This window comes from Rissa tridactyla, chromosome 5 (genome assembly GCF_028500815.1).
Source record: "Rissa tridactyla isolate bRisTri1 chromosome 5, bRisTri1.patW.cur.20221130, whole genome shotgun sequence".
Taxonomy (NCBI): Eukaryota; Metazoa; Chordata; class Aves; order Charadriiformes; family Laridae; genus Rissa; species Rissa tridactyla.
Genome location: NC_071470.1, coordinates 79,030,997 through 79,103,085, shown reverse-complemented (window position 1 = coordinate 79,103,085; position 72,089 = coordinate 79,030,997).

Below are 72,089 nucleotides of genomic sequence, written 5' to 3'. Positions count from 1 at the left end.
GCTAAGGAAAAAACCCCAACAAACCAAGCAATATGAACTGCATGTACACATATATTTTGTAAATAATACTCTGAATCAACATGGAAGAACAAATATTTGGAAATATGAAATACCAGGAAAGAATTATTTGTGAAGACAGCCATGCTACACTATGAAATTGTATAGCAGGAGGATGCCCTAGCTAAAAATACCCTGATGTTGCTGAATGACAGATTTGCTGTAGGAACAGAAACACAACCAAACACTCAGAAGTTGCTTTTATGATCACGGTAGGATGTCCTCTCCACGCTAATGCATCTATTCATCACTTCAGCCATTTCTAGATTGTGACAATGAATTTTCATTTTAAGGAAGTGCTTGCTTCCTAATAGAGGTTTTATTAAAAAGATTAATATTGGGTCCTATTTTTTAAGCACACAACAATTTATCATTATAGAAATTCCTTAACGATATCAAAATACATACAAAAGATTTATGAAGAATTAGAATGCTCCAGCATAATCCAGTAATTGAGTTTCCAAGTCCTACTTGGAGATTATGGCTGTTGACATTTAATCTACATGATTTGATCTAGCATGAAATTTTGGCTTCTCTACACCAGAAAAACAGCTTTTAGAAGTATGTTTTACCCCCAGTGCATGGGAAGGAGTTAAATTTTGATTGACAGTTAAGGGATCATTGACAATATCTATGCAATGTTATCTCTCTGTCCACAAAACCAACACAATAGCTCTACGCAGTAAACAGTTACGGCATTGACAAAGGTTAGCCATCAAATGCCCTCTAAAAACCTGAGCTGATAAGCCCTCACATCAGAAACCAAAATCTAAACATTTTGCTGGTTCTGCAACGCCATCTGAACTTAAATTAGAGGTTATTATAATGTGAATTACTATCGCGTTGGCTTCTGCATGCAAGAGCGAAACTCGGATGATAAGGCTCTGGTGTGCAGACTGATAACTTGATTTGCTTGGGCAGTTCTTCTGTAATAGCACTGTATAAAAGGTTTTGGTGTTTTTCTGCCAAAGCACTGTAATGTACTTTCATAACTTAGCAAAAAGTAAGGATGGCTTTACATACAAAATTTCCAAAAGAGCTACCTTATTATTGGGTAATAAAATTAAGTAATTGCGTTAAAGCGAGATAAATATGTTTATCCCCAACACAGATTTGAACCTTTATTCATCATTTGGGATCCTGCCACGAATTATTCACATTCTAAGAGCCAAGTCAACAGACGGCGCATCAGTAACCCTTCAGAGACCTACTAGTTGTGGAAGGATGCACTCTACCTTGACAGGAGCTGACCCATTTGACATTGTCCAGGAGTAGGGCTATACCAAACTATAAAAAGTGCATTAAATAGAGAACTTCCAGAAGAAGAGTTTAATATCTATGATGAGCCTATGATGAGGGACTGTATTTTATTGCTGAAAAACATGTAATTAGTGTAATTAATTACTTATTGCACATGAACTATCTTTAGAGACAGACATTTAGGTAACTTGTATTTCATTACTTTTTTACTTTTTGTCAATCAAAAGAATGAAGCGATGCTTATTATAAATATTATTTAAGTTGCATTTAACAGCCAGACACAGCCCATTTTGTGACTTTATACCTCCCTTTTAAGCAAGACAGCTCTCCTGTCTAATACTGTTGTATTCCAATGGTGTCAAAACGTGAAACAAAACATAAGAAAGAACGAGAAGAAAACAAACTAAAACGTTCTTTCAAGTATTCCTACAACATATAGGTATCACCTTCAGCTACTTGATTATTTTCTTGTCATGGGACACATTATGAATGAGAAATTCATTTGGACTGTCTTACGTTTGAGCTCAGGAAATGATCTGCAATTTAGAATAAAATTACCCAAACCAGGAAGATTTTTCAAGTGATCCAGTGTTGTAAGAGTATGGTTTAACACCCAATTCCGCACCGTGCACCAGGATGAAACATTAGACCAGTTCCAAAACTGAAAATTTTCACTGGCAGAAAAAGGCATTCTGTGCTATAAAAAAATTCTCGTCAAAATTGCTCCTGTTGAAAAGATGCCAGGGAAATTCAATACACTGTAGACGGAACATGAACTGTAAGTTCCTCACTGTGGATTGGATTTACCTGGATGGATTCCAGAGAAAAATAATAGTACACATCCGGGTGTATACATCCATCAGCCTACAGCATTTAACACATTTTGCATTGAATAATTAAAAAAATAACCTCTGTAAATTGTGTAGTAGGAGTTTTATATTTAAGGATTAAAAAAGAATATGTGTACTTGTGCAATTCTACATACTGGTACAATCCTTGCTTTCCTAGTAGCTAAATTCTAATGATGGTAAGTATAAATAATAAGGAAAATTTGGTTAAGGTTTCTTACTTTCTTTCAAAAGTGTGCCTTCTAAGTACAAAGTTGGTAGTAACTGGACTACTACTACTTGCTAGTAAACTGTAATTAGTATGGCAGACTTTTCTAACCTTGGTGTCCTCAGTACATCGCTCGGAAGCATTTGGGTGAAAATATGGAAAATTTGCATATGTGTGGCCTGATGGTAGCCTTTCTGGTACAGATATGACCTTGGAGGCAGGGCCTCTCCAGCCCTGCTCCAGTGGCAGGTCAGGCTCAAAGGGCTCTGAACTGGGCTCACTGGTGGTCCCACGCTAACACTTGGGAAAGGTGCTGCAGCTTCTCGGGGCAGGGCAAGGCACTACTAACCGGGTAGAAAGGACACACCTTGTCAGTGCCAACACTGGCCTGGCCAGTGCCAAAAATAATTTTTCATGTATATTTTTAGTACCTGTCATTTGGAGGTGTTAAACCGGCAGCTTATTGTCATTAGACATGCAAAGTCTTCCTGCCCATCTCTTTTACATGAGTGTAACTATAATGACTTCATATTATTTCTGAGTTATACAGGGAGAAGTGAGAAAAGAATCGTTCCCTAGGAGTAAAGTTCCAATTTAAGTGTAGGCTTGTGTATAGCCACTTATTCAGATGAATTATATGAAAGTCATGGATCCTCTGGGTGTAAATCCAGGTGGAACCACGCCACTAATCTATGAATGTGTTGCGCTCCTGAGAGAAAAAAAAAACAAACCTAAAGATCTGACAGCCTTATAAAAGCATTCCCATTGTGGCATAATCTTCTAGAAAAAAAATAAATCATACCCTATCTTTTTGTAAATTGACCTGTAAGTTACTGGCAGCAAATCAATAGGATACAAATGAAAAATAATAATGCAATAACAATACCGTGTATGATCTTGGACCCCAGATGAAAACTTGTAAAACGATCAATATGATAAAGATTCAGCGCTGTTACTCTTTAACAAAGAAATGACAAAATAACATACTGATTTCAAAAGGTGGCTGTTAAAAAAAACAAACCATCTGCCACAAAATGAAAAGATAAACCCAAATATAAAACATTTCCTTCTTTGTTTGTCTGTTTCTTTTGCCCCAGACTTTCACCAATTTGAACTGGAATTAAAAGGAATAATTTTTTGTTTGCTTGGAGAAAATGTAAGCATTTTAACATTAGCCCAAGAAGCTCAATGGATGAAGACTCACTTGCATACAATAGGAATATGAAAACCGGTGATTTCCATGAAGTACGTATGCGCACTTATTTTGTTTAGTATTTAACTGCTACCTCCATTTTTTTGTTGTGTTTATTTTTTGAACCATTGAGCTTATTTGCAGCAGAGCATTTGTTAATTAGAACAAGGTTTTCTTTGTTAATTAGAACAAAGATGGTACTTTGAAAGAAGCTTGTGCCCCATCCTTAAGAGCTTGTCTCATAGAGAGGGAATGGGGAAGTAGGTAGAAAATTACAGGTAGAAAAAGGTCCACCTAGAGCAGCATGGAGCTGCTTATCTGTGCCCTCAGGACTACAGAGTGCTCTGTCAGGGACCTGGACAAATTCCTACAAACTTGCTGTGAATTGAGGAATGAAACTTATGGAGGCAGAGGTAGGATTACAGCAAAGCTTCATTCTTACAGAAATAAAGAAAGAAAGAAAAAAAAGAAAGAAAGAAAGAAGGACTGGCCATAAGCTTCACTGAATGAAATCTAAAATTAGTATATTTATTTTCTGTATATGATTTTCACAATTGTGTTACAGAATAGAAAATGAAGAGCAGGAAAAGGAAGTGGAAGCTGCAGAGGAGAGAAAGAAGAGCAGCCTGGCTGCTGGTGGGGAAGCACGGAGATTGCCATCACCGGCACATCGACAGCAGCACTCAGACACGGCTGTGAGTACCAGCGTTGCAGGCACCGAGATAAAAACACTGGAGGACGGTGGGCACACTGAATTCATCCATTCAGTCATTCTGTGATACACATTTATATAGATTGTAGTAAAGGACATCCTCTTCGAAAGCTTCCAGAAGGGCAAATTTATAGTGCAAACTGAATGACTACATCCATAGTTCAAAGCAACCATAGGCACATAGTGCTGGTTTACACACATGGTGTGTGACACCACACTGAGGTCTAAGAAGAAGTAATTTTTAATGCCAGTTTCGTGGCTGGTGTGTGCACCAGAGTCAATACTAAGGCCAAGAACTACAACCGATTAAGCATTAATCACTAATGTTATGTATTTATCCCTGTAGGTTTGCACGTGCTTTTCTGACAAGCAGAAAAGTAAAGACTTCACGTTGGCAATTTTAAAACTAAAATGAGTCATAAAAGTCAGACAATAAAGGGAGAGGGAACGAAGACAGCATTGACAGAGAAGTGGTAAAACTATGTGAGGGCACCATTTACGCGGAACAGTCTTGCCATTCCAGCTTGTTTTCTTGCGAGTACGAGGTAAACAGTTGTCTCATGCATTAGTCTTAGTATCTACCGACAGCCACCTTACTGTGCAGGATTTTTATAAATAAAATCATGAAAAGATTGTGGCAACTTGTGCATTCACAGAACTATGTAAAATAACTTCCACAATCAATGCAACATGGCACATAGCAGTTACCCTTCGATCTCACTTACATTTTCATTCTGGATTACTAAGTGCAGAGTGAAAATAAAATGCCTTTCTTGAAAGGCAGCCAAAAGCTACAGTTTTCAAATTTCAGTTCATGTTCAGAGCTTTATTGCAATTTTATATGAATAAGTTCTTAGCTTAGAAATTTCCACAATTGCTTAAAGGTGCATTTAAAGTCATTTATCTCCATATGGGTGCACTGCTGTAGGAATTTTAAATTATTTCAATATTAATCCACAGTTCACGGTTATGAGTACAGATCAGAGATCCCCACGCAGCTCCAGCCCCAAGACAGGCCACCACCTATGGGGTGACAGTCCCCCGTTCCTCCCATTAAGCTCATGTGTATTTAATTTACTGTGACCTTGAAATAAAGCATGAAAATCTCATTAGCTGTGAAAACTTTTAATTCCTCCAGCATATCAGCCAATGGAGATGTTGGAAATTATTGCTAGAAGACCATATCTGCCTGGGTATGGCAGGATTCTCCCGTCTTAAGTCTGTTCTTTTAGAAAATTGTGTTTGCATGGTTTTTTAATCCTTTTTTGTAGTGTCTGTCTCTCCCCTTTTAAATGGTATTTGTTGCAAATGAGAACCACCTCAAAATTGAAAAATCGCACTTTGGGGATGCTTTCAAAAAAATAGTCAAAATTCTTCATGGGAATAAGTATTTTTTTCAGACAGCTGTAGTTACCACCTGTTTGCAACATTTAAGGAAAGAAACTCGCAGGCGTTTTTTCCAGATGTGCCAAACTGATTTTTGCACTTATTCAGTCCTTCTGTTCTCTCTTAGTATGCTGTCATTGTAAAATCTGAAGGGATAAGTATGAGGAGAAGGAAATACCTCATTCCGAGATTAGCTCTGCCTGCCACTCTATGCAGACAGAAAAAAACCCAATCCATACCACTATCAGGAATACACTTGGACATCAAAGAGGAGCAGCAGTTGGTTACTTCCATATTCTGCTGGACACCAAACGCGTTTAATGAAAGTACCCAGACATCCATTTTGCCAACACGTCCGTCTGCTAAAGACCATGCCAACCCCTAGTGTTTCTCACTGCCCTTGTGCCACAGTTAAATCTGCCCACAGTTCCTCCGGATGGAGGTTTTATTTGGAGGGGGAGCGGCTGAATATGCTTTAATCTGCTTTAGGCGAAAGTCCATCGCTGTAGCTTTGCCTGACAAAGGAAGGGAATTAATGTTTTACCCAAGCAGAAGCTTCATGCATGTGCACCGACGATTGCTGCAAATGCGGAAAAGGAACAAGAATCAGTGTCCGTTTCCCTTCCTACTTGTGTAAATCCCTTCTGGCACCGAGACAGACCCAGCATTTCTGGTTTTTGCCTGCGGACTTGAAACAGTGAAAGAAAAAGGACAGGTTGCAGGCTAGATAAGAAAAAATCTTCCAGTAGAAGTGACACAGTTTCAATTTTAAAAAGCCAGGAAAATATACCACAGAAATATTCTTTTCTACACTCAGGGCTAGTTATCACCTTGTTATGCTACCTCAGAGCTATATATATAATTCAAAGACCAAGAAACCAACTCTCTTCATCTGCCATAAAACTAAACAGTATTCTATTTTCTGTTTCCAAGTAGGCTGCTAAATCACGCAAAGTTTTCCTTATTTCTTTTATTTTTTTTACTGGTTTTTTGCCTGCTGTACACTTTTCTGTATGACTCACGTTCCATAAGAGCAGCCTAAACTCAATGAAACAAGCAGTGTCAAACGCTACACTGCCCTCACTGAGAAGAAACACAATTAGTTCCGAAATCTTTGATAGTATGCACAATTATCAGCACCTGATTTCTACAGCTGAGGTATCCCTTACTGTTTCAACAGTCCGGCATAATGCTTTAAGTCAAGTGGAACAATTTCTTAATTTTGTTTTTTGTGCTCAGGTGTTAATATTAAAAGCCTACTTAGTCATAATGTGAAGCAAAACAGTGGTAATTCAAACAAAACACCCAAAACCATGGAAAAAAATAAAAGAAATAAAAACAAAAGAAACAGCTAAGCCATCTTGGAGGAAAAAATTTGGAAGTGGTCCTTAGCTTTCTCAATTTTTGGAGAAGTCTCAAGAATATAAGGGTAAAAACATCACATATGTAAACAAAAAAAAGCTGTCTGCTGTAGTTAAGTACCATGTAAGGAAACATTTCCTTGCTTCATAGCGTGCCTTCCTTTTCTCTTTGGTTAGCTATTGCTAAAGTTTGGAGATCTAGAAAGACCACACTGTGGTGGGGAAAATGGGAATATTTTAGCTGGATTTTGAGACCTCTAAGCTTAGAAGTAAGTATTTATATCTTGCAAGTAGAACAGAAACTTAAATAATCTATTTCAGACATTATAGAAGAGCTTGCAATGGCCACAGGTTATATGGCACAGAAACCCAGTAATGACAGCGTTAAGTTGCAGATTGAGCACCACCACTGCGGCCTAGCGCTAGATAGATGAAACAAAAATATAGTCTGAAACAACGACCCAGAAAAAGCTCTAAAAGCTGCGACTCCTTTAATTTAATTTATTTCCAGAGTTCTTATGAATAAAGACACTTAATCCCTAAGTAAACCTTCAGGGAACTTTATTTATCTTTAAGAAGACGTGAAGGCTAACGTAATGCAAACTGAGAATTTTGTCTTTTCGTTGTGTGGCGTGAGAAGAAGAGCTGGATTAAATTGCTTTCTGTAGATACCAATAGATAGTTTAAAGAGGTGCTATAGCTGCAAGTCCTCTGAATGATTCACGTATCACATTTGTTCTCTTTAATGAAAGAAAGCTTACAGTACACAATAAGAAATGGCAGAAGTCTGGTCACACAGTATTGGGTCTACGATATTTTGATTGTGTTTGTTTGATCCACCTGAAGTAGGTATTTCGTTACGGTAGAACTAGGCATGTATATTCAAGACTAGGCGACTTCGTTGCTTAAGGGTAGTTTTATCCCAGAAACAAATGTTCATGGTCATAATAAAAAAGACTGTGCTTAACTTCATAATTGTCACATTAGACATTTTCCATACTTCTTAATAAAAAATTATTAAGAAGAAAGAAACTGGCCTCCAAAACATTTGATCACTGCGTTCTGGAAAATGGATCAAGGCGTGGTTCTCATTATTTTGTTAAACTTAGAAAAATACATTTTAATGAGCCTGTTTTAAGCTTTAGACCTCCTGTCCTTCTTCTAGTTAGCATCTGACATGCCCTCTAATGAGATTTCTGTGCTGAGCTCACAGCTGCCTTAGGAATGTTAAAATATATTATGTATATAGGCCTGAAACATATGTGGCCTGTACTTAGAACTTTAATTTTTAAAGCTGCAGGAATGCTTGATCAAAGTAGCTGTAACAGCTTTTTCAATAATGTTTCCACAGGAAAATTAAATTAAAAACACCAATTGGGAAGAATTCCAGCTTCAAACAATTTGCTTCTAATCAAGGAACTAGACATTGTTTCACTGGTGCTGGCACCTCGCCCTCTCCAGGGTAAGCCCTGGCAATTTCTAAAATAATGAATCCACTGTCATCTCAAAGGACTTCATCAAAGCACCTAGAGAAACACAGGTCCAGCTGATAGCTAAGCAGGACAGGATCGCACCCTTACCGTTCGCACAAGGGGGTAAATAACCCACCAGGACAAGAAGACGAAATCGATCTGTTGGACACAACTCTTGGTCGTACCATTTCACTGCAGAGCAGTTTCCTCTGCCTATCCCATGACGCTGTAACGTCAACTCACCCCAGAAAAAAAGTCCCAGCCCACAACCCTCTGGCACTGACACTGCGCTGCTCCACCTGGCCTCACTGCCGATGGCTCTACTGGGACACGTGCAACACAAATGGCATCTTCAGCCTGAAGCACTTGCTCCTTCTAAGACTGTAAGTTAGTTTTCCTTTTGATATTCCTAAAATGCAGTCTTTCGTGAGCGTAAAGAGAAGAAAGGTTTGCTTTTAGGCTCAGACCTCCACTTGCAGTTCTTGCTGTGCCCAGGTCTGGATATAAATTCTCTTTCCCTCTGCTCATTATAAAGCTTCCTGCCAGCATCGCTTCCCTTGCCATTCACCTTTCCGTGCCATTTTTCCCTTTCCTGCTTCCAGCTTCTCTACTGCACTAGATGAAAATTATTTATCCTCACTTTCAGGGTTCCTCATTATTTACTCTCTACCTATTACCTCTCATTTACTGTCCAGAAATGGACTTTCTCCTCTGTTTAGTGTGCAGTGCCAGTTTCAAGCACCCATGTATTACACTGTTATATGCGGCTCACCATTTCTTTCCTGCGCTTTGGTTTTCCTCCCTTGTCTTTGGCAGAGGGGAATGGACAGATGGTAATGGGAACCGGTGCTGAGGCAGTAAAGCCCTTGGAGTGGACACAATCTCTTGTCACAGTCCTTCCAAGCTAATGCTGTACAAATAAATAACAGGGAAATAAAGGAGAAAAATGGACACACGATATGTAAACATTTCCCTAATAGCATTATTCTACATAAAATGTTACCCCCGTGACATTATGCACTGATAAATGAAAGAAATGGGGACAACAGGGCTAAAAATGGAAGTGGGAGGAGTTGCAAGATGTGTCTCTAACCAAAAGGGGGACTGCGTTGTGAAAGCACCTAACATCCGCAGTGTATTAAGCTATTAGTCTATTGAAGGCCGTCGTGGGCTGACTGACAGCTTCTTCAGCCAACAGGAGTCCTTCTCTTAACTTCAGTGTGGTTTGGAAGAGGCCACGAGGACTTACGCATTCATTCGCTTTGAGGAGTTTCGAAAATGAGGTCTTGCAAAGTAAAAGACAAACCAAGATGTTTTCTCCAAATGTTTGTCAGCTGTCAGTTTTACAGGAGCATGAGAGTAGAGCTCAAATTAACACCCATGATATAGTGTATCAAGCTGAGGCTTTCTGAGCTACTAATACAAAAGATGAATTCTCAAACACCAGCCACAGGTGACAAGATAAGAAGCCCAGCACATCATGTATAAGATATAAATGGATCCACCTGTCAGCAGTTACTTTATAAGTGAATTGCTCTCAATTATGTTAGAAACAGCATTTAATGAAATATGATTTTGAAGTACTACATAGAGGAAGAAAATGTGCAAAGTAAATTCCTGATATAATGAAAATTGAAGAGAGTGATAGATTCTGCTGTTATAATTGGCAAACAGAATGGAGGGTTTTGATAGAGGTGACAGTAGAACAGCTTTTGGCGCATCATTTGGCTGGGATAGCAATCTTCTAATCATATGTCCAGCCTGTATTCAGAGGTCATTTTCAAGGTACACGTTCAGATGAGAAATAGCAGTGTTATATGACAATTTCACTGATGGCTGCACAGAAATGTTCATTACGTTGCCTTCTTGCCACATAAGAAGGGACCAGTCACGTATCAGATGGTGGAACAGGTGTCAATGAAAAACTGGAGTTTAGGTATTCTGAATTTAAATCCTTCATACAGTCCAAATTCAGTCTTTTCTCTGATGACAGGAAGTCAATGAACCCATATTAAGTGGCAGGCAAGCGTTTCCCCTGTCCTCCAGTTTCTTCTGGGTTTTGGATTTTTGGTTGTGGTGTGTTGGTTTTTTTTCCCCTTTAGTATTTATTATCTCAGTCATCATGAGAGAACAGTTGGGAGAGCAAGTCCCAGTTTAGAAGGGAAGCTGGAGACATGCCTGGCTATGATCTCAAACGAGCAAGGGCCACAGTATTGATAAGGAAGACCTAACGTACCTTTGAGAATCAGAAAGCAGTCTTAGATCCCTCATCTGTGACGTTCCACATTATAACATATTTGTAGGTATGTTTTAACTTAACAGTATTTAGGAACTTCCTAGGATTATGGCTGAAGAATAATTAGAATGCCTACGTAATGTATTCTACCCCGAATTAACAATACTATCCTCTCCAAGTTAGTTTCATCCTCATATAGTTTTTGCCTTGGCATAAGACAGACGTGGATTGCAGAGGCAGCCCCACACCTGCTGAGTACAGCTCTGAGGGAGTGTGACATATTTTTGTAGGCTCTCTCTCAAAGCTCTTCCCATAGCCTAGCTGGCGGAGGCACACCACATTTATTTTTTGAAAAGCAGGCACCAGTCTTCTAGCCTTACAGTCAGGATTTCATAATGCTGAACTTAGAAGTTATTAGAAATACCGTTGCTTTCACAGTACACAAATATTGAATTAATTACTACATCTATTTCAGATCAGCTGAATTATTAGTAGTATTTCATTGACTGATTTATGTTGGAAACTCACATTTACAAATTACATTCACCGATAAAGTAGGCTTAGGTGTGACATGGAAGTTATTGCTGTTACTCGTGAAATGTTTTCTCCTTTGCTTTTTGTTCTTGGGAGTGCTGTACACCAAAGGATATATTTCCCATATGAAATAGCTTTCCTGAAACATCTGCTGCCAGAAAGTTTGTGTGGAACTTGCAATGATGGATGAATTTCTGACAGGTAATTGCAATTCAGATCAGATGCAGACAGATTTAGTACCTAGAAGCTCCCAGTTTATTAAAATCATCATTGATTTATTTAAGCACCCCCCTCTCTTTTCACCACCATTCAGAAATTAATCACTTGGGTATGGTGTTCAGGGCTCATCCAGCTGCTCGTAATGTGAAATACATCAGTTTATCCTAACTTTATCTATCTCTCAGCACTTCCGAAGAGCCTATCACCACAGTATCTAGTCACCACCAAACCTGACATGTACAATTAGCATAAACCTTTCAGTAAAGCTGAAAGAAATTATAGAATTCGTATCAGTTACATGGTTTAAACTCTTCAGGCTTACTAAAGCAAATTAAGTGTCACCACTATCCGTCACACCTATGAAAATAATGTTTCCCTTTTTCTTAAGATAGTAGCTAGAAGGATTGAAAGGCACTACTGGTTTGCTTCTGGTCAGTACAATTTCTCCTTTTTGTAATGTATAACAAATCCATTACTGAACAGAATGTGTGTCACTGATAAATGTATACAAAATACACACACACTCACAGAGCGTATTAAGAAGATTTTTCTAAATCATCACTGAATATGTGTAACTGATTACAGTAGCAATGGCAAATGGAAGAAGGACTCCATCCAGTCATGAGCAATACAGGACAATTTCACGAGCCACATTAATGCTTCTCAGTTAGATAAGTGAGATGGTTTGTACTTGCTTTGGATTCCTAGACCACCACACTGAATTGCTGTGGGGGTTTATGTGATTATTTTGGGGGTTTTTTTTCCCCTACGTTGGCTTAGCAGAGAGTTTCAAACTGCATTAATATAATTTCCTTCTTTAAAGATTTCCTGTCTGACTTCCAGCACCACAGTTCTATTGCAGTTTAGTTTTGCTGAAGTTGAGGTGTGACATCTGCTGTTCTCTCCTTGTCCACAAATCTAGTCATTTTATCATAGAAGCACCCAGGTCAGATGAGATTTACTCTTGCTACTCTTCCCGATTCCAGCAGATGTCAAAGGACAAGTAAGAACGGAGCAAGCACGTGGTACTCCCCTGAGTGCTATTCCACCTGCCAATTACTTCCAGCTCAAAGGGATTTTCTCAGCCAGCTGTAATTTTGTGCATTTACTGTCAAAGGTAAGTGCGGTTTGGCTCATCTGGACGTAAGTGCTTGCTCCAATTTGTTTGTCATTTAAAGTCTATTTTGGATGCTGGTCTTGGCCTAAACCACTGAATGTTTCTTTTATTATTCCATATGCCAGTAACTGTACAAAAAGAAGCCTAAAGGCACGTCTGCTTTTGTGCAGATACCATCATCTTTTGCTAAAAACAACAATAAGTGTTGTTTTAACAACAACTCTTAAACTGTCTTAGCTGTTTTGCTGAAGGGAGTGGCCACTGCATGTACATTCTTCTCATACATACAACAATAAATTTTAACAACATTAATGCCTGTAGTTTATATCATACTCTTACAAGAATTGCTCTTCTTGCATAATAAGAATGAAAATCATCTGTTAATAGATTTAGGGTGAGTCTGTGCTTCTTCAGTCACAATAACTTAGCCAGTCTTTTAGGGTACGGACATAGTATACTCATATATTTCTTCAGTCGACTATGAAGAATGCCCACCCTATGGACATAAGTGAACTTAGGGGTCCCTCTTCAATCCTACAGGGCTATGTCACCTTTTTTCCTCGACCACTTGTGACCATATCTGTGCGTGTTTTATATATTTCTCACACAGACAAAGAAGACCCATATCGTTCCTCCTGTCTAAGGAGTCGTCACTTGTTTTGTGATGCTTTTCTCACTCTATCCACGTCCCTCTTGATGACCAATGCTGTCTCATCAGATATATTTAACTGGCTGAGGTTACTCCATCTAACATCTGTAGACCTTCATTAGCTAATTATTACTCTCATAGGTGTTCGTACTTCTGTACCTACATTTTCATGCTTTCTTAGCTCCTTTCCATTCCACTCATCATTAAGCCCACAGGTTCAGCGTTCAGTAGTTTTCAGTGTTAAATCTCAAGTGGTAAGAGGCACAGAATAATCAGAGGTCTAGAAAAGGTGAGTTATGAGGAACGCTTGAAAGAAATGAAGTTACTTAATCCAGATTAGAACATAGTGAGAAAGGGATATGACAGCATGTTCCCTGACATGCAAACGCACGAGAGGTAGTGCTAAAAAAGAAAAAGGAAAAGAATTATTCTTCATGCCATGGTGAACAGAGAAGCATTAGAAGGGTATAAATCCCAGTGAAGTAGACTGATGTTAGACATTCCAAGCAATACCAGTGGAATGATATGGACCATTATTAGCTAAACAAGAGACCAAGTTATGTTCTGAGGGCTGATACAGAATAAAGCAGCTGTGATTGAAATGTTTCGGATGCATCTTACTGAAATGAAGCTTTGGTGGAGCATGGCCAAAGGGAGAAATCTCTGCCACTGCTAGAAAAAGTATTTTTATCCTTCTCCAGGCATCTACCTAAACGTTTCCAGGTGACTGACCCTGTGTAAGTGCAGAGGTGCACAAACCTGTACAAACCAAACCCTGTATTTGCCTCCTGATGAAGCTCACCCCTGTGTCGTTACTGTTGCTTCAGTCACTGCTAGCGCAAAAAGTGGCTATAAAATACACCTCTGCACCCCATTCTTCTGTCCGAGTACTCAGTTTGACTATTTGAGCCCCGTGGTTTGTGATTTCTTAGAATTGACCCACCTGTCGGTGCCATTACAGGAGAGGGAAATACAGTTTTGTAAGCTGTGATCCATCTCAAGTTACTGGAAAAAGAGAGTAAGCAGTAATGTTTTTACCAATATTCATTCACCCTTTAATTACACAGGCTGCTGCAAATAAATCATTCTTCTGCCAGGATTTTCCAGTTATGAATGCTCATCAATCTTTTAATGATTTTAAATATAATATGTGGATTCTCCCTCTTTTGCTTATGAATAGTGGTTTAAATTTTTAGTAAGCTAATATTTTAAAGAAAAAAGGCCCACAGTGTTTCTGACAAAGCTGATTATAGAACATCAGAATGAGGACACACCTCTATATAAAAAATGCTTTACAGGGAGTTAAGATTTATAGAGGTGTTCTGCTGATTCATGAAGACTCAATATGGAAATTAATTTCTGGAAGCCACTCAGTGATGAAATATGTAACTTATAATGCATTTGGCTGTAAGATAAATACGTACGTTGGGATTAAAGAAGATACATGAACTTCTGAAAAAAAAAAAAAAAAACAAAAGGAAATTATTTCAGGATCAAAACAGCTAATTATAAAACCAACAGGAAATGAAATGTGTATATTGAATAACTACATAATTTTTCCTAAACAGGAAACCTTTAATATTGATTTCTAACATATTTCATATGCAACTTCAAGATCTAATGACACATATCTATACTATTGAATATCTGAAATGCACCACTCTGCTGGCTGTAGTTGATTTTCAGACCCACTGCCCGAAAGAATCAAAAGGAGAAGACGTGGGATGAAGAGCAGGAGAAACTCCCTTTGCTGCAAAATGCCCCCGAATGTGGCAAATGGTCGGCTGTTTCTCAAAGAGGGTCGTTTCAGGGCACCAGGATACAAGTATGTTATAAAACCAGACTATGGCAATAACTGAACTGTGGCAATCAACTCCCTAATTAGAAAGGGAATAAAATAAAACTCAGCTGGGCCAGCCCCTACGGCACAGCATTAACTCTTGTGGCAGGGACATATTGCAAGTTGACCGTGATTAATCCGATATTAAAAATAAATCTTTAATTCGTTGTCTACCCTAAAAGCTGTTTGTAATAGGAGACAAAATATAAAGGCAGTGAAAAGCCTATGAAGAGTTAAAAATGCACTGTTAGAAGTGAATCTAAGTCCATAAGCCAACTAGTGAAATGCTACATTTTTATGTACATTTTAAGATTTTATGCAGAAAACGTGGCTCCTTGCATAGCAGGCACAGAACAGGCTGGGGGGGGGGGGTTGTTGTTTTTCTTTGGTTTTTTTAGTTAACATAAGAATCTGTCAATCTAATGAATACTTTTTTGAGAAAAAGCAGTTCAGCTTCAAACACTCAACAAGTGATAAATGAGGCTTCTCAAAAATAGAAGTGCCTGCATGTGTTGATGAGACAATATGTGAATGGTGATGAATAAATATAATCTGCCTGAGAAGGCTAAATTTCAGCTTGTCCTCACATGAAAGTTATTTGCATTTCTACAGATGTGTTGATTTCACATGCCTTATGGACAAGAAAATGGAAATGTTAAAAAACAGCTTTTCCCTATTTATGTTTTAAAAAAATTACTCAGTTGTTCTGTCAGGTTCGGAGACTTGAAGCAAGTGCATGCTGCTTGCATAAAAAAGATAAGGGTTCAAATCATCAAGCTTACAATCTAAAATTTCTTTAATTCTTCTGGAAAAATAAGAACAAATTGTGTGTTAGGCTCAGGCACATACCCCTGAGAGATGAGGACTTTGAAAACTGTAGACTTCCCTGAGACATAATGGTTGCAAACACATTCTCATAAGTTTCAGCTTTGCTAAAAGAAGGATAGCAGGTCTATATATGTATTTTAATTCAAGAAAGAAGATTGTGTGAAAGCTCAGCATTGACACTTCTTCAGACTTTTTTTTTCCTTTTTTTGTTCTGCTGGGTTCAATGGAATGGATGATGTTCAAAGGATTTTTTGCTTTTCATATTTCTTTTCTCCATTTTCTTTTCTGTCTCGTAAGAAACAGAAAGAGAGAAACAGAGGAAAAGAGAAAAAGAGAAAGAGCACATGTACTGCTTTGCGGTATACCAAATAAAGAGGGGAAAAAAGAAAGAAGAACAAACTGAAAATTTCTAAAGGTAATAAGAAAAACATTGAAAATAGATGTTATAAATTGCAGTGAAGTAGAAGCGACTACGATTACCTCAAGTGTCTAATTTTAACAACTCCTATTCAAAACCTATATATTTCTGGTTTTCTTTGCACATCCATACTTTTTTTACCGTGTTAGGATGGGATATAAAAACATGTAGCGCTAGCTAAAAGTACACAACTGCAAAGCAGCTGCATCTTTACTTTTAAGAGAAGAAATACGACATATTTGAAGCATATAACCCCTTTTCTTTTCAGGAAAATTCCCAGTGGCAGAGCTGGTAGAAGAGCGTGTGTGGACAAGACCTCAGCATCCTGCCTGGTGGGCTCACGTAAGCTGCCTGGAAACCCCTGCAGCCTCTGCACAGCGGTGCCTGAAGCTCTGTCCTCCGTCAGCTCCGTACCCTGCCCTGGGAGCCCACAGCAGCAGCCGGGGAAAACAGAACCTTAACATCCTACAGGTCCCCGCGAAAAAATACGCAACTGGTCTCCAGTTGATCTCTGTAACCATCACGAGAGCTGCCCTCCTGCCAGTCAAGATTCAGGGCAAGGAAGGAGCAACCTTCCTTGCAACCAACCCGGAAAACTGCAGAGGATAAAAAAAGGAAACGGAAATTGTTTTTTTAGTCCAGGGCTTCTCAGTCTTTGTGTTGCCTCTAGCCTTTCCAACAGGTGAGTGCTGGCTGGCACCTCATCTTTAGTTATCGATTTTATCAGTCCTCATGATTTTCTGCTGCGGTTCTTGCAGATGAAACAGCTGGGTATCCACCTTGCGGTCCTGGTCCCCGATCAGTGAGAGCCCACCCGTACATCCCACAAGCATCACGGGTCCCAGCACTCACCCCAGTCTAGAAGCTAGAAATCGCACCACAGTCCTGCAGACCAGAGTAGCCAAGCATCATCATTTTCAGTAATTTCAGGTAACACATTCACATCAAAATATTTTAAGATTGTGAGACGATGCATATGCTTTAAGACAGGATGCTCATGTCTTTCGCTTTGTTGTCTCCACTGATGTTTTTTCTCATGCTATACTCAAAGCACAGTCTGAAGTGGACACCATCTTCTTGATCCAGATATATACAGTCGCAAGGAGGAGGACATCCTTATTTGTTCTGGGAATCGGTGAATGCTAACAACAAGGAGGTAACAGGTGATAGTTTTCTTGCTATTCTTCTCCTATTAAATTGCAATGAATAATAGTCCTGTCCAAGATATTAGCTTAGAGCCACCCTGGAAAGCTGTCTGAGGACGAACGTTCTCGTGAGACAGAGCAAGCCTCAAGGTAAGTCTCCATTTTTCTTAAAAGCTGCAAACAAATCCATACTATGAATATCCACAGCCATGTTACTTTCAGCATAAGCAGCCATGAATTGAAGTTATGTATTATTTTGACCTTTCTAATCTGCCGACATCACATTCTCCCCACTTCGCTTGCCTACTTGGGCTCTTCAGATTAGTGGTCTTTGTCTGACCTCTCCCCCAACCATGTACACAGGTCAGCCTTTTTGCCTGCACTGCCCTTTGTAGCTGGAGATTACTTCCCCTTAATTTCATTCACCGTGTCCATTTTGTAAAGTTCACATTCAACAAACCGGTTTTCTTTTAAAATCATGACAGATTGTTCTCCTGCACAGTTGTTTACTTGTGACTTCATTCATGTTTTGAACTCTCCTGTCCCTGGCTCTCAGGTGTGAGTGATCCTTAGGATCAAATCCACTTAGGCGTAGTTTAAAGCGACAGTTACTCCACTGCTGCTAAAGTTGAGAAGAAAAAAAAACCTGTTGGATGACTACTCCTACATCAATCTGATAAGAAATGTTAGAGGTGTAGGGCTCAAATACACAAGAACAAGAATTTCTTTCACATTGGGAATTTGCTGGTCAACTCTAGATTCTAGCTCCTTCCTTACTTCTCAGGAGCGAGGACAAAGTGGCTGGGCCTTCCTAATTGCACAAAACTGGGTTTGTTATACAAAATATTTTAGGTCCTTTATTTCATAAATTTTTATTATCTTAGCTCATCTACTCCAAGAACATTGTATCTTTTCAATGTGCCTTATTGACACCGTCTGGCTAATATGACAATTCAGCAGCAGCAGCTCCCTATGCCGCAGTTATGGTCTCAGTTCAAAAAAACATTTAAGACAAGCCAGAATCCTAGAGAAGCCCGGAATAAGAGTTCATATGATGTGCAAATGTAGATGTAAATTTATGTGGCATGCTTTTTTTTTTTTTTTTTACCACTATGGACCCTTGAATCCCAGCATGCTACTGGGTTCATTAACATCCGTTGCCTAGGATGTACACACCTGCTCAGTAACTGCATCCTCATTTCTGTTTCTTATCTTATTCTTCAGCCTTCCGGTATTTGGATTGAAATATCCAGCCTAATTATTGTCCTTCAGTACAGGAATCCCGTCAGATAAAGAAATTGTTTTAACACCATAAAACATTAAAACAGAGCAAAAAATCTGAGCCCAGGGCAGAGGTACAAAGAAGACTGTGCATGTTATTCACAGTGTTTCGGTTTCTCTGCCCTGTTACAGAATAAACATACTTTCAATAGCTTGAGGGAAGAAGGCTTTGATGCCGTAGCAAATATGAATCAAAGTTGAATTCATCATTTGTATGATTCTCTTTACAAAGATAATAAAAAGAATTAAAATGATTCAATACCAAGTTATAAGCACTGAGAGAATGCAGTAGGTTTATACGTAATTCCATATATTCCTTGTAATCAGTGTGTAATGAATAGTTCATTGAAACTGATACCTACTTACCCATGCAATTCAGAAGAATAAAAAATTACAAAAAACCTTTTACCGATTAAACTGGCACTAACCATAAGAAGCATTTTACTGTATAGGTGAAAGATTAGCTACAGACCTTTTTTACTTTTCTTCAAAAACTGACAATGTACGGAATATAGCTTTAAAAATAAATGATGTGACTGATCCTATTTTAGTGTTCTCCCATTAAACTGTACATTAATATAATAAAAAGATCATGTACCTTTGATAAAACATGGCATGCTTTCTGATTATTTTTATATATAATGTCAGAATTATTTGGAGAACAGTAAAAATGATTTAAAAGCTCTAGGCTGAAAATAAATCCATCTGATGTCATTCTTTCAGAAGCTGTCCTTTCCTCTGCTATTGTTAATGCTGTTATTTTGAGCAGAATAGTTCACACGGTTCTGATGGCTACCCAAAAAGGACTAGAAAATGGAGGGTTAGTGCCCAAGCAAAAAATATTTGACCATACTGAACAAAAAAAGCCAAAGGTTTTAAATGCTAGAACCCTCCCCCTCATATAAATGAGAAAACAAATGAACTTCAGATAACCTGTAAAATCGTAATAGATCAAAGGAATTCAGAGATTGTTAATACCATGCAGCTGAAAAACATCACCCTTGCCAGGTTACATTTGGGTAAAAAAACTACAGGACCTTTTCTCCACCAAGAGTTTATGGAAAAATAGCTACAGCGTATTAATTCTCTTCCTAGGAGCAAACCTTAACATGGCCAGGGAGTAAGATTCTGAGGCCGTCTTCTGTGTCTCCCACAACTGCTGCAAACAGAACCACTTTTGTATGGTGAAACTTCTTGAGGACCTGCTGTCCATCTGTGCATCTCCACGCTTGGCAATAAGGAGGAAGATTAGTTCCTTATTCTTGTTGTTTTAAATAAGAAAAAGGCGTAAGGTCTCTGGAACTTTGTGAATAACGCAGACCAGTCAATCAGCCTTTTATTCTCTACAGTTTAAGGTCTTCAACTCGAAGTGTTTATTCTCAAAAAATACATCTATTTTTAATATAAAGTGGTGAGATTTTGTTGATGAAAACAAAAAAGAAAAAAGAATTGCCTTCCAATTAAATCCTCAGAGAATTAAACCCAATAAAATTAATCTTTGTCATTTTCACGGGAAGTCAGCTCTCATATTCCATAAGAAACTTTGCTAAAGCTTTTAATAAGCTGTGAAACTGAGGTTCAAAATCGTGCAAAGGTTTTTGGTGATAACTGCCTTTAAGGTAGAGGTGTTTCAACGGTCAGTGAGAACTGACTGTGAAGCAGAGACTGCAGGGGGTAAAGTACAAACGTGCAAACTTTGGTGAATTAGTGTAAGAACTTTGGAATGTTTCAGGATGAAATTACTGAACCTTCTGCCTTGTGACAAGTTTTTAAATAATTGATACTGCACTGCACTTGAAGTCCGGTGTGCACTGGTATGGCACAAACCAAAGCATCACATTCTTTCCCATAATTAATTAACTCAAGACTTCCAGAATCTGAAGTTTTCTTGCTTGCTTCATATTCTCTCAAGGTTGCTGATCTCCCCTATCAGTTGGTTATGAGGTATGTCTTTTACTACCTCACCCAATGGACTTTGGCATTAAGTCTTTGGCATTAAGTCCCAAATGAGAAAGATTTAAGCATAGATTTAAGATGAATGGTTTGTATAACAAAGAAGAAGACTTAACCAAGGACTGCAAATAACCTTTTTATATTCCTAATTCTATTTTAAATATCACTTCCCTTACAGTTCTTTCTCACCTGTGAAGTGCTTTGTTCGAGTAGAAATAAATAATTTAACAAGATTCGTACCGAGGAGATGGTTTGATGTCTGTTGAGAAGTCTGGGCTACAATATCGCAGATCTGATTTACAGAAAATAGGTTATCTAATACAAACTCATTACAAAAGTGACAGGATTGGAAGGGAGGAGGATGGGTCATTTCTCATAAGGAAGTGATGCATTACTGATTCTAACAATGTTAAAAAAAAAAATAATCAATAGTTTTCTTATTTCTGCCTTCATCCTAGGCTGATAGATTAATAGCACTGTCTTTGTTCCACCTGTGCTTCCACTTTACAACTAATACTGAAAAACACCCTGTTTCCCTTTTAATTTGTTCCCACTTATGTGCCGCCGCCCAGTGGAGATCAGTGGGGGGGTAACAATAGTGCCTACCTACCTCTGTGCCCTGCTGTTCAGATTCAGTGAAGAGACAGGCTGAATGCACACCTAGACAGTCGTGAAGACAGTTCAATACATGCGCGATTTAAGCAAATGATCCAGCACTGGATAATTTGCTACTTGTACAGAGTTCTTCGGTTGCTCAGATGCCTAAAGCAAGATAAGACGTTAGGAGCAGGGCCAGCTCTATGTCAGTAGAGGTAATACGGGAGCTTAACAGGGTTCAGTGTCACGAGTTCTGCTTTAAAGCATGAAATGGACTGTATGTCGCCACAATGTGAATACTAATCCAGGGTAAAGTGAAAAAACACTCTTATTTCTGTATTTTCTCAATGTCGGGTCTCATTTTACATACGACAATAACAAATACCTGCCCAGTTGTCAGTAAGCTGCAGTCTATGAACCAGATCCTGCCAAGCGTTCTCCACTGCTGCAGCCAAAAGCCCTTTAAAATCTTAAACTAGAAGGTACCAGCAACTGTGGAAAAACTAAATTATCCTACCACAAATTATACATTTGTGTTTTTAACAAAAGTCTGACTTTCTCCAGCGTTTTAATCCACGTGTGTGGATGGAGGTGTTTTATAGACTCTACACAGAAGCTGGGAGGGTATGGCCTATGATTCACAAGCCAGCTACTGTGGGAATTAGTAAAGCAGGCAAGCGTGAGATGGCATTTGCAGTAAGAACAAATGGAACTCAAAAAGATAGTATGGTTTTATGTAAGACTTAATAAAAAAGCCCAGCAACAGCATAAACCTAAGTTTACTGCCATCAGAAAGGTTAGAAATATTAGAAAAATTCCATAAAAGGCTAGTAGAATGTATGGTGTCATTTTAGGTCCCTCCCCCAGCTCACGCCTTGTACTTTAAAATACAGGAGCATTTTAGATTTGGAAGGTCAGGGGAAAAAAATACATTTGTACCATCTCCTGTTTCTTCTCCCATCTCATTGTTTTCTGTTTTCTTTGCAGTTACCTGGTGAGAGATCGTTAGCCTGAAAACAGAACTCAAACTTCATAATCAGGATTACAATAGGAAAGACTTACAGGGTAACCTCAGCAGAAGCTGCTTGGTTTTTTTCTTTGCGGTGACACCAAAAAAGAATTAATTTTTGGACTCATGGAAAATTAGAAAGAAAAGAGCACAAGATCATGACTGGAAAATGAGCACTTGAAAGAAATGGACTTTGGTCTTCCACAAAAAAAAAATCTCCAAATGATAGAAACAGGAAACCACAGATGAAGTTTCTCTGAAAAAGAGAAACTATACCTGAAGAAGAACAGAGACGAATCTGAAAGAGGACCATGTGTTTCCTTTGCCTACTTAAAGGAGGAAGGAGTGAAGCAGAGAACTTAGACTGATGGCAAGTGGAGATCAAGTAAGTGCTTGAGGGTAAATGGTCAAACAGTACTTGAGATGGGAAAAGCTGCATAATTTTTCCCTTTAATAAATATCCTGTAAGTTTGGAGATTAATTTTTCCTTCTCACTATAAACTTGTTCGCCAGGCAAGTATTTCTCCTCTAATAAAAATTAATACATGCTAAATCTTCAGTGAGTTCAGTTAAACATCATATATTACAATCAATGCACCACCCCCCCACTCAATAATGTCACTGAAACCAAACTTCAGCATTTTATATTAATGCAATTTAAATAAGCAATCAACAGCATATAGTAATGCTAAATCCAGGGGATGAGTCACCATATAAAAATGATATTCTTTTTTCACAGAGAGGAAAGATTAAGCATATCTTTAGTGACAGAATCATGAGAATAACTTAACCATCAAGTTTAAACAAAGCGTGCATACATTTGAGATCGCACAGCGATACGAGATGGGGCCAGTGGGTGATTCAGAGGACTGCGTATGGGGAAATACACCAAAATGGGGATACTGCCGAAGAACTGACTGTAAAGGGACTGATCATCCCTTTATATACAGGTCTGAGTATAAGGTGTGTGCAGAAGTTTGTGGAGACACTGCAGGTTACAGCTACAGAAATGGTTTTGGCACAGCCCCAAATGTTTCCTGTTCCAATTAAGTATGATGAACCATTAAAGAAGATCTGTAGCAAGTCACTTGCCAAAGCAGGGGGTCAGGATAGGATCAGGATGTGACTTTTTCCCCTTATGTTCCTTTTCACTTTGAGAAGAGTTGCTGTGGCTACCAAAATGATGAATAAAAAAATCCTAACGGGCAAAATGCCTGGAGCTCGTGAATTACAGAGAATTCCATTGACTTTCCCAGTCATTAGAGAATGATGATGAGACTGAGGGGGGAAACTGAAAGAAAACTCCCTGTTGCTATCAGCCTGCTACTATCAAGCAGCAAAGATGGCAGCACCACTAAGAGAAAAAAATACTAAAACATTGGTAAATTTTGATACTGAAATTTGATATAAAAACCCCAACAACAACAACAAAAAACCCACCCAAACCCAACAAAGAACAGGAAGCAGCATTTTACCGGTTTCCCAGTTTCCAGTGCCCTGGGAGCAGATCCCTGGTTTGGTCTTCTCCTGTTTGTGCACCAGAGACTCCCAGGTTTGGTCCATTGCTCCCTTCTTCTCACCAGGACTGTTCCTGTCTGAGCTGCGCCCAGCTGGCTGTTAGGTCAATATAATATGCCTGAGCATCTCTCTCTTGTACCCTTGAATTGTTATAGCAACTCGAAATAAAAAAGATTGTTAATACAAATATTACGCAACAGTTAGAAGCAAATGAGTAATACCCTTAATAAAAGCGATCAACGGTAAGTCAGAAAGCTTCAGTAGGCATTTATATGGTATGTATGCCAGAGAAGGATTTTTCGGATAGGGGAAACTGAAAAGAGAAAATACTATTCATCATTATTAGTATTTTTACAGCACTTTGGGGTGGGGGTGGCATGTGCAAAAAAAAAGCCCCAAAAGAAAGCTGTTAATGAAGCCGGGGCTGGGGCACGGGGCAAACTGTACATCTTCGGGCTTCACAGCTCCCTGAATTAACTTGCTGGGGAGAGGAAAAAGAAAACCAAGGCATCTCCTGTGCTGGTTCTGCAGGCGCAGAAAACAGACCAGAGTCCTCATTTTGATAATTTCCATCAATTTTCTCCTGAAGAAGTAAATACTGGTGGTCTGAAGGTCTTGACGTGAAGTCGAGAAGATGAGAGCAAAGGCCTTTCCCTTGTCCATGTAATCTTTAAATTAAACAGTTCATCTTGTGTGATAACCGTTATGCATCTTGGATAGACTAAGCCAGTCACTTCATCCTCCCTACACATTGAACCAGTGTGATCTGAGCATGAGTAGTGCCGCTGCTTCCCTCTGTTCCCCTTCCAGAATGTTCAGATCTCAAAGAGCTCAAATGATACAAAACAAAAAAAAGCCAAATCCTAATCTAGTTATAAGCAGTATAAATCCCACAGAAATATTCCCAAAGCTTTTATAACAATACCTGAGTTCAAGGTGGAAAGACTTAAGCAAAAATCCACTGTCTTCAGATGCCAAAACCTACACTATTTGATAAATAGGGATTTAGTTCCAATTAACAGGTTCAGAAGTAGGATGATTGAAGAAGAGAGAGCTCAGAGAATAATCAGCAGTAATTATACTAATGCTGCTAGTGTAATTAATCAGTTTTGCATCCTGCAAAATTGAGATAAAGAGTTATAAGATTTAGAGATGAAAAGTCCCTGTGTAGAAACCGTGGATGGTCATTACCCAAAATAACACACAAATGCCAGCTGCGCTTGGGGATGCTTTTTCTTTTGTCCCCTTTCTCCTGGCCACTAGAGGAGAAAGCTGCTCTGCTCTCCCACTCCTCAGCCTGTGACTGGGAGAGCGGCCGCAGGAGCCTCTCCCGTGCCAGCCATGGTTGGTCTTGCCCTGTCGCTCGCTCTCACATTTTCCTCCTACTGACACATGGCCATATCTCTGTCTCCTAGCCAGAAGATTGAGGGACGTGATTCTGCCCCTCTGCTACGCTCTCGTGAGACCCCTCTGCAGGGCTGTGTCCAGCTCTGGGTCCCCCAGCATCAAAAGGACATGGACCTGTTGGAGCAGGTCCAGAGGAGGCCAGGAAGATGCTCAGAGGGCTGGAGCAGCCCTGCTGTGAGGACAGGCTGAGAGTTAGGGGTGTTCAGTCTGGAGAAGAGAAGGCTCTGGGGAGACCTTGTGGCCTTTCAGTACTTAAAGGGGGCTCCTAAGAAAGATGGGGACAGACTGTTTAATAGGGCCTGTAGCAGTAGGACAAAGGGTAACGGTTTTAAACTAAAAGAGGGTAGAGGGGAGTTGGACTAGATGACCTTTAATGGTTCCTTCCAGCCCAAACTATTCTATGATTCTGTGATTCATCTCAAAGCCACAAAGTGGGTTCTTGGCCACACAGCCATGTCTCTCCATGACTCCTCTTTTTTTTTTTCCCCCTAACAAAACTGCCCATCTGTCACCTATTTTATACTGTTCTCTCTCCAGCTACAGGGAATAGCATGCTCCAGGAAAATTCAGATTACATCCAAAAGAAATTTTCATTCCCTAGTTTCACACTTCACATCACTACGAGCTGTCCTAGCAGAAAAAGTGGGAAGACGGAGAAAGCAGAAAGTCCCACATCAATGCATAACACATCACGGAAATATTGTAAGTATCCCAGACACTTAAAATATCTGCAGTAACCTAAGAGGACAAATAACATTAACCTAATATAGGCGTTCATACCCATATCTATGCACTCAAAGAACTCATGTGACAGATTTGTTTTTTATGCAGCTATTTTTCAAGAGCATATAAAGTTCTCTCGCATGATGCACTAGTAAAATAAACTACAAAAATAATTTTACAGCAACATGAAAGCTACAAATCATAATGACAGAAATTCATGGACTTATCTTTGTCTAACGTGCTGTCCTTGAGTCCTCCTGTTATGCTTACGGAGCAAATAGTCTTAAATAATCGGTGATTTTACATATTAGCTCTATAGTGATGTTTGGCATAATGGGTGAGTAAATAAAAACTGTTCATCTCAATTGTTTTTCAACATTAGTTTTATGTTGCCTGGGCGCCCTAAGTTTAAGGAGTATCCTTAGCATTAGTTCAAAGTTGTTTTTGTGATTTAATTTTGTATTTATGTCTTTACTCAGCTGCAAGAGATTTTTCCAATAAATAAAGAGAGTGGCTATGAATCTTACATTACGGCTTTAAATTCTTGCAGCAGGCTACGTTTTTAGTGATGCAAAGGCTGGCGCTCATGGGCTCTTTCGCGATAAATATATCAATGTCCGTCTGAACCCCCTGGTGGAAATATGGCTTCAATTTTTTTCTTAAAAACATGGATCAATCATTGTTGCCCTTGCCTATTCTTTTCTGTCAAACGCTTCAAATGCGTTGGAGTATCTGTAGAAAGTTTGAGAAGCGCTTTGGGTACACGTCTTCCAATCCTATTGTATAATGTTTAACTTCAGTGCAGCTCTGGCTCACCTTCTATCTTTGAGATATACAAGGAGCTGATCCGCACTTAAAGATGATTAATGATGATCCAACAAATTCAACAGACTTTATAAAGTAATATAAGGTCCTTTCTTGCCTGCAGAATACCCTGCGATCAGGATCTAACAGCTCCCTGTGCCATTGGGATGTAGGTTATATATTCTGTATCCCTGGAAGAAAGCACTGAATGTCCTACCAGTAGATACAGGGGAGAGAAAAGCTGTAGGCTTACGCACTAAATTAGCTTATTTTTCCACTTAAATTGATGTTAGTTTTGTGCTCGGGACTACAGTGTTATTAAAAACATTTTGGAGAATAATTTCAGAAACTTTGTTTTACTGCACTGGCTAGAAACATTTTTTCTGTGCTTAGTGAATATATTCAGGGTTTTTTTGTTAGATGACTAACTCTTCCTTACTAAAAAAGAAGGCAATTCCAGACCAAGAAGACCTGGAAAGCCAGTAAAAATTAAACACTAAATTCTTTAATGTGGTATTTGGGTCTTGCCCACTAGTAACGAAGGAGAGCCAGCGTCTTTTCTGATGTCTGTGTCTCTTATCAGAGTTATATCAACCCTTGCAGGTGGATTGCAACACAACTCTCTTAAAATTCAAGAAGTTTGTGACTCACTGAAAGGAAATTGCAAAGGAGAGAAAGGCAGGAGGAGCGAGCTTCCCCTCATGCTACTTTAGCTTTTTTGTCAGTGACACACTCACGTCTACCTGAAATGTAACGTGTGGAAACGGCTTTGATCCTTTTCTCTCTAATGATCTGTTCAGTTAGCAACCTTGTCATGAAAATGTGACACTACTGTCTTGTTAACGCTCACCTTATGGAAAGAGGTATTTCTTTGAATGAAAGCATCAAAGATGTTCCTTAATCTGCTTTATGGGAAAGTCTATTTTATGGCTATGTACACTAAAAAATTGCAGTATTTCTAGTTATATTACTGCATAGCTGAAGGCAGCACAATATAACCCATCACTGATTGCCTGGACGGCCTCAAAGATCCCAGAAATTGACAAAACCTATTTGCAAAGCAACATCATCAATATTGGCTTTGACAAGTAAATGCTGCCTTATTCTCAAGAAAAAAACTCAGACTGATTTATCCATGACATTTCTTTGGACTTACTGAAAAAAAACCCTACAACATTGTGAATAGGAACCAAGCAGCCTTGTGATGCACAGACACGTGTGAAATAATAATAAAAAAAAATAATAAAAAAAAAGAAAAAGAGCCCTGACAGAAAACACTACCAAGGGCTGGTGGCCGGACTATACCACACTTGAGTCCAAAGGAGTAGGGCCTGGGGAAGCGCTGGGCAGTGATTTCCACTGGGAAACCGAGTTAATGCTTTCTCCAGTATTTGACAGGAGAAGCTGACACGGAGCCATGTGCCTGGCTCAGCAGGAGAGCTGGAGCTATTACACCATCGCACCCTGCAGAAATGTCCCTTTCTCGTTTGTTCCCAAGCTGCAGGCTCTAGCCACAGTCAAGGATCTGCATCTAGCAACACGAGAGCGATCGTGGCATTTCTTGGGCAGCACTGCTTGGGACCAGTGCAGTCACTCACCTTACTGTGGGGAGACTCTTTCTGGTTTCTAAGCGTGCCCCTTGTGTGTCCTTGTCCCTGCAGCAAACACGAGTATTTCAGCACCCCTGTCACTCCTTCTGGCTCAGCGGCAGAGGGAAACTCTGATGTAAAGCATCATAAAATGTCAGCAGCAAGTTGCAGAAGGCAAATACAAGCTCCACAGCACCTGGAGCCTCTGCAGGTTTTCAACATGCCAGCAGAGGTGAAGATCTGGAAAGGAAAGACAAGACTTTGGGTAGCTTGTCTTGTCTGAGCCAGCCTTGTACAGCCCAGGCTGCCTCAATTCATGCTGCAGTGACAGATGCTAACGTCTATCACAGGTGCGTCGCATTTTTTAATGTCCAAACATGCCACAGGTGGCTGCGATCATCAGCTAATGGGACAGCAAGAGCCCCATCTGCAGCCTTTCATAGCCTTCCATCCCTGGCCGTCAGCAATGCTGGCTCAGGGCACAGCAAGGCTTCCCAGCAGCTCCACATGCGATGATGGGGCAGCTCCACATGAGAAGATGGGGCAGCTAGTGCCACTTGTGAACAGCTGGTAGAAGCGTATGCAGGGACATTTGGCTGGGCAGACAAATGGCATCTTCATACGCTGTGATGCGGCTGTTGCTGATGGGATACTTGCTGCAACTAAACCACAGTAGAACTGGGAAGAAATGACAGGGGCATTAGTGGATTTTTATGATACTTTTGTTTTACTCAGCATCAGTCTCAAAAAGCTGATACTGCACTGGTTAAGTGCAGCATAACTTGAAAAATACAATGTAAGCATAGAAGTACTCAGAATTCCAGTTCCAGGCTGTTCATGGGCTAACAAGAAATATTTCTAAAACAATTTAGTTTAGCAAAAAGCGTATTAAAAATCATAGTGTGTGGGTGGTTTTTTTATGAATGATAAAAAAAAGTAAATTAATGGCATGAACTTCTTGCTGTGAACTGCTTGCCTGCTTCTAGCTGCTAACTAGCAGATGTTCACATCTGAACCCGCTGTTTTGCACATATTGCCCTTATCCAGTGAGCTCCTAATGTAAATGAGCAACCACAATACAGTAATCTATAGCTGAAATATTAGTTAACTACCAGCTACTCTAAACATTATGTGGCAATGAGTATAGCCAGAGAAGTAAGATAGCTGTGGAAGTCCAGACAGGTATGTTTTGTTTTGTGCAAAAGAGAAAATGAGTACTTGGATAACTAAAATCTAAAATGTGATAAATTTTCTGTACTGCACTGTGAATGTCTGTACTTTTGATTTTGATAGTACAAAGAATGGGAGACAGTGTTCCGTATTAATCCACATCGGATCTCTATTCTTTTAGGCAGGGCGTTCTCATACGGAGCCCATTCTACTACCCAGCCCAATCACTACCCAACCAGTTTCCAGGACTGCATGCCCCAGCTGCAGGAAAGCAGGATTACACAAAAGACATCCTCAGAACTGTTTTTGAAAATAAACCTGATTTTGAATGCTGAAGAAAGGAAAGGTAATAACTGAATGTCTACTTGCAAATGCTCTCAGAGAACAAATACAGATATGCCAGCGGCATATGATGTTAATGCGTAAATACGAATGCCAGTACGTAGATATAAAGAAAATTACTGTTGATATCCCCCCAAGTGGCTATAATTCCGTGAGATGTCTGTATTGAGATGTAAGTGACAGCCAGGTGGGATGACAGGCACTGGCAGACGAAGCACACAAATTTCAGGTGCTGGCTCTGCCCTGCTGGTTTGTGGCTGCAAGCCCTTGCTGGGAAAGGTCCAACATGCAGCTGCCATGGTTACAGCTCGTCCTCTCCCCTCAAGATGACTTCTTTTCTGCATGAGGTACAGCTATGGGAAACGCTCAGACAGGATGCAAAATGAGTCTTTTCCTCCCTAAATCCATGTCCTTGAGTACAAAGCAAAGCAAGCTTATGCAGACACCTGACCGTACTGCTGCCTCCTGGCCAGGACTGAGTAAAACTCATTTTAGCACTCCATTCAAAGGATCAAACCATAAAAAGAAATTTGTTATACATGTAACGCTTAAATAACTTACATTCCGTCGAGAAATAAAGTAGCTTTTGTGGATGGTCACTTTGCACAGATTTTCCGAGTATCTTTTCGCAGCATCTAAGACAACTGCTCTCAATTTGAACTCTTGCAATGCTTGTTCGTGTAAGCGGGTCAAAAAAAACCCCAGCAACAAGCATGCACCTTTCCCACATAATAACTCATTTCTTACCAGACAAAATTTACGGACATCCTAAAAGCAAGCAGTTTAGTGGTATGCACACAAATAAAAATTTTTAATTATAAGAAAGTTGTCATGAATAACATACTGACTAATTATATTATTGAAATTACAAGAAATAGAAAATAGATGTCAGTTTATGTACTCGTTGACTTAAAATCTGTTCTCAGTTAGACCTATAAGGAGGACACCTGCTGTAAGGGTCCAATGAGGGCAGATTTTAGATCACATGAATTTAGATTTTTTTTCCTCTTAGCAACTTAATAATCATCAAATTATATAACAAATCTGTAAACCAATTACCAAATGTCAGAGGGTGCCCTGATTAAAATACACACATCCCCTGGAACGTGCCATATTCACAAATTAGCCATGTGTTATTTATAGCTCCTGGAGGCACAATAATGAAGAAAGTGGTAATGAAATCTGAAAGCCTGAATATCTCCCTTATGTTTGAAAGCAAATCCCATGAGACCCATCTGTAGTCCAAACTGGGGAAAAAATGTAATTTCTAAAACAAACAACCTACAAACACACTCTCCTGCCTTCATAGTTTTGTATTTGGCGTTTCATTTTTAAAATGACTTGAGCTGCAGGTTAAAATCCCACCATCCTCTTTGCTGCCACACATTCATTTTATCAAAATGATTCTGTGCAATTCCCCCTTCATTTTTTGTTCTCCAACACCACCAAGTGCAACCCAAGTGACTGAAAAAAAAGACATTCCTCTTTATGGGTGCATTTTCCGCTTGCAAACCCAAAGTTCCATGGTACGCCTTGTTCTCCCAGAAAGCTCAGTTTCCTTCCCTGCCCAGCTGCTCTGCTGCCCCTGGCCCTTCATGGGAAGACCAAGGACACCTTTACACCTATTTCTGTCCAGGGAAGGCTGAACTTGTATGCATATCAGTTCCTGCTGCTGGTTCCCACGGTGATGTTATTCAGGGTGTCAACTCAAAACTCTGATCACTTCAACCGTCCTCTGAGGCACTGAAATCTCTGTTTCCATTGCCATAGGTGGTGGCTGGTAGGGCCTTACTGATCCTGGCTCAGGTCCTTAAGGCATATTTACATCTACTCTGCAAAACCCTTGCTTCCTTCTTCAGGTAGAGACACCTGGTTCAACGTACCATTTTCAACATCCGTTTGTTAGCATTTTTCAGGCCTTCGCTATGCTGTCTCTGCCTCCCTCACTTCCCGCTCTCCCCAACACTGACTTTTGATTCTCTCTGCTTTTGTCCTGTATTTTTTCTGTTCATTATTGATCAGAACTGTTATTCTGCTTCTCATGGAAGTTTTTCTCCTTAAAAATCATGTATTAATATTCTTTTTTCTTCTTTACTTATGGTCTTATATACACGTGCTATATCATATGCAGAAAAACCTTTTTGAAACATATGGTAATTACTGCACTGAAATATTTTACAGTCATCCAATTTGATGCAGTCAACCTGTAGCATTGTTAAGATGCAATTAATTCATCATGTTGCAACAGGAGTACATAAGCATAAAACAAGGATAAATGAAGGAGACAACCTCTTTTTTTGGCACACGAACCGATCCCTAGGAACGCATGGTAGGTTTGCCTTTTTTGCCTGATGGATGCCAACGCTGCAGAACTGCCAAAAATATTTGAAGGTACATCGGAATAGTTAAGTGTGTCTTGAATGCTTTACTGATAAAATAATCAGTATCACTATCTTTAAACCCCCCAACTCAGTAACATCCTCCTCCTACCCTAGGCCTTTCCACAGGAGCCTTCCCCCATCCATCCCCCCACCTATATTCCAACAACGAAACGAGCAACAGAGCCTCCCCCCTGAAACTGCTTTACTTGTCTCTGTCCTCCTTCTTCCTTTGACTGACTTTTTCCCTCTTTCTTTTAATTTGCCTCTCTCCTCCCTTGCATTCGTTAGCTATTTTCTTGGGTTGCTACAGAAATTATTTTAGGCAGTTGAAAAGCTCTTGGAGGCATCTGAAGGGGCGAAAAATCATACTAGAAGCCAGGAGTTGCATCTTCATATTACTTTTGCAGACCTGACTCTTTGCCAGAGGGTTAGCAGATGGGCGTGTGTTGCCAGAACATGTTTTGAATTTAAACAAAATTACATTGGCTTTTGCCGGGCTGCTGCAGTAGCACAGTCACCTCAGGAGCCATTTCTACCTATGCACTGTGTCCAAAGGTGAACAGTGTAGAGGTTTAATTTACTCGATTTAAAACTTCCCTCTATGTAAGAGATGTGGATAATAGAAAAAAGTCTAAAAAAAAATATGAAGTAGTTTGCATCTTCCTTAACCTCCTTTTCTGCAATTCTTTTCACCTGTTCTTTATTATTCTGGCTTTTGAAGAGCTCCAAGATAGATGTTTTTGAAGTATTTTTAATTAATACAAGCTTCTGACCTTTGCTTTTGAAGATAAATGTGTATCTGTAAACCGCAAAATAACAAAAAGCAACCCCCAAAATATTTCTGGGCCTATTGGCTTCAGCCACAAATACAAAGCAGGAGACTTCCATGGGGAAAAGCCTCCAGAATATGGTTCCCACGGAGAAGCTGTAGCTGAGCACAAGACCTTTGGGTTTGGGGTTTTAGAAATTCATGGGTATTTTAAGCTAAAAGCAGACTTAAGCCACCACTCCATTTTGGACTGAGTAGCGTACAACTTGTGGGTGCTCGAAGCCTGTGGTTATTGTCCCTTACGGATGGACGGTGTCTTAGCAAAACCAACCTTGTCAGCGCTAACTATGCAGCAAGCCCATTGACTACAGCAAGCTGTAGTCTGTGGGAGGACTTCGCTTAGATCAGACACGGGTTCGATAACGGGGGGTTTCTGTCACGGAGGAGACCTCTTGGGGCTGCCTCTCCACCCATTGCTAATAAAGGACTTCTCTTGCTTAGTTTCAGAGCTGCTGGATGGGAGGCTCCCAGTTCTGCCTCTGGGAGGCCTTTGTGCAAGCTAATGGACTGCCCTGTCAAAAAGAGTTGTGTTTCCGGCATTTCCCTGCCTGCCCCCCGCCCCAGGGCCAGTTTCTTTTCATGACTTCAGAGCTGTCAGTGCAATGTGCACACGTTTGTTTGTGTTGAGATTTCACACTGAAACGTGTGACCGGCTCTGTCAGCTTCTGGAGGAGAGTCATGTCCTGGCACAGCACGTGAAGAAACCTTCCAAATTTTATTTTCAGCAAGGGATAGGGGAGTCTTTCCAGAGAGAATCCCGCTTTCCAGGAAAACCCTTCATGCCTTTTCTGGCCTTTGGTGCCGTCGCACAGACGTACCGTATCCTGATGGCTCGCTCCATGCTGCATGCAACCATGCCCCAAAGGGCCCTGCCCGCATCAAGGCAGCCTGGAAACTTCTCTCCCAAGAATACCTATCGAGGCATCGATGTGGGGATGACAGTAAATCAAGAAACACAGTCAGGGACCTGTTCTCAACTTCAAACTGCTTGTGGCATCATTCAACATCGTGGTGTTGGCAGAGACAGTAAGTCTCTCTTTTTATGGAGAGGTCGGAGTTCAAGTATCTTAACTTCAAATTTTAAATTATCATCGTAAAACCATGCTTTTATTATTTTGTTCATTCCAGAATGTAATTACCTTTTCTTTCCAGGACTGAATGGAGATGCTAGGTGGTAAAGATTGTCTTTTGTTAGCAGAAGCAGACTCTATAAGCTATTGTGTTGTTAATTTTGCAGTTATCTTGGCTTCCTTAATATCATTTAGCTATTTCTTTTCTTTATGGGTACCTTATTCTGCTTGATTCTGTTTCACTTTGAACCTCCATTGATGTCGAGGATTTAATGCATTTTTTATCATACTGTGCAAAATGATGATGGAATCTTTGTGCAGACTCTCTGGCGACAGAAAAGGATTATTATTATCATCCCCTTTACATTGTATCTCCAGAAATCTATGCACATGCTTTGTAGCCACCCACTTTGCACAAGAGTATGAAGAAATCATTTTGTTTTATTCACTAAAAAAGCACTTTTAAAAAGATGTTTCTTTATAATTGTCCTTTTTAAAATTTGTGCATGTTTAATATATTGCTTTTAAAAGGGACTTGAATGGCTTGCTCCAGTTATACATACCTTACCACTGAGGCTGCTGCTTAGCTCGAAGGTGAAACCGTCCAGGGTGAAATCAAAAAGTCTATGAATGTAGAAGGAAAAGAATTTCATTCACTGAGGGCAGTGATGAAAGAGCCCTATCTGCAGTCTGTACCGGTCAGCCAGTTACTCCATTTCTGGCATTTTCAAGGATGCTAAACCCACCCAGACTTATTTTTTACCCCAGTCCACCCAAGCCTCGATCTGTAAAGGCAGAGAAGAAAGAATGAGCTCCTTTCCCCCCCTCTAGACAGTTTCCATACCTCCGTTAAGTCAAACTGCTTTTTATCTGCTATCTTGACGTCTCAACGATCTATGGCAAGAACAGCAACTATCCAAATTAAATGGCGATTGACTAAAAGTATTCAGAAATATTTTTATGCAAGCACCGGGTTCATTCAGTGTATTCCAACCAGCCATGCAGCCGTTCCCAGTTTACACAGGAACAGCAGCTGGATATTAAGACATAGTCGTGATAGCCATGCGTTGTCCCATATCCCCCTCCCACTCCAGCTGGTACTGTTGACTTGAATTTAAATTATGTCTTGTAGCTCACTTTGAGAAGCTGGAGAGACTTCTATCTTTGAAACAGGATTAAATGAAAATAATAGCAGAAGAACTAAAAATGATGTCTAGTGAATCTGTTTGCTTATTATGCTCTGTATTCCTACAAATCCACTTTGCAGTCAGGACACATGGGGTTTGAATAATTTTCTGCCGTTACATGTTCCCTGCTGCTAAAAAGTAACATGGTGATGATTTTCAATAAACAAATCTGCTCTTTTCTCTCAAGGTTTCTGTCCACTCTGAATGCATTTGCAACACAATATTGTCACCGGGGAAATGAAGTAAAGCCAGCAACCCACATTCCTGAAAACCTAAGAAGCGAAGCTGGCCATCTTTTTGAAAAACTATATGAGTGAAAAAAACCCCAAAAATCACCATTGTGTTCTTAAGACATGCAGTACAAATTGGGAGTGAAGTGAAAAAGGGACTTTCATAGAGACTGTCTCCAGTTACCATTCTTCTGAGCATGCCTTTATCAGTTTTGCACCAAGCTCTTCCTCCTGAGGATGTTCTCAGGCCAAAATTTAGAAGGCGACTGACAAAATGCGGGTGGGTCAAAATGAAACGAATCACAAAAAGAGCCTATGGAAGAAGCCTTTTGTAATGTAAGAAGGACCCCTGGGCCATATTAGATTCTCATTTTCTCTTTTTCTTTCCTATTTAATTCTCTTTTATTTAGGCAGCAATTTCTGTTCCCCTTCTTTTGAATCTACGCAACATGCAAACTCTGTTTGGGTGTGGATAGGTGAAGCATAATTGTGTGTTAGATCTGCTGAGGCTGGGATGCACATCTGTAGTGAGGAAAACCCGCATTTTTATAAATTACACACAAATACTACATTCAAAAAACTCATGATGGGTGAAACAGATCACTCCCATCACCAGCCCTGCCCATTGCTGTGTTAGGACCTCTTGGAAATAGTGCTCTCAGAGCACAGCTATGACACGAATTAAATAGAGTTTCCATTTTTACATAAGGCCTCAATGATGCAGTCAGAAATATCTGTCGTATTCACTATGAGCGGTTGGAAAAAACGTCTTTCTTGAGTCCATTACCTTCACTTTTCCAGATGCTTTTAGATTATGTGTTTGAAAAGAGCAACACTTCCTTCCAGCTGCAGCCCAAAAGAACAACAAAATAATTTCCGAAGAAAAATCGTATCTGTACATCCTCTTCACCGCCTTTTTATTCTGTGTAGTCTTCCTTTCAGGCAGTGACAACAGCTGTAAGCGAAGCAAGTAGGAATTACCTCTCCTGCAGTAAAAACCCACCTCATCCATCAAAACCATACTGTCGCTTGCCCATATATTGTATACTGTTAGTTTAATAGTTAGGTAAATATTGCGGTGTCTGGATACTACAGAAAAGTCTATTTTTTTAAATGCACACAATAATAAAAGACAGTAATAACACTAGGAAATAGTTTTAAGGAAACCCGGGCCCTATAAAACTCTCTTGGCTTTAGGCGCTGTTATGGCCTCAGCAGAAAGTGGCTCCGGCACCAGTGAAAAAGGACTCAGTGTCCCAATTCTTGAAATAAAATCACTAAACAAGACTGTTGCTTTCACTTCAATTGGACTGACACGGGAGAAAATCCCACATAGGAGAATCTCCCTGGAAAATGTAAACCAACAGTTTGTAAAATATCAGCTATAACAGCCATAGTTACTATTTCTATTAAAGATTATCAATATTTCTATTAAAGATTATCAATATTTCTATTAAAGATCATCTGGAGAGAAATCAGGATCTACCACTGAATTATATTTAGAGCTGCACGCGTAGATATATAGGCAAAAATGCTCACTCAACGGGAATTTTTCTTTAACTCCAGTGGAACCAGGATTTCCCAATGAACGTTTTAATTGTCAGGATATCAACTGCGAGCACATCACTAGAAATAACATTAATGATTTTCAGCGCAGTTTAAAAATAATTAGGGGCAGACCAATTGTCCAAGTTACATGCTCATACCAGAAAAGACTGAGGAAAATCATGCGCAGCTTTATAACCTGAGGGGAGAAAAAGAAAACAAGCATAGGGGTGAGGTCTAAATCAAATATGAAGCAATCTATATTTTCCATTAAAGCCATTGTGAAATTGGCCATTTTGCAAAGGTCTTGATTGAAAACCACGTGAAAGTTAATGGCTTTGGCTCGGATGATCCTCAGCACTCAAATAAGAAACAAGGAGAAAGCAGACCCACAAAAACAGAACAAAAGAAACCCAACGCATACAACATAAAAGAAACAATTTAAATAGCTCTAGAAAACAGTATAAATAGCCCTGTTCCCACACCTAGAGGCAGATTCAACAACGCAGAGTCTCATTATAATTTCAGCACTTTATTTCTTTTTTTATAAATAGCTTATCAGTAAGATTTACCAATATTGTTTCAATATGCTGAAAACTTTATTATCTATTCTTTGAGATTTGGTATTTTTCTAATTCTTTATTTTTAATAAAAAGCAATAGAGATGTGTACTAAAGACTTCATTTTTTAATGTGGCTGATTTGAAGGCTAATTAGCACGTTCATATCTGTCAAAAAATCTAATGTCTTTTGTATTCCTATTTCTGGGTTCTTTTGTGGTCAGTTTAATTAAATTTGTTGATAAAATACTTGACAAATGAGGAGAAAAAAACCCAAAACATTTAATAGTTTAGGTTTGGTTTTTCAAAGGCAATTCATAGTTAGCGTCCATTAAACTAAAGAAGGAATTGGCCAAATAATTTTCTAGGTTTTTTTGAGATTAGCCTTAAAATTTTAGCATGTCTTTGAATAAGAATAGTCTGGAAAGACCAAGGAGTAGTCATGATCCAAAACGGTTTCCTCTCTTCTTCTCCCCAGAAGGAAGAAGCAAAAAAAAATAAAATTATTGAGACGCTGAATAACAGGAGTTCACAATTTAAAAGGCTGCTGACAACCCTCTTACGGCGGGTGCTGTGTTTCAGCAGCTATGATTTCAAGAGTGAGCAAAGTGGGTCATAAACGCTACTGATAGCCGAAAATTAGGAGATGAAGAACACTTCAGAATGTTTAAGTGTGGTACGTATGATTACAGCAATCAAAGTGCTACCCCATTTTGCTACAGTTTATCTTGAACAGCAAGGTTAAAAAAAAAGGCAAAAAAAAAAGGTATATGATGCCAAATTGTGCAGGATGCATAAACGTCAGAAACGGTCCTGACAGAAGCCTACACAGGCAGTTGACCCAAAAGGCAGTATGATATTTATCTTGTTTTGTACTTTCAACCAAAAAGATTCTTGCTGCCTTTTCCGGGGAAGATTCACTCTTACCTTACGGTCTGAAGTAATCCTTTGCCGGTTTGGTGTTGTGGACTGACCTGTCTCTCACAAAATATCCATGAAAAATATAGTGCTTGCAAGGATGTTTGTGTGTGTAATTCACTGGCCTGTAATGACTATATATAATGGTATATATTATCACATATGACCAGTAAAACATTGCAACGTTTGTCCTAAGACCTGAATTTGGTCTCATGACCATGAAATACAGTCTGTTGCTCCAGAGAGTGAACGTTACCGAGGTACGTACATATACTATATAAGGTGTGGTTTTTCCTCTTCTCTTAAGCTGTTTTGACCACTTGGGATGTTTTCTCCTTTCCCCACTTCAACTTCCGGCACAGTTTCAGAGCAGATGTTTGTGCTCTTGATCCTTGTTAGGGCAGTTGCTCCTCAGTCTGGGGCCGTGGCTGGTACCAAGGGCTCCAGGGTGAAGCTGACAGTAAACACTGTCACCTCTTTCCTCTCCTGTGAAAACCTCCTCGCTGAAGATGCAACATCTCCAAGGATCGTCACATAAACCTCACTCCCTTCCCTACGAAGTGCAAAACAACTCCATAAATACACAGTGACACAAACATTAAAAACTCCAGTAGAGCCATCCACAAAGAGATCTCTTCTTGCGGCAGAGGACAAGAGAATAAACAACAGATGACAAATGTTAGGTCATTCTCATCTTGAGCCAACATAACTCCATGCTGCCGCCAAACATGAATCCTCTCTTCCTTCTGTCAGCTGAATCTGCAAGCTCATCCCAATTCATCAGGGAGCTGGTAATGGACAAAAAAGTGGTTCAACAATATATAAAGCAGGATATGTTAAAGGCACTAGAAAACAAACAAACAAAAAAAGGCCACAAATAAGAAAACCCCACTCTAGTATTAACAGTAGTACCCAATGCAGATTAAAAAAGGCAAATAAACAAAATTAACTTCGGGTGTTTTTAATCCTGATGCGTAGGGATGAGATCAGCATGAATGTCCACATGCCTTGTTCACTATCCTGTGAGCTGAAAGGATATGGAATAAAAATAAAGTCTTGCGGCAAATAATTAAGACAAAAACTACAGACCCAGAAATGGGTCTGAATGAAAAAACACAAATTAAATGAAACAGTCCCGTGCAGTTAGGAAGCAACTAAACTACATTCTCAACCTCTTCCAGGAATGGAAGGTAAATCGGCACAGGCATGTGAGGCTCTCAACTGAAGATGTGTACTCCAAGCACAAAAGTTAATTGGCAGCTAGCTGCTTTGCAATAGGTTTAAAGATTTTAAGACCCAACGGGATCACCGTGATTGACAGATTTGACCTTCCATATAACAGAGGCCAGAAAATGTCATGCAGTAATTCTTACTTCAAATCTAAAAACTTTTAGGATAAAGTAGAATATATATTCAGCTAAGGTATCCAGACCCAGCTTTCAAGATTTAAAGAGATGGAGTGTTCATTGACAGCCTTTTAAAAATTGATCTACCTGCCCTTATTGCTAAGGAGGTTTGCCAAATACCCGGTTTCAATCACTTTTTCTTCAACAGAGTTAGCTACTGCTATTCAACCCCAGCTTTTTATTACATTCTTCATTTTCTTTAAGCATCGAAATACGAAGTTTATGTTCAAAAGTGAAATAAATAATGCGATCAAATTAAACTTCACGAAAAGGAGGTACTCAGCAGCGCGCATCATACAGTTCCAGGGTGTTTCTGATTGACCCTGTCTAAGAGAATCACTGGTAAATATTTACATTAAAACATTCATTAAGCACAGAGTACATTAGAAATGGCTTTAATCATCTTTCTTACAGTAACCATCATTCATGGCCATTATTTGTGTTCTCCTCTGCTCAGACAGTTTCAGGGACATACTCACACTTGTTTTGATTGCCCAGTGTCCATTGGAGTCAAAGGAAGAAGGTATGTTAGGAGAGCAAGCAGCCCGGCAGATGGGCTTGCCACGTGCCTTGTACAGTGCAGATCCCCCCCGTTACACATTCGAATCCCTTCTTGAAGCTGTAGTTAGAATAAAATTGCTTTCTACCGCCCTTGCCCTTACAGGGGACCTACAAAGATTTTAGCAGCTGCCCTGAAGTTATCTAAAGTGTGCATGTACAGCTCTCAGTGCCCACGGTATTGTCCATGATGCTGCAAAACGCCTATTTTTCTTTTTTTTTTTTTTTTATTCGGGCTTTTTAGGAAGTCCTTTGCTGGCTGTTCCTTGTACTGGCTGTCCTGTTCCCTGCCAGGCTGAACAAGCTCCTGTGCCCGAGTCCTCCCTTGCAATAATCTTGTTGTGTTATCAACAGCAGAGAGAGAATCAAAATCCTGCCCTTGTGTCGTCATAAATCAGGATTTACCAACGTGAAAGTTTAGGAGCTTATATTTTCAAAAGCTCGTGTGGTAGGACTTAGTCGTAGGACTAAGTACAAATGCAAAGCAAAACCAGTGGGGCTTCTTGAAAGTCCAAGCAAGCACTCCCTAGCAAACGACTTAACAAGCAAATAAAATAATCACAGTAATTTCCATGATAACAATAACAGCGTTTGCCAACTAAGTGGAAATTTGCATATGGTAACGCTATGAACAAATATCAACCCAGTCCCCTATGCCTGTCCTTTCCAAAGAAGAGTAATAACTTTACAGTCATATGTGTGTGTATATATGTGTATATATATATATATATGATTGTATTACAGACAGTTCTTTGCAGCCTTTTTATTGATGAAAGGGCAGCCAGCTGCTGACATGTTTTGCGGAACACACAGACCAAATGCCTGCATCTACGACTGCTAAAATGGAAACCTCTCCACTTGCAGCTCAGAAAGACACGTTTAATATTGTTTTCCTTTTTTTTGAAAGAAAAACTGAATTCGTTTTATCATAATAGCAAAATAACAAAGCTTAAATTCCCTAAAAGCTGTGAGGTTAAATATTTTCAGGAAGAAGTCTGTATCCATTAACAATACTGTATTATGATGGACTGGACTAATGAAGGGGGAAAGCTTATTTTTAAATTTGAAGGAAAACCTAGTTGTTAGAAGCACATCAGGTGCGTGAATTCAAGTGTATTTATTTACCTTTAACATATGTTTTATTAAATTGTCCATAGTGAAAAGGAATGACTGGTAAATTCAGGCTATTTATGTCAGGTCCCTGACGTGAATACAGTTCTTGAACTAACGACTCTCCAGCATTCATAAGCCATTACTTATCTTTACATCGCTATAAACTGGTAACTAGCAAAATACACTGCCTTAAGTTAATGGGAAAAACCCAAGGATCCAAGATAGGGGTAGAAGGAAAAACCACTGTGCTTTCAACAGGCGCAGCCTGGCAAACTGGTAATCCCAAAATGGGTGCTGGAAAGCTTCTTCTCTGCTGGATTTTGTCAGGAAAAAGACACACATGCACTTTTGTACCACCATCCAGGAACTGTTTCTTACCTGAAAACATTGTGTTGCTAAATATTTCCTTCAGATGCTGTAAGACTCCTTCCTTGTGTGCTGTTTTAAACAGCAGCATGTCTTTGGACATATACATTATTTCTGAGATACGGTACTTCAAATCAATGTAATACGCTGTTGTGTTGAACTTCAAATAGTTTGAATGCATTTTATTAATAAATAGAAAGCAATAAACCACAAAACTTTTACTCTGCTGTTTCACAGACAGCATTAATTGCAATAATCAGCCGTTTAACTTAAAACAACAATGAACCTTGAGTCCTTAAAGCATAAGAATTACAATCATAAGAAAACAGCCATCCAGGACTAGAGGCTTATTAGAGGATTTATTTTAAGAAATGTGTTTTTTGAGAATAGATTTTCTTTTCTGTTCACGTATAATTTCTAACATTCTGATGTATTTTCTTCAGAAGAGGTCACAAAATAATTTAGACTAACAATATAGGACTGGTAAAGTGCTTATTCTGACATCCCTCCATTATTTCTCCTTTTGCCAGATCTTCAGAGAGGTGCGTTACTCCTACACTGCATTATACAATACAGATAAAATACAGAAAAGTAACCGATGTGCTTTAAGGTAAGCAGCCAGTGAATCCTATAGAAACTCAAGAAGCCAGACCAATACCTGAAATTAAGCATAAACTGATTTTTTCCTTGCTGAAAGCTGACGTGTTGTGAGCGATATTCCTCTCTGTCAGACAAGACAGCCTATCCATAGAAAAGCCTATCCATAGAAAATACATTATAAGCTCTATTCAATAGAAACATAAGCCTAGGAGATGTTAAATCACTGCTGTAGAGCTACAGAGGTTGTACTCAGAACCTTTCATTCAGACCTAACTACCCAAATATCAGAGTATTTTCAGCATCATTCCTAGAATGACAGGAAAAATACAGCAGAACTCTTGGCACCTGGAATGTGAAGACCTATTTCAAGACTACTGAAAAATAATTAAAAGAACATAGCAACCTTTCATGGGACCATGAGTCCCTCTGTGCAGACCACCAGCTGGTACCATCACATCCCACCTCGTGAACCTGCCTGTGACGGCACAGTGCTGCACCAGCCCTAAGCTCACATTTCCCACGTCCTCCGGGAAGGAGCAAGCCTGTCCTGATCCTGCTGGAAGTGTCTCATTCGTAGGGACAACCCGGAGATAGCACCTTCCATCTGTACCACCAACAGCTCTGGCCCCGTGGTTCACCGTGTCTTCCACAGCTTTTCTCTTTCTCCTTTGCCTTCTCATTCTTTGACTTACTTGGGCACTGGTTTTATAATATACACTTTTATGGTACAATCAATATTATTTTTCCTCCCTCATGTGCTCACTTCCTTTGTCAGAGCTTTCCAGTACAGTTTTCTTACCCACATATGTAACCACATTGCTGAATTTTTGTTTTCTTCTATCTTGCCATAATTCAGTTTATGTGAGATGTCTGTCTAACTAGAGCTGTCTCTCTAGACCCGGCAAGTATTTTAGCTCCCTGATTATTTTCTCAATCCATACTGGAATTTTCAGAAAGCAGAGAAAGGTAGTAATAGGAATTCCTGGTATGTTTCCTTTTCCCCAAAACATTAAATTTGGCCCGTTTGGTATTCTCTGGTTCAAAGAAACAGCAATCAAAAATCTATTTTAATTTCTCTCTTAACTTGCTCTTTCCCTCCTCCATGTGAAAGCATGCCGTACGCAGTGTGCTTGCCAGTTTTCAGACTTTCAGAGCCAAAAAGACTTCAGGCTCGGCATAAATCTGGATCTAGCAAGAAACCGAGGCTGGAATTCTCCAAGAGCGTTACCTGTGCTGCCGGTTCTGCCCTTTGCTCTTCCTGCTCTGGCTTTTGAGGTCTCCCCCTGGTCACCTCTCCTCCACAGGTTGCCCTCACAGGATACCGGAGGCTTCTGCTCATGCCTCTATTCCCTGTTCAAAGAGAGACATGTACAACTTTCTGTGCCAGACAAACAAAAAAGTCAATGTTTCAGCCATGATAAGAAATAAAAGTGTAGCTGGGCATGCAACTTTTTTGGATAGAAACCCCCAAATCTTCTCTCATTATACCCTTTATCTTTTCTAGCAGTTTTCTAACCACTTTCACCCCATCTCACCTGCGGGCAGGAAAGTCCACTTTTCCAACCCGTTTTAACTGAAATCATCAGGCTCAGAATAAAGAGATGGAGGAGAGACCTTTGAAGATATCATCTTCCTTCCTTTCCTCATTGGAAAACAGGAGCAGTGCGGGTGTGCCCGTGCAATGCAGTGTGCATTTTAGAAATTCCTATATTTATTTTCTTCAGCAGGACAGCATGATCTTCTCGGGGAGCACAGTAACCCCCGCGCAAGTAGCGTTTGCTGTACAGCTCTCTGCCTTTTTTGAACTGCAGTGTTTTGGGAGGGGCACTGTTAAAAGCTAACTTGATACCGATCACAAAGTTTCCCTGAGATGCAGGCCAAGCATAGCAAGAGGTGATGTTTTTCATTTTATGCTTTAGGAATTTCTACAGGTTTAGCAGTTTTAAAACAGACGTTAAGCTGTTCTTTCATGGGTTTTTTTTTTAGCTGTGAAAATGTCTGTAAATCTCCTGAATATGCACCATTTGACCTACTGAGCTCAATAATTTAATGGCGTAAGCCCTCAAATATGAAGTCAAGAGATGAAGTGTCAGTGGTGTGTAGGCAACAAGCTGACATAAATCCTAAATAATTTAGCTTTAAAAAAAACCTTAAATCCTTCTTTACTTCAGTTTTCTTTCAGGGCTCTCTGAAAGATCTCTTTAGAACCTTTTCACAGCTTTATATGGCACTTTAAGCTACGTCAGCAGGACGAGCAGTAGCTTATAGGTATAGCAATGAAACTATAAGCAAAGATATAAAAAAACAGTGTAAGAACATTTCCTAAAATGGACTTTTCAGAAAATCAGTACATTTTCACCAAGGTAGATCACCCAGCATCATCACTGATTTTTACAATTTTACTAAACCAACTATAGCGAAAGAATCAAACCTAACTGCCAACACTGAAAGCAATTATATGCATTACAAATCCATAGGACCTCTTTAAAGGACACCGCGTTTCACGAGCGGCTATGTGACTCCACGGAGTCCGATTTCCATCTCAGCTCTATCTTCATGCAGTTCCGTCTTTGTATACTAAAATTAAAAAGCCAAATCTAATTCTTGGGAATTCAGGGGATTTTTGTTTTATCCAGACAATAAGTGGCATTGTGGGTGTTTGATTATCCTAAAAAGATCCTCAAAGTTCCGTAACCCCTGGGAGCTGCAGCAAGTTCTCACAACTGTAGATCTGGAGGACACTGTGGTTTGAAAATATTCCTGTGCGTGTAATTTCATAGCAAACATCCAACCTTCCACGTTATCTTAACTCAAGGTGAAAAATCAACATTTTCTTAATTAACTTTATTTTAATCCGGGTATTACACTGATCCTTGAGGAAGGGAAATCTTTTTTCACTGACTTCAGCAGCAGCAGAATGGGAGCAGCTATTGGTGTTCTTAATGAAGCTGAGAGATACTGACTGCAATTTTTCAGAAAAAGAATTGAGGTCTCCCTTTAAAAACAAGTATTACAGATTAGTATTCTTTCATTCTGAGGCATACAGCTTTTTACAATGAAACTTAATGAAGGAGGCTCCTAGGTATTTCCTGTAATGTATTTCAATAAAATAAAATATAAGCCAGTGAAGTTGCTCATGTAAGCATTCAGGATTTAAGGAATTACTTAAACAATGAATGCATGAAGTTATTAGCCTACTTGGAGAATTAAAACGTGCCACTATGTGATGAATCAGTCATTTTAGATTTGAAGGACTGACTTTATACACGCAGCTGAAACGTAATTAAAACAATGTGCAATTCTGTTGCATCTACAGAAAATTTGAGCAGACTTCTAGACCATTAGAACATCTTTGCAACAGCGTTTGTTTGGTACCTTCATACATCAGTTACCTTTTGGCAATGGCCCAGACTCAGGGAGATCAGATTCTAGTACGTGGCCTAAAGTAAAATGACGTGCTACTGAAATTCATGATTTTTAGGTTTTATTTCTTTGCAATATTCTGCTATACTGGGAACATGAAGAGGATCAGCATGACTAAGTAGAATTTTTCTCATGCATGGCTTATTACATAAAAGCAAAAGCAACGAAAAACTCTGATACCAGACTAATCTGTGTACAGGTTGTCTGCATATGTCAGGTATTGAATGGTAAATTTTAGGAAAACTTTGGAAAGGGTTAGAAAATTCATAAAATTTTCTCTCTAAGACAAGTCACAGGAATGTTCTCTGTTTAAACCACCTGGAACACTGATACTGTGAGACTAAATATAACATAGAAAGGATAAAAAATTACCGTATATATAAAAAAAAACAAACAAAAAAACCCAAAAGAGCAGAAATGAGAACAACGAGAGGCATTTTTTCACCTTGCCGAAGTGTCCTTCTACTTAAGGTAGCCCTTCCTGGTGCCCCTTTGCGTGTCACAGATTTTGTGTCCCCATCCATTAATTTTCCATTGGTGTCGCGCTTCTCTTATTAGTACCAATCTGTCATTGTCAATTAGGAGCTCAGGAGGTCTTCAGGTTCTCTTAAAGCGGTCACTTGGCCATCAGATAATACCAAAACATCATTACCATACCATTTATCAGACTTTCTTTAGCTTTTACTGATTTGTTCAGCTCCTGAGTCCTCTGGACTTCTATGAGTATAACGGGTTCATTATATTGCTAATGATATCATATGTTGTCTATGTACTACCTACATAATTCATTATAAGACCGCATACAGATACCATTTTTGCTGTCTGTGTGGAGCTAAGAGCTCCTGTACAAATGTTTATTAAACGTGTTAAAAAAAAATGTGCAACCGCTCACTGTCTGTATTCAAAAAATACTTCACTTGCAGCTTCTTAAGAACTGAAACACAATAAGCTGACTTTTAAAATAAAGTTCAGATCTCTTTTGCCTCTTGATGAAAGAACTTTGTGAATGACTAATTTAAAACGTTTTCAACCCATTCTACTGAACTCAAGGTAGATGTATTTGAACAGCAGAAAAACTGGGCATCATCTAGAGTTTAACGAGCGCCTGTCTGTCCCTAATGCCTGTGAAGGCTCTGTTAGGGACGGAGATAAATTATTATATTTAGAATCAGCCCTGAGTTCCTACTACTGGCGTGTCCTGTCTCTCAGAGCAACTGTAACACATACTTAAAAAGATGCAAGAAGAGGGCTCAGTGAAGAACTTTCTTTCTTCATCCCACCAGCGCTGCTGTCATTATTTTCCTCTGCTAACAGCAGGGCAAGCTGCCGCTATAAAGCTCCCATGATTACAGCCGCTTTCTAAAACAGTAATTTCCTTATCAAGAAATCACTCCCTCTTTAAAACCCCCCCTTATTATTTGTGAGGAATAAAATTGTGCTCTGGAAGGATTACCCAAACACATTAGGGAACTGTTGTGAAAGGAATCTACACATCACTTTTGATCCATCTACTCTGTGAGCAGTAACCAATACTGTACTCTTTTGAAACAGGTCATTGGAGAAAAAAAAAACTCAATGAAATCCAACCGAAAAAAACCACCCCACCTTACAAGGAAGAAAAACCTCTCAGCTGGTCATTGTATCGCTCACCTGTCTGCCGAGACTTCTCTACCAGTTTTCATGTGGGAACAAAAGGAGGCAGAATTGGAGAAAAATGCTTTTTAAGGAGGAGGGCTTCACAGGAGACCTGAATGTGGTGAGGGAATCCAAAGTATGAATTAAAATACAAGTCATTTACATGGAGGATGTATATTGATTCTCCCTTTTCGGTTTGTTTTCTTTCTCTTTCCCCTGTGTCCACAAAATAATTTCTTTCTTCAGCTCTTCCTCCTTCTCACTTGGCACTTCCATCCTGTGAGCCAACTCCTTTGTTTTCATATGCTTTTACCTGCCTGTCTTCTCACTTTCTCCCCTGCCCCTGTTCCCTGTCACATGGAATCCAGAAATGGCCATTGCACAAGTAACAGCTGAGCGTCTCCGGACTGTACCCAGTGCCATCTCTGGTTACTGTCCGGCAGACATTTAAATCACAGTTTACTTCTTAGCAGTAGCTGGGTTCTCTGCAGTCCCCAGCTAGCTACAGGTTACTTTTTTCATTCGCTCAAAAGACAACTGCTAACTCCCCGCGGTCAGGAAGCAACTTTCCTTAGAGGTAGATTATTCCAAGCTGTCCAATGTAAGTATAGTTAAAACAGAATGGTCACTGCCATATTAACCACAGATAAGCAGTTCAGATACTAAAATGAAGCAATTTCATTCTCCTATTTCCTAATTTCATTTTTATTCTGATGAAATACGTCCAATGGAGTGGGTGATACATGAATTTATACCAAATCTATACCAAAGCTGTAATTTTCCTTGAGGAATGTGACAATAGCACAAACCAATCTACTGCTGCAAACAAGCCTGGCCACGATACCACCCACAGACGCGTGACAGAGCTGTTACCTTGGTGTGAGGTCTTGGAAGCTTTTCACTGGTGAAAGGGAGAAAGGATGCTGGACTTTCAGAATGAGACAGAGAGAAAGATGCCGTCATCCCAAACAGCCTCTTTTCACCCCCACCTTCTTTTCTAAAGCCTTTTTGCTTCCCTGTTTACTTCCTTGTGACTATTTCTGAACTTTTCTGCTTTTAACGCTTTTCCTTAAAGAATGATAGCTCAATTCTATCATACATTTCCAATGTAAATGTGTGATGTAGATAACGTGAACTTCTTGTGCATTTTTTCTTACCTCGATCTCTCATGTCACTTGCAAAACAACTCCAACGAGAGAAAAATGCAAAAGTAAAGATAATTTTTAGTAAGTCGGTTCCAGACTTCCCTGGGAATCACAGCACAGAGCTGTGCGCACCTCACCATGCTAGTTAGGCTACCATCCTCCAGGCACTGATAAATGTGCAGGGGCTCCAGCCCTCCAAAACGCCGTACAGAGCCTGTGGGAAACACCTTTGGGCAGGCACAGGGGCAGAAGGGTGCGTCGGCCCCAGCATTGCTCCAGCCAGCAGACAGGGTGATGCACGGCTGCCTGTTGCAGCCTTTACGGCAAGCAGTCGGCGCAGTGATGCAGTCGGCAAGTTTATTTATAGTTTGAAACACGAGTGCAGTGCTTCACTTTCCTCTGAAGCCACCAGGGACACTCAAATCTCGTCTAAATGTCTAGCTCTTTTTTCTCTGCTGCTGCTGTTTTGAGGGCTGTGTTATCTTTCGCATAAATCTGTGTGGAAGCAAAACCTCCCATATCTGCTACTTCAGCCCAGATTAGGTCACTTTTCTGTTTACCTTATTCTCACATTCTTGCGAAGGAAAGCTAGAGAATGAGGACAGTAGATGTGTCTGTCTACTGTTCAAATACATGTGCAGGTGGGCAGAGACAATTCAGGGCTTCTTTTCCCTGCAGAGGAGGACACAGTCCATCTTGCACCACTTGACATCTCATGGATTTTGCTGAGAAGCCTCATCAACACACGATTTTGGAGGTGACACAACTCACTGCCAATGAACTGACAGCACCAAGAGATAATCACGATTTGGGACACCAGAATACATCAGTGACAGCTTTCCCAAATTTCTCTGTTTCAGTCCAGACAGGCCAAGTTTTAGGAGTGTTAATGTGCATCCATGAAGAGCAATGCTGCAGACTGAGGTAGCTGCTCTAGTAAAGGTCTCGAGAACATTGTATTTGTGTTAGCGCAGCTTTATTACCGATTTTATTAGTTCTGCCTCTTAACAAATCTACCTAGCTCAAGCTGAAACGTTGGTACTCAATCTACCTGTGAGGCCCTCGATTAGATGGAGAGAGGAGGAATTACAGATTATAAATATAAATCTGCAATAATACCAACGTAAATCTGTTGGTGAGATTATAGTGTTGGCCTGCACATAAGGACATGGGGTTTGTATGTGACAGCTCAGGGATGTCAACAGTGAACGGCAGAGTAAAGGGTGATTTAAACTTCTCTACACAAAATTTGCTTGATGCCAGGGTTGGTGTAACAAACACTTAACTCCTGAACAGATGCTCTAAGAATAGTATGTTCTAAGGCACATGAGAAAAACTCATGTCCCGTAATGAACAGGACTGGGTTCTGCGCAAGAGTCACATGTGTCTGAGACAACAAAGAATAAAAGGCAAGCCAAGGCTTGTGGTCTGGCATGAGACCTGAGAAAAGAGGTTTTGCATGAATCTGGGAAAATAAGGAGAAACAATAAGTACGGAAGGACATTCTTTTCTTAGCATAGAACACTGAGCAATAATGCATAATTTACAAGCACACACCATCGTTTGCTTCTTAACTCTCACTCAGTACTGTTGCCCATATTTAGCTACACCTATAAACAAAATCCGCAAGGAGGAAAAAGTACAAAGAAAGATAAATTAAAATTATTGTCCCCCTAAATCACACACCTTCAACTGGAAGGGAAGATTTTAGCATACCTGCACGCTGCTGACAGCAAGCTCTTTTGATGCCCGATCAAACGGCAGCACAGTCACAAAGCACAAGCCGTTCACATCCCCTAGGCGCGACATCTCTGCCTCGTAGGGCAGGAATAGCATAAGGAAGATACCTGGAAATGACACACCAAGGTCATATTCCATTCACCAGCTATTTTCACACTCTATAAATGAGGGCTCCTGGCTATCTAGGTGCAAATCCTCGCCCCTAACCCTCTTCCTGACTAAACACTAAGTGTGTTTTAATTCAAATATTCCCATTCTCAATATGTCATTCCTTGTATATGTCAGGGATTTGGGTCAACACGTACTTCAGGCTGTTGCCTGCAGTAGCAGGTAATACACAAACCCAGCTCTTGGCCAAAATCTTCCACACTGAACAAATTTGACAGGGGAACCACTGGTGCAGAATGAATGCAAATCAGGATGCCAGTTTATTTTCCAGTCAGTTCTGCACGTAACTAGATTCTAATCCAGTTATGGTAAATATTCAAAATCTTGATGTAAGGGTAAAACATATGTAAATTGCCATTGTGATTTTGTTTTTTTAAAAGTAAACTAGAATCCAGCAAATCCATCTCGTTTCATTATTCTCTGCAGCAGAGAAGAAAATTCAGTTGCCAAGAGCAAATTAAAAATAATAATACTAGCAACACATATTTTACAAATGCATTCTGCTTCTTAAAAAACAAGGTCCCTGGGTGCTATAGAAGGCAATAAATTATTGCGCAGGCTATATGCAAAGTATCTCAGCACAAAGTAGATTATCTGCTCACATGTAAAAAAAATGAAACCGTGCCACTTCAAATCTGAGTACACTGCTGTCGGTGTGTTTTACACTTTAATGAAATTTTAGAAGCAATCATTGATGACTGTGCAGAAGTCATGTCTGCCGCCAGAGCTGTCAGTTTACATAAACGCCTAGTGGGGAAACCAATATTAATGGCTTAAGCTCCTCTGTAGCCCGGAGGTAGGTTTGGTTAGGAAGACGGGCTAAGCAGGACAGCCAGGCACTCTGCCCTGCCAGCTGGTGACGCATCTTTTGGAAGTGCCACCAACAGACAGGAGCACCCGCCCCCCTCTTCTGTCAAGGTTTTTAACAGCAAACTTGTCAACCAGTGACGGAAAGCTAAATGGCCGTCTAGCCAAAATTACACTGTGCTGCTGAAGGCGTTTTTAATAGAGGAAGTGTTGAGAGCTCACTTTTCTTTCTTACGTGCCCTTGCATGTTGAGTCAAGTGACAACACAATTTACGCGTTCAAATGGAAATACAGAACATGTACTAAATAAAGCCATATTACGGCTTTACCAAACCATGGTTGGTTTGTTGTATTATTTACTCTAACTAGTTTCAGCCAAAAAATTATGCAGCTAGATACAGGAGAATACCAAAAGCAGAAGGTTGCTCTCAGAGAATCTCATAGAAACAGTACAAAATATTTTATGCTAACATAAGTTAGTCGCCCTTTGCTTCCAGAAAAAGAAAGCTAAGGTTGTTTAACAGAGACATGACTTTAAAATTCTCTCAAATGTTGGTTGGTTTTGTTTCGTTTTTTAAATTTCATGGCATTTGATCAAAACCTCAGTATTTTTTTAGAGAAAATGAGGTCATGTCTAGAAATCTGAATGATTCCAAAAGCATAGCGAGGACAGAACAGTGTAGGTCCTGAGACTTTCTTGCAGAAAAAAAACTGGTTACTGTTTTTCTGTGTGACACTGTTACACTGAAGACAAAACCAGAATTTTGATACACTCACTAATATATGCACCTGCCAAGCAACTGCCTTTGTGTGATGCACTTCTCTGCACTGCCCTCACTTCACTCTTCCTCAGTTCCGGTACAAAACCTGCAGAAGCCAAAAGAAAGATTCTCAGTAGTTCCACTGGTGCCCCTCAGGCTCCTAGCATTATAATTTGATTTAGGATCCTACGCTGTACACTATTAAACAATGCAAATTATTAACAGTTGAGTTAACGTTCAAGAAACTGAGAAATTACTCTGATAATTGATATTGTTAAATATGTAAAACAAGTAACAACACTCACCTTTTTCAGCTGCGTGTTTATCAGAAGTCGAATATACATCATGGCAGAAAGGAGCTTCTTTGTTTTGAGAAGTGGTACCCAAATACAGTATCTGTGACCATTGTCTTGTGAACTACAGGTAAGCCTCCTTGTTTGTACAGCAAACTTCATCTGCTTTCAGCAGTCATAAATTGAAAGGTTACAGGGTTTAAAGCATTTCCCAGTTACGATATGTCTACCAGGCAGCAACAGATGGGCAATGAATTTTTAGCCATAAATGTTTCTGAAAGCAGTAAGTTCATGGCCAAAGCCATAACTACGGTAACATCAATTGATGTCCAAAATGCAATCTAGCCGCGTAGTTCCCTTTAACACGAAGCGGTATCTTACATTGCAAGGTACTTACCAGCAGCCTCCAGGTTAAATAAGGCAGGTTAAGGTCAGGTGGGATGGCTCTGAAAGGCTTTCTCCAGTCAACCTGAGATTTGTGGCCTCCTCTGAGCTCCCAGCGTTCCCTGATTTCATCCCCATTCTATCGAACACTCTTAATATCACTTTAGACTGGATACTGAAATCACTTAGCAGCAATAAAAAAGAGGAGTGCTGCAGAATTGAATCCCATTTTGCTCAGCACACATCTCTAAACTATTACCAGTGTGAAATGAAATCTAATGTCTCCCTTAGCAATCCCATCTTCTTTGTCCTTTTGTTTTTCTAGGAGCGTTATGATACACTAAATCCCTTTGGACACACAATAGTACACGGGCTGTACCACAGATTTCAAGAAGCGATTTCCAAATTTATGTAGCCACTGCATCAGGTTGCTTTTCAGCCATCACACTCTCGCAGAAAAATCCCTTAATATAGGTAGAAAGAATGCAAACACCTCAGATAGATAGATAAAAGCCAAACTAACAGAAAATGATGAGAAAACGCAGAAGGGTGAAGTTACCTTAGTAAAACAATGTTATCTTATCTGATCTTCAGAACACTCGTAGTCTGACTTTATGGGAAGACAGAAAAACACTTTACTGTCTTTTCACAAGTTTAACTTTTATTGTTATTATATCATGCAATATTAAAATGAAGTAACCTTCTGTTAGGCTGAGTACATAAGCACAACCCACCATCTCCCTTTCTGTTGCTAGGAGTTTACGTTCTCTTTCCCCGTTGGATTCTTAATTACCACAATTTGCTTTTCAGCTCAGATGACAATAACAAAGCTACGGTTACCTGTGACCCATTTCCTTTTCTTTTCCCTGTGTTAGGTCTCATGGTAGTAGAAAACAGAAAACGTGACTGAATCTCTGCAATTTCATCTGATGCCCTCTTTTAGGGACACAATCTCTATGATGGTACAAAGACTGTACAGAAAATACGACCAGTTGAAATCCAAATCCTTGACTTCCATGGGGAAAACAGGGCAACTACTACGGGCCTGTGCTGTCTGAGATGCATCCTCTTAGTACTGCTAAATGTTCCCTGATTTTCGTAGTCTTGGTTTCCTGTTGTCCATGATGCCCTCTCTTTCTCTCCTCCATAGCATTGGGAGTTTGGCTCAAATAATGTCCAAGGCAGGTGACTGATCTAGAGAGCCAGCTAATGATGAAATCGCAGGGCAGATGAGGATATAACATGCCCCAGGGAGGAGTTTTGGGGGAGGATTAGTGTGTTGTCAATTATTGAGAACAGATGTAGCTTGTAGAGCTTGGGCAGAAAGCTCATCTGATTGCTCTTGGCCAAGTTTAGATGATGGCTAGTCAACAAAATGCGATGCCCAAGAGACTGTGAAACTAAACCCTCTGGAAACATGTCCAAAGAATAAACCAAGTGTAAGGCAATACTGTACTAATAAATCAACTGAGCCTCTTCACAGTAACAGAGTCAGATATGCGTATAACGATTCTGTTTAAACCATCCGAGGAGCTTATCAAAGCTATTCTATCAAAATAATATACATAATTACTTGTATTAAATACAAAGAGATAATCAGCTTCTAGTTTCCCTCAAATTTAATAAATACTATTACTTTTTGTATTTATGAAGAGAGCAGTCTCTTTCGATAGCTGCATGTTACAGCGTCTTCTTGGACAGCATTTTTAACTCCTCACTATTCCTGGAGTCCACTAGTTCCAAAAATGTCACGAAGACAGGATCTGGCATGGTGAGTCCTTGATGCAGCGTATCAGAATTACAGACTGACTAGTTACAAAGTAGAAATTCCTAAATAAAAATAAAACAGTGTTGGAAGGGAAGCTTGCTAAATATCTGCACTGGTAACCCTGGGCAGTCAATAGGAATGCTATGTAAAATGTAGAAGTATACAAAATTAGCAAAATACAAACTAAAGGTGAATGCTATTTAAAAGATATATCTACATTATGGAATACAATAGAGTGAATTAATTGCCAATTACAAGGTAATTAACTGTTTCAGAGTAGGATGTGTATTGTACATTTTCTCCATATGACTTTCAAATGGAACGTGTCAATCAGTGCTACAGCAGAATATGAAGCTATTGCTTGCATCAAATAGCATTTTATGATGTGAAGTAAGATAACATTCGGCATGAATAAAATTATCACAATTTGTCCTTTTGTCCGTGTTCAAAGTTCAGCAGGAACCTACTGGAAATTGTACTTTCACCATTTTATTTTTCATCTGTAAAATGTAACTGCTGCTTAAATGAAAGCATTCAACACCATTGCCCAAAAATATTTTGGATGTTGGAAAATGGATAACTTCAAAACCATGTATTCAGTTTCTCCCACTTCGACAGTCAGCTGGCATGAGGCACGATTTAAGCAAAGACATACGCTGAAGTAGGACATTGAACATACTGGCCAATTTGAGACTGACCACCCAGTATCACCAGCAGCCAGGAGTACAGCCATACCCACAAGGGGGAACCCCTAGCTAAAAACCTGGGGAAGTCACAGCCAACACCATCTACATCCCTTGTGGAGGCACCCATCTCCGACCCTGGAGCCCTTTCTCTGCCCATTTTTCAGCCCGGACTTCACCTTGATTCTCCATATCCCATGTGTCAATGGAGTTTTTCCTTTTTCCTGAGACGGCTTCCCTCTTTCCGTTATATTCTCTGAACAAACAAGAAAGTCAAGAAAATGAAAACAAGTGCCAAAAAGAAGAAAGAGAGTTCTTGTTTTCTGGCCCCAATGTAGATTTCAGGATGTAAAGTAAATGTTTATTCTTACATTAGAATAAATGGTCCCTGATTAGACCTGAATTACTTGTATTAATGACCACTGCAATTTGCAGTTAGTTCCCTGGAAGGAAATTTCACGCATAAGTCATTCATCTTTAGTTCTTCTGTTTCCATAGGCACTGGAAACAGCAGTGAAAGCTCTCGGGATTCCTTGGGTGATGAACAGATGGGTGAGGGCCTTTCTAAAGTGCAGGCGTAGGGTTCATATCTACACGAGTTCTCTAGCTTCTCCTGGGCCCTATTTCCAGGAGGCAGATGTTCTAGCTTAATGTATGGCTTTTTCCTTTTAGTCACATGTGTATATCTGGGTGAGAACCTCTTTTTGCTGTTTATACGAGCAGTAATATCCCCCACCCCAAAGGGGAAAAGCTCTTTAAATGGAAAAACACTGTTTCACCAGGTACAAAAGGTTACCCCAGCACTAAAAGCAATGGTTATTGATGCTTCCCCCCAGGGAAGGTTCTTGCTGTCTGTGTCTCTAAGTCGAAGTATATGGTAGACAACCATTTTATATCATTTACAGGTTATCTAAGTTATAACACCATCCTGATGTCAAAATTAAGTTTTATTTCAGAAGATACTGCCTCTTCAAGTACCTTTTGCACATAAATGTAAAGCAAGACTATTAGCATGGCTGTTAGACCATAATAAAGGATGTTCATGATTCATCTCTTAATTATGCTTTTTCACTATCATACTGTGGCAGTACAATTCCCTTTTCAACCACAAACCATGCTCCTGACATACAAATAATGCAATAAAATTGACACAGATAAGAGCAATGGGTCATATTATTCTGTGCAATTGAATCAGAAGACAGTGCAACGGCGAGAATTTGTAATTCAGTGAGTCTCTCTCAGATTTTGAAAGATCCCATTGCCGCAGTAAATTGTAAAGCAAAAGGCAATAAACTATGCAATTTCAGAATTCATGTTTTCTATAAAATGACAAGTGAACTTCTCTTTAACTAGAGATTAAATAAGACATCACTGGCTCCTGGTAACTGGGTCAGTATCAGTTGTAATTCAGTACATGTGCTTTTTCATGCAATTAACCTGAGATAGCAAAAAAAGCATCACGTCTTGGATTAATGGTAATATTGGGTGGGTCATCATTAACCACCACAAAGAGGCAAGGGTTTTGGTTCAGCCTGTTCTTGATGCTACCTGCACAATCATTTTTATATGGTGCAACCTTGATTTCTTTACCAAAGCACACCAACAGGGTGGCGTGTGAGAGGGCGGTTGACTGAATTCAGTAATATAAATACTTCTGCTTAGAAAAATGGCTCTTGTGGACCAGAGAATATTCTATTAAAGGTAGAAATATGGGGAAAAAATCAGAATTAAAATTTATTACATGCTATTGGAATTTTCCTTGTCCTACAAATGTAATTACAATGCAGTGTCTTGTTCTGTACGCAAATGTTGACAACTTCACTTTTTTCTAATCCAAATAATTTCACATCAATTTGAAGAAGTAATAGCTACATGGGAATTGGCTTAAAGCAATGAAGGACGCTTTACCAACTGTTCTACAAGAAAAGCTGATGTTTTGAATGTATTTGGGAGACAGGCACGGCACCGAACCAGATATTTCGGCAGCCACATGGTGCAGTCTACACAGACGAGCCAGATGTTTAGCACTACTTCTGAGACCCTAGTATCTGTGGGGAATTCCGCTATTTATTTGGAAGACGTTTTATTAAAACAAACAAAAAACCCACAACGCATCAGCAGCATATAGATTGTCACAACAAATGTACAACCTCGATTTTTCGAGAACATCAGGGTTTTTTTAAAATAAAGGGTTTTAAAAAGCACTCACAGAGTTCAGCTTTAAAAAGCACAGTCTTTGTTGATCTATAAGAAGCTGAACCACTTCAGCCCGACTATTTCTGATTAATAGCAGGTCATTATTAAAAACAGAAGAATGATAACACCAGACATATTACAAAAGAGACTGCCAGATGTAAGCGTCCAAAGGAATAATGTGTGGGCTCTTGTATGTTCAAGAATAACTCCCACAGGATGAGATTAAGAACGTGGGGTTGGGCTTTTTATGCTCTTACGCTTTTCTGTTCCACGTGAAGACAATAGCTCTGGATTTTTAAAGCATGGACTTATTTTTCAGCTGGCTGAAGATACCTGCAGTTTCGAAAGGTCACTGGAGTTGGTTGCTCATTAGTCTTCAGCCGTCTTTTAAATAGACAAAAGCCCAAATCATTGGCATTATAAATTGGTCAACGATGCCATAAGCATATAAAGATAAAAGCTTTGACTCTTGATACTAATTGGCCACCGTCCGGCAGTTACACTATTGCCAATGAGACTAGGAAAAACAATGTTCTTTACACACATACTACCTGCTGGCTTTTTTGTTTAGTCGGGACTATAATTTGCTATAAACCATTTGCCTAGCCTCCCTCACAGAAACACCAGGGTGGGAGGGAAGCCCACGGAATTGTCACTGCCTTTGGTGTGCTGAATAGAGCCCTACTTTCACAGTCGGGAAAACAAAACAAAACAAAACAACAAAAAAACCCCACCACAAACAGTGAAAGCGACATCCAGGATCTCTTCAGTTTCTGTTCTTTACTCCTAAAATATCGTTCCCATTAAGATAAAATACCATTTCAATTCCAGGCAGAACGAAAGCTTAAAACCGATGCCGTGAAGGCAGGGAACAACAACTGCAACACCACTTCCAAGTGCCAGGCTGCACGTAAAGCTATACGTGCAGACATTGCAGGGCATTTGTGCGGGCGAACACAGAATTGGAGCTTCTTTTTGCCGATGAAACTGGCTGTAGCCTTCTCTTCATTAGCCAAATAAAGCAGGCTGACTGAGCCAGTCAAACCTACCCAGTTGAAAACACTTAGAGCCAGCGGGCGGTTTCGCTGAACTCGAGCCGTGGCACCAGCCGTCACTGAAAAACAGAAGAAACTAGAAAACCTAAGAAAGGTTGGGGACTTGGGTTTTCCGGAGGGCTGGGGAGTAGAAGAGAGGAGGAGAAGCTGCTTTGCTATCGGTTTATCATTGCGCTGTTATGACTACAAACTTATTTATAGCGGGTATCAATACGGTGCCTTCCAGTCCCCTGACAAACTTACCAGCGGTGGGGTTGTTACGGCTAGCACGCGTCTCTCCATGGGGACTAGAAACCACACCGCTCTATTTAAAGTATGATAAAATGGAAAATGGAGCAGGCATTTCAACTGCCCTTTAGCTGTTAACCTCAGGAAGCAGCTTTAAAAATATTATATTTGTTACTGTAGTCGTTAATAGTTTCCAAAAGGGTGACTCCTAGGACTGCAAGAGCTCATTGACTTCACATGCGTACATCCTTCTCCGAGGTCAGATGGGAATCGTTCATGAGCACGCAGTTGAGAGAAGAATTACCTAATGAAGTGCTCTTGCCCGAGCACATCCAGCTTAGGCAGTGCTTTCTTGCAAACATGAAAAGGAGCTTTTAATGTGAAAACCTGTTTTTGTTTGAAACACAGAAATGTTTATGGGAAATTCTGCCTCTAGGCTCTGAGACCCACATATGCATAAATGCACAGAGCGTTATTCCCATTTACCTCAGTGCGGTCTCAAGGGAGAAAAGGTCTGAAAAATAAATCAGTTTTTACAAAGGGACTGAAATGAAATTATCCAAGTTAGAAGATCTTAGTAACGGTGACAGCCAAAGGTACTTACTGAGGCAGATTTTGTTGAAATCCACACTGTTGATAGGCTCGTTGAGAACCAAGATCCAAAAGTCAAAAGCTCGTATTTCAAAGTCAATGCTGCAGAACTCTGCGTTGAACTTCACCAATTCAGTGATGAGAAAAGAGGGACTGAGATAGCGACATTCCTTTTGGGAACTGGGGAGAAGGGGTGATAGTGATTATATTATAGACAGCGAAACATCCACGGCAGCTAATTTGCTGATAAATTCACTGACCACCACATGAAAATTCCGCAGCATATGAAGATACTAAATAAGAATTCCCCTGAAAATCTCAACTGAAATTTCAGCATTGGACTTCTGCTGTGATTTTTCAGACCATATCTTAGAACAAAGCAGACATCATTTTTTTAAAGTTTCGTTAGACTTAGGGAGTTTGGTTTGGTGTATCACCCAAACACTCTTTTCTTTTCTTTCGATGGGTGGTATTGCAACGCAATATCAATCGCATGTAAAAGTTAATTTAATTCATAAGAACCATTGACAGCTAAACGTTCTTGCCTCTTACATAAAAAAAGAGTTCCAAAACATGAAATAACAGCTGGTATGACTGTACTTCGGAGTCTCGAGAGGACAAATGAGTAGTAGGGATGCAAAGAGGGGGACAAACACGAACGAATGTGGTGTCAGGAGTCACTGAGGCACACAGGTGGGATGTTCACATGGGAACCGCTGGCGATGAGCAGAAGGAAGTCACATGGAAAGGGGAAAGAGATGGATCCAGAGCAGTAAAGGTCAGAGTCCCTGCGTAAATTTCTATCCTTCCTCCCGGCCTCCTTCCCTTCCTCACTTCCGAACTTTCTTCCTAACTTGTAAACTTAATTCCTTTGTCACTATATAGGTCGTCACTTGCTCCCGTCCTGACTTACTTCCGGTCTCACTTCCTAACATGCAGTCGCACTTCCTCCCTCGCTATATATGTCATCACTTCCTCGTCTCCTAAGTTATCTTCCTGTCCCACTTCCTGGCGCGCAGTCGCACTTCCTCCCTCGCTATATAGGGCGCCACTTCCTGGTCGCCCAAGTTACTTCCTCCCGTCCCGAGTTACTTCCTGTCGCACTTCCTGGCGCGCAGTGACACTTCCTCCCTCGCTATATAGGGCGCCACTTCCTGGTGTCCAAAGTTACTTCCTCCCATCCCGAGTTACTTCCTGTCGCACTTCCTGGTGCGCAGTCGCACTTCCTCCCTCGCTATATAGGGCGCCACTTCCTCGTCTCCCAAGTTACTTCCTCCCGTCCTGAGTTACTTCCTGTCGCACTTCCTGGTGCGCAGTCGCACTTCCTCCCTCGCTATATAGGGCGCCACTTCCTCGTCTCCGAAGTTACTTCCTCCCATCCCGAGTTACTTCCTGTCCCACTTCCTGGCACGCAGTCGCACTTCCTCCCTCGCTATATATGTCATCACTTCCTCGTCTCCTAAGTTACTTCCTGTCGCACGTCCTGTCGCACTTCCTGGCGCGCCGTCGCACTTCCTCCCTCGCTATATAGGGCGCCACTTCCTCGTCTCCGAAGTTACTTCCTCCCATCCCGAGTTACTTCCTGGCGCACTTCCTGGCGCGCAGTCGCACTTCCTCCCTCGCTATATAGGGCGCCACTTCCTCGTCTCCTAAGTTACTTCCTCCCATCCCGAGTTACTTCCTGTCGCACTTCCTGGTGCACAGTCGCACTTCCTCCCTCGCTATATAGGGCGCCACTTCCTGGTGTCCGAAGTTACTTCCTCCCATCCCGAGTTACTTCCTGTCGCACTTCCTGGCGCGCAGTCGCACTTCCTCCCTCGCTATATATGTCATCACTTCCTCGTCTCCTAAGTTACTTCCTGTCGCACTTCCTGTCGCACTTCCTGGCGCGCCGTCGCACTTCCTCCCTCGCTATATAGGGTGCCACTTCCTGGTGTCCGAAGTTACTTCCTCCCATCCCGAGTTACTTCCTGGCACACTTCCTGGCACGCAGTCGCACTTCCTGCCTCGCTATATAGGGCGCCACTTCCTGGTGTCCGAAGTTACTTCCTCCCATCCCGAGTTACTTCCTGTCGCACTTCCTGGTGCGCAGTCGCACTTCCTCCCTCGCTATATAGGGCGCCACTTCCTCGTCTCCCAAGTTACTTCCTCCCGTCCTGAGTTACTTCCTGTCGCACTTCCTGGCGCGCAGTCGCACTTCCTCCTGTCCGAAGTTACTTCCTCCCATCCCGAGTTACTTCCTGTCACACTTCCTGGCGCGCAGTCGCACTTCCTCCCTCGCTATATAGGGCGCCACTTCCTGGTGTCCGAAGTTACTTCCTCCCATCCCAAGTTACTTCCTGTCGCACTTCCTGGTGCGCAGTCGCACTTCCTCCCTCGCTATATAGGGCGCCACTTCCTGGTGTCCGAAGTTACTTCCTCCCATCCCGAGTTACTTCCTGGCGCACTTCCTGGCGCGCAGTGGCACTTCCTCCCTCGCTATATAGGGCGCCACTTCCTCGTCTCCCAAGTTACTTCCTCCCATCCCGAGTTACTTCCTGTCCCACTTCCTGGTACGCAGTCGCACTTCCTCCCTCGCTATATAGGGCGCCACTTCCTGGTGTCCGAAGTTACTTCCTCCCATCCCGAGTTACTTCCTGGCGCACTTCCTGGCGCGCAGTCGCACTTCCTCCCTCGCTATATAGGGCGCCACTTCCTGGTGTCCGAAGTTACTTCCTCCCATCCCGAGTTACTTCCTGTCGCACTTCCTGGCGCGCAGTCGCACTTCCTCCCTCGCTATATAGGGCGCCACTTCCTGGTGTCCGAAGTTACTTCCTCCCATCCCGAGTTACTTCCTGTCGCACTTCCTGGCGCGCAGTCGCACTTCCTCCCTCGCTATATAGGGCGCCACTTCCTCGTCTCCCAAGTTACTTCCTCCCGTCCTAAGTTACTTCCTGTCGCACTTCCTGGTGCGCAGTCGCACTTCCTCCCTCGCTATATAGGGCGCCACTTCCTGGTGTCCAAAGTTACTTCCTCCCATCCCGAGTTACTTCCTGTCGCACTTCCTGGTGCGCAGTCGCACTTCCTCCCTCGCTATATAGGGCGCCACTTCCTGGTGTCCGAAGTTACTTCCTCCCATCCCAAGTTACTTCCTGTCGCACTTCCTGGTGCGCAGTCGCACTTCCTCCCTCGCTATATAGGGCGCCACTTCCTGGTGTCCAAAGTTACTTCCTCCCATCCCGAGTTACTTCCTGTCGCACTTCCTGGTGCGCAGTCGCACTTCCTCCCTCGCTATATAGGGCGCCACTTCCTCGTCTCCGAAGTTACTTCCTCCCATCCCGAGTTACTTCCTGTCCCACTTCCTGGCACGCAGTCGCACTTCCTCCCTCGCTATATATGTCATCACTTCCTCGTCTCCTAAGTTACTTCCTGTCGCACGTCCTGTCGCACTTCCTGGCGCGCAGTCGCACTTCCTCCCTCGCTATATAGGGCGCCACTTCCTCGTCTCCGAAGTTACTTCCTCCCATCCCGAGTTACTTCCTGGCGCACTTCCTGGCGCGCAGTCGCACTTCCTCCCTCGCTATATAGGGCGCCACTTCCTCGTCTCCTAAGTTACTTCCTCCCATCCCGAGTTACTTCCTGTCGCACTTCCTGGTGCACAGTCGCACTTCCTCCCTCGCTATATAGGGCGCCACTTCCTGGTGTCCGAAGTTACTTCCTCCCATCCCGAGTTACTTCCTGTCGCACTTCCTGGCGCGCAGTCGCACTTCCTCCCTCGCTATATATGTCATCACTTCCTCGTCTCCTAAGTTACTTCCTGTCGCACTTCCTGTCGCACTTCCTGGCGCGCCGTCGCACTTCCTCCCTCGCTATATAGGGTGCCACTTCCTGGTGTCCGAAGTTACTTCCTCCCATCCCGAGTTACTTCCTGGCACACTTCCTGGCGCGCAGTCGCACTTCCTGCCTCGCTATATAGGGCGCCACTTCCTGGTGTCCGAAGTTACTTCCTCCCATCCCGAGTTACTTCCTGTCGCACTTCCTGGTGCGCAGTCGCACTTCCTCCCTCGCTATATAGGGCGCCACTTCCTCGTCTCCCAAGTTACTTCCTCCCGTCCTGAGTTACTTCCTGTCGCACTTCCTGGCGCGCAGTCGCACTTCCTCCTGTCCGAAGTTACTTCCTCCCATCCCGAGTTACTTCCTGTCACACTTCCTGGCGCGCAGTCGCACTTCCTCCCTCGCTATATAGGGCGCCACTTCCTGGTGTCCGAAGTTACTTCCTCCCATCCCAAGTTACTTCCTGTCGCACTTCCTGGTGCGCAGTCGCACTTCCTCCCTCGCTATATAGGGCGCCACTTCCTGGTGTCCGAAGTTACTTCCTCCCATCCCGAGTTACTTCCTGGCGCACTTCCTGGCGCGCAGTGGCACTTCCTCCCTCGCTATATAGGGCGCCACTTCCTCGTCTCCCAAGTTACTTCCTCCCATCCCGAGTTACTTCCTGTCCCACTTCCTGGTACGCAGTCGCACTTCCTCCCTCGCTATATAGGGCGCCACTTCCTGGTGTCCGAAGTTACTTCCTCCCATCCCGAGTTACTTCCTGGCGCACTTCCTGGCGCGCAGTCGCACTTCCTCCCTCGCTATATAGGGCGCCACTTCCTGGTGTCCGAAGTTACTTCCTCCCATCCCGAGTTACTTCCTGTCGCACTTCCTGGCGCGCAGTCGCACTTCCTCCCTCGCTATATAGGGCGCCACTTCCTGGTGTCCGAAGTTACTTCCTCCCATCCCGAGTTACTTCCTGTCGCACTTCCTGGCGCGCAGTCGCACTTCCTCCCTCGCTATATAGGGCGCCACTTCCTCGTCTCCCAAGTTACTTCCTCCCGTCCTGAGTTACTTCCTGTCGCACTTCCTGGTGCGCAGTCGCACTTCCTCCCTCGCTATATAGGGCGCCACTTCCTGGTGTCTGAAGTTACTTCCTCCCATCCCGAGTTACTTCCTGTCGCACTTCCTGGTGCGCAGTCGCACTTCCTCCCTCGCTATATAGGGCGCCACTTCCTGGTGTCTGAAGTTACTTCCTCCCATCCCGAGTTACTTCCTGGCGCACTTCCTGGCGCGCAGTCGCACTTCCTCCCTCGCTATATAGGGCGCCACTTCCTGGTGTCCGAAGTTACTTCCTCCCATCCCGAGTTACTTCCTGTCGCACTTCCTGGCGCGCAGTCGCACTTCCTCCCTCGCTATATAGGGCGCCACTTCCTGGTGTCCGAAGTTACTTCCTCCCATCCCGAGTTACTTCCTGTCGCACTTCCTGGCGCGCAGTCGCACTTCCTCCCTCGCTATATAGGGCGCCACTTCCTCGTCTCCCAAGTTACTTCCTCCCGTCCTGAGTTACTTCCTGTCGCACTTCCTGGTGCGCAGTCGCACTTCCTCCCTCGCTATATAGGGCGCCACTTCCTGGTGTCTGAAGTTACTTCCTCCCATCCCGAGTTACTTCCTGTCGCACTTCCTGGTGCGCAGTCGCACTTCCTCCCTCGCTATATAGGGCGCCACTTCCTGGTGTCTGAAGTTACTTCCTCCCATCCCGAGTTACTTCCTGGCGCACTTCCTGGCGCGCAGTCGCACTTCCTCCCTCGCTATATAGGGCGCCACTTCCTGGTGTCCGAAGTTACTTCCTCCCATCCCGAGTTACTTCCTGTCGCACTTCCTGGCGCGCAGTCGCACTTCCTCCCTCGCTATATAGGGCGCCACTTCCTGGTGTCCGAAGTTACTTCCTCCCATCCCGAGTTACTTCCTGTCGCACTTCCTGGCGCGCAGTCGCACTTCCTCCCTCGCTATATAGGGCGCCACTTCCTCGTCTCCCAAGTTACTTCCTCCCGTCCTGAGTTACTTCCTGTCGCACTTCCTGGTGCGCAGTCGCACTTCCTCCCTCGCTATATAGGGCGCCACTTCCTGGTGTCTGAAGTTACTTCCTCCCATCCCGAGTTACTTCCTGTCGCACTTCCTGGTGCGCAGTCGCACTTCCTCCCTCGCTATATAGGGCGCCACTTCCTGGTGTCTGAAGTTACTTCCTCCCATCCCGAGTTACTTCCTGGCGCACTTCCTGGCGCGCAGTCGCACTTCCTCCCTCGCTATATAGGGCGCCACTTCCTGGTGTCCGAAGTTACTTCCTCCCATCCCGAGTTACTTCCTGTCGCACTTCCTGGCGCGCAGTCGCACTTCCTCCCTCGCTATATAGGGCGCCACTTCCTCGTCTCCCAAGTTACTTCCTCCCGTCCTGAGTTACTTCCTGTCGCACTTCCTGGTGCGCAGTCGCACTTCCTCCCTCGCTATATAGGGCGCCACTTCCTGGTGTCTGAAGTTACTTCCTCCCATCCCGAGTTACTTCCTGTCGCACTTCCTGGTGCGCAGTCGCACTTCCTCCCTCGCTATATAGGGCGCCACTTCCTGGTGTCTGAAGTTACTTCCTCCCATCCCGAGTTACTTCCTGGCGCACTTCCTGGCGCGCAGTCGCACTTCCTCCCTCGCTATATAGGGCGCCACTTCCTGGTGTCCGAAGTTACTTCCTCCCATCCCGAGTTACTTCCTGTCGCACTTCCTGGCGCGCAGTCGCACTTCCTCCCTCGCTATATAGGGCGCCACTTCCTGGTGTCCGAAGTTACTTCCTCCCATCCCGAGTTACTTCCTGTCGCACTTCCTGGCGCGCAGTCGCACTTCCTCCCTCGCTATATAGGGCGCCACTTCCTCGTCTCCCAAGTTACTTCCTCCCGTCCTGAGTTACTTCCTGTCGCACTTCCTGGTGCGCAGTCGCACTTCCTCCCTCGCTATATAGGGCGCCACTTCCTGGTGTCTGAAGTTACTTCCTCCCATCCCGAGTTACTTCCTGTCGCACTTCCTGGTGCGCAGTCGCACTTCCTCCCTCGCTATATAGGGCGCCACTTCCTGGTGTCTGAAGTTACTTCCTCCCATCCCGAGTTACTTCCTGGCGCACTTCCTGGCGCGCAGTCGCACTTCCTCCCTCGCTATATAGGGCGCCACTTCCTGGTGTCCGAAGTTACTTCCTCCCATCCCGAGTTACTTCCTGTCGCACTTCCTGGCGCGCAGTCGCACTTCCTCCCTCGCTATATAGGGCGCCACTTCCTCGTCTCCCAAGTTACTTCCTCCCGTCCTGAGTTACTTCCTGTCGCACTTCCTGGTGCGCAGTCGCACTTCCTCCCTCGCTATATAGGGCGCCACTTCCTGGTGTCTGAAGTTACTTCCTCCCATCCCGAGTTACTTCCTGTCGCACTTCCTGGTGCGCAGTCGCACTTCCTCCCTCGCTATATAGGGCGCCACTTCCTGGTGTCTGAAGTTACTTCCTCCCATCCCGAGTTACTTCCTGGCGCACTTCCTGGCGCGCAGTCGCACTTCCTCCCTCGCTATATAGGGCGCCACTTCCTGGTCGCCCGAAGTTACTTCCTCCAGTCCCGAGTTACTTCCTGTCCCACTTCCTGGCGCGCAGTCGCACTTCCTCCCTCGCTATATAGGGCGCCACTTCCTCGTCTCCGAATTTACTTCCTCCCATCCCGAGTAACTTCCTGTCCCACTTCCTGGCGCGCAGTCGCACTTCCTCCCTCGCTATATAGGGCGCCACTTCCTGGTCACTCCAGTTACTTCCTCCCATCCCGAGTTACTTCCTGTCGCACTTCCTGGTGTGCAGTCGCACTTCCTCCCTCGCTATATAGGGCGCCACTTCCTGGTCGCCCAAGTTACTTCCTCCAGTCCCGAGTTACTTCCTGTCGCACTTCCTGGTGCGCAGTCGCACTTCCTCCCTCGCTATATAGGGCGCCACTTCCTCGTCTCCAAAGTTACTTCCTCCCGTCCCGAGTTACTTCCTGTCCCACTTCCTGGTGCGCAGTCGCACTTCCTCCCTCGCTATATAGGGCGCCACTTCCTGGTGTCCGAAGTTACTTCCTCCCATCCCGAGTTACTTCCTGGCGCACTTCCTGGCGCGCCGTCGCACTTCCTCCCTCGCTATATAGGGCGCCACTTCCTGGTGTCCAAAGTTACTTCCTCCCATCCCGAGTTACTTCCTGGCGCACTTCCTGGCGCGCAGTCGCACTTCCTCCCTCGCTATATAGGGCGCCACTTCCTGGTCACCCCAGTCACTTCCTCCAGTCCCGAGTTACTTCCTGTCGCACTTCCTGGCGCGCAGTCGCACTTCCTGCCTCGCTATATAGGGCGCCACTTCCTGGTCGCCCAAGTTACTTCCTCCCATCCCGAGTTACTTCCTGTCACACTTCCTGGCGCGCAGTCGCACTTCCTCCCTCGCTATATAGGACGCCACTTCCTCGTCTCCCAAGTTACTTCCTGTCCCACTTCCTGGTGCGCAGTCGCACTTCCTCCCTCACTATATAGGGCGCCACTTCCTCATCTCCCAAGTTACTTCCTCCCGTCCTGAGTTACTTCCTGTCGCACTTCCTGGCGCGCAGTCGCACTTCCTCCCTCGCTATATAGGGCGCCACTTCCTCGTCTCCCAAGTTACTTCCTCCCGTCCTGAGTTACTTCCTGTCCCACTTCCTGGCGCGCAGTCGCATTTCCTCCCATCCTAAGTTACTTCCTAACTTACTTCCCAACTTGCAAACGCACTTCCTCTGTCACTACATAGGTCGTCACTTCCTCACGTCCTAAGTTACTTTGTAAGTTACTTCCTAAGTTCCTACCTTACTTCCTCCGTCGCTATATAGGTCGTCACTTCCTCACTTCCCAACTTACTTCCTCACTTCCTTCCCAACTTGCAAACTTCCCAGCGAGATGTTCTGCTCCTGCAGGCTGCGTTTCCTCTGCCGCACTGTGGAAAGGAGCAGCTGCCGTTGTCGCTGCGTATCACGTGCTGTAGCAAACGCCAGGGAAGCGCTGCCAGCATTAGCCCCTCTCCTGACTGTCGTAACACGTATGACGCGTCTTCTCCTCTGGCAGCTTTTCCCACTTACCTCTCTCTGCTGCGGAAGACTGACAGGCGCGAGCGGGGGGTGGCAGGGAAGAATGAACAGGCTCTGATGACATCAGCCAGCCTTTCAGAGGCTCCTTCTGGGTCAGCACGCTCCGTTACTCTCCGCGCGTCACAAGGTGTTTAGGCCAGGAGGCTGGAGAACACGGCTCAACAAGCAGAGAAACCCACAGACAGCAGAGCAGTCTCTACCGTCGTGGTGAATTCTGCACACCCGTGTCCCCGCTGGCCCCCTCTTTACCAACAGTTGGGAAGTGCGCGTGGACACTTCTTTGGGATGGGAGCTGTGGATGCCAGCTGGGCCTACCGTGCTCTTCCCACCTTGCTCGCAACTATTTGTGATGACTTTGAAGCCACCAGCCAGCCGTGGAAGGACCTGGAGGCCTCATCTCCAAGGCTACCAAAGCAGCCTCTTCACCAGCAGGCTTCAGGACGAAGTTCACACGCGCCAACCTCCCAGCTCTTCTCATTCCCCGTTCCCTCTTTATACCTCTCCTGTGTTCCCTCCTGGATGTCCCCACTGGGCTGCCCGCACCTCCTGTCCGACCCTGCTGGGGGCTCATTCAACTCCCTGACTTGACAGAAAAGCCCCCCAGCAATAGAACGCGCATGCCCAAACACACCCCAGAAAAAAAGAAAAGGAAAAAAAGAAAAAACCGGATCTATTCTGCCTCAAGCTCGCCCCACAGAGCCGTGCCCTGGGCAGCTCTGGGGCTCTCTCGCCCCACGGGTGGCAGCTGCCGATTGTGGTTGTTTCTGGTGGATAGAGACTCCAACGTCGTTCCCTCGTTCTGCTTTCATTTCTGCTGTCACAGAGCGTCGCCGCTCTCCCTCATTCCTCCAAACAAATCCTTACTCTCGACTACACCGTCATCTTACCTCGATGCTTTCTTCCATTTTTTTTCAACATAAAAAAAAAAAAAAAAAAAGCTCTTCCACACAAAATTATAAAGCCATGTTACAACGGCTGTTGTGCCTCTCGGTTAAAATCCCGGATAGCACTCACAATTCGGGTTTCTGTGCGTTCCCACCGACCCCTCCGAATTCTTGCTAGCGGGGGTTGAAAGCCGCGGTTTAAAGGCAATTACGGCGCAATTACAAGCGTGCTGAGCGTCTGCTGGGCGCTGAAGACCAGGAGGGAGCCCCCTCCCGTATCTCGGCGACGCTCGGTCCCTCCCCACACGCTGCAGGTCCCATCGCCTTCCCCCACTAACCAGCCAGCCGGCTGCGCGCCCCAGCCCGCCGCAGGGGTCCTCACATTTATTTTATTTCCAGGCTCGTAACTGTTAACTACTCTCACTAACTGATCAGACGCTGAGCAGTTCCAAAAATACCAGTCTGGGGGGCGACAACTTTCTGTTACGTGACATCTGACATCTTGGGGAAAAAAAAAAAAAAGAGCTTTTAAATAGTAGCGCCAGCAATTACTTCTGCTTCGCTTCTAACGCTTTTTCTGAGATTCGATTATTCAAGAGTTCAGTCTGTTCAAAGATTTATTTTATTTCACTTCTGGTATTTACTTTTTATCTGCCGCACCCTCTTTGTCACAGCTTTAAACCTGCTACAAGTTCTAACTTGCTAAGAACGTACCAAGGGATTTGGCGCTGGGACCAGTTCACGGATTCACTCACCCTGTTGCCTTTTTGTTACCTTCAAGTGCCACGCAGATGCCCCCATCAGTCCCCCCCCCCCCCACCCATCGCTCCACGTAAGCTGTCCCCATTTTTCTAGAAAACAACGCCAACAAACCCAAACCAAAATCTTTTTTTGCACGTTTTTCAGAAGGAAGGGACTGGGACCCAACAATTACACTGTCTGATGGCACATTACAGCACACCCACATTAACACAGCCCAACCCGCCCTGGCCTCAGCTGAGAAGTCAGGACAGACCCACGGCTCCCGTCCACGGAGAACAGGTTTCGGAAGCGAGTAAGTTGCACATCTTAGAAGTTTCATTCTGAATTGTTAGGTGCTGAGGAAACGGCCGTCAGGAGCGCCGAACCAAAACGCACAAAGTCTTGAAAAGCGCTGGCAGCGCTCTGGAAAAGCTCTGGAGGTGGAACTGGGAATTGGCGTGGTTTTCCGGGCGAGCGGCTGGGAGCTGGTGGGATGGGTCCTCCTCCTCCCAGGAGCAAGAGTCCCCCAAACACAAGAAGGTCAGGGTTTCAGCTTCACCACTCTCTTATCCTCCTGGATACTAAAACACGGAGGGGCTGGCCCGCTCTTCCCGAAGGTCCATGAATCAGCCTCCAGGACGGAGGCTCTGCGCCAGCGCGAAGCTATGATTTATGGGTCGGAGACGCGCTTCAGGTGCACGGGGACTCTGTGAGCGGATTAACCTGTCCGCATAGACAGAGCCTTCCCGCAGAATGAAGCTGCTGGCACAAGCCGTCTTTGGGTACTCAAGGACCGTGCAGTCCAGCTTTTACAGATTTTACAGAATACAGATGAAAAGGCGCTCGCTTTTGCCAGTATTGTCTTTGTTCCAGGTTTCTTTACCGCCGCCATCATCTGACAACGCGCTGCCCTTAACGCATCTACCAAAACTGCTGCCGGGGTTGGAAACGACAAAGGTAGGGAAGTCACAAGGAGTTTTCGATTGACATAGAAAATAACGTCAACTTACAGGAAAATATAACTCCGTACTTGTTTCGTATTTTGTTTTTACTGGAATGAAAAGGTAAATGCGATCTTTCACAAGCTGTTGTTCACCAGAAAAAAGCCTCTAACAACACGCGCTGACTGCAAATGCCGGATTTAAATATTCCATACAGCTGTACTCGTGGAGAGCCGACAGAGAAAAATCCCCTGCGCTCTCTTCCCCCTCGTTCAGCAAATCAGGTGGAGCGTTTTGAACATAAATTCAGAAAGTATTTTCATAAACAGAATATTTCGGCAGTTCAGACTGTGGTTTTAAGCAGTTCTGACTCTTCTCACATTCCCTTCCTATGTCTTGGTGGAAATAAATCAAACTCTTAAGCTGCTGCAATAATCTCTAAGAGACAAAACAGACGGAAAAAACAATGGGATAGGGTACCTTATGAGTAACATTTTGGCAACAGAAACCTAATGCCTCTGTTCTTTGCCTAAATGTTTAGACTTGCAGCTGCCAAAACCGAAATAAAATTGTGTTTTGTTTTTTTTTTTAAATATGTGGTACGTTTTATATATAGCACACTTCATTTAGGAAACAAAAAGTAATATAAATCTGCATAGGGCAAAAAAGTACTCTAAGAAGGAAAATACTTTAATATTCGTCACTAGATTTTGTAACGGACCCCCAGAAAGAAAGGCGGCAGTGCAGGCACACACGGACATCGCAGTCCTTGGCATCCGCAGCCGGAGATCCACCAGCCTCACGCAGGGGGTCGGGAAGGGCAGTCCTGATTCGAGGCGAAACGGAACCGAACTTCTGTTTTGTAATTTTACTTTTTAGCTGGGCCTCTTACGACTGACTAAAGTCTGAAATTAACAGCACGCTGTTCAGAAACCGTCCACTCTCGGAGCGGTAAGACCTGATTACACCAAGGAACGGTGCGCACAGAGGCTCTTGCCTGTGCTTCCTGCTGTAACAACCAAGGGCAGCCCACTTCGCTGTTTGCCCCGTTAGAGGGTCGG